This window comes from Cyclopterus lumpus, chromosome 24, assembly GCF_009769545.1.
Source record: "Cyclopterus lumpus isolate fCycLum1 chromosome 24, fCycLum1.pri, whole genome shotgun sequence".
NCBI lineage: Eukaryota > Metazoa > Chordata > Actinopteri > Perciformes > Cyclopteridae > Cyclopterus > Cyclopterus lumpus.
In genome coordinates, this window is record NC_046989.1 from 11,889,644 (window position 1) to 11,961,732 (window position 72,089).

Below are 72,089 nucleotides of genomic sequence, written 5' to 3' on the forward strand. Positions count from 1 at the left end.
GCAGACCGGGGTGGTGGTTCCCGTCTTCAAGAAGGGGGACCGGAGAGTGTGCTCGAACTATCGTGGTATCACACTGCTCAGCCTCCCGGGAAAAGCTTATGCCAGGGTGCTGGAGAGGAGGCTCCGACCGCTTGTCGAACCTCGGATTTAAGACGAACAGTGCGGGGTAAAATACAGTGTAGTATAAAATAACCACACTTGTTCCAACTTTGTCAGTGAACAGTGTGCACACGTATGAGCCCACATGTATGACCCCATCATAAATACAAGCTTATTGAGAAAATATATATATATATATATATATATATATATATTTGTTTTGTTTTGATTGAAACTGTCAAATATAACCTTTCAATTTAAATCTGCATTCACTTTCAGAAGCGAGTATTTCGAAGGCGACTTAAGCTTGATATTAACACTTTCTATGTTCGGGTGTTTTTGTGCTATTGATGAGATTCTTATGTAATGTCTCATTTGCATATCAAGGCAAATAGCTGACATTTTTAGCAGGGAGTGAAGTGAACCAAATCAAATCCATCTCTCAAGCGAAGGCTATAGGGTTGAGGTTAGGGGTTAAGATGAGTGTGTGTGTGTCTGTGTTTGTGTGTGTGTGTGTGTGAGTGTGTGAGTGTGTGTGGGGGGGAGGGAGGGGGGTAAGAATGCCTATTTGAAATAGATAAACATACTGAACAGTTATATTGTATTCTGATATATGACTTTATTGATTAAAGCACAAACCTATATGAAAATGATGCTGCTGTAACAACTTCATATTGTCTTGCATTTGTCTTGTCAAAAATGATCGTGGATCAAATCTGTGCCGATCCACTGGAGCTCTCTCCCCCTCATCACCATCCTTCTGTAACTCAGTTACTTCTGTACAAGATAACCATCCTTAGTTACGCAGCCAGGCCTCCCCTCCCTCGTCCCACCCATCTCAACCAACCATGACCCCCCCATGGGGGTCATACAATGACTGTCATGCATATCATTATTGGTGGAGGCCCTCCTTCCCCTCTGGGGGTCCGCTCATTGACCTCCTGACAAAGGATGAAAGTGTCCCGTCCAGGGGAGGGGGTTGGCCGGGCCGACGTTGGGGTGAAGAGCCCTGCGTCCTCCTCCGGGTCGGGATAAGACCCAGCAGGGCTTTCTTCACGCTAATAGGCACGACCCCTGAACCCCACACAAAGAGCATCACTTCAGGAGCCATGGGCACTCAGTGTGGGAGAGCAAGGAGGAACCAATAGGAGTAGGCTGGGGGCTTTGGGCTCCTTTGAGAGACTCGGACCACTGACTTTACAGAGGAAAGAAACAAGAGAGCACGACGGAGAAAAGAAGAGGAGAGAGAGAAAGGAGATAAGGGGAAGATTTGGTGTTGTTATTGAGGGGAAAGGGCTTGTTGCAAAAGTTCAAAGGGCTCCTCATTTAGTGCAAGGGTCTCTTTTTCCTGCTTTTCTTCTCATACACTTTCTGTCTGTTAATGGCTGAAGATGAGGGATTATTGTGCCTTTCAGATTCCTTCTTATTTACTTTGTGTGTGTTGTGGGTGTCCATAGTGAGATGACTACAGTATTCACAATTGTGTGCATGTTTCTATTGGCATGCAAATGCATTGTGTTTATACATCCAATGTGTTGTTATTCAGGTTGATTTTAAAGAGACAAAAATACTGTTGCTGAGATGTTCGGGAACATGGATCATCAGAAATTACAAACACATATGATGTCACATCTTTGTTGTACATCAACATATCCTACTGAGTTGTTGTTGTACAGTCTGATAAATGGGCTGACTTATACCCCGTGGATACATACATACACATTTTCCTTATCGGATAGTTAGTCAATTATGACTTTTCAAATCATTGAGTCTGTAGAGTGAGCAATCAACACATCCAGCAAGTTTTCTGTCAATTGAATGATTGATGTTTCAGCTTTAAATGTGTTAAAGGAAACACCTGTTTACTTTACAACACTATGCAATTGTCAGCATCTATTTAGTATTGAAATGTTTGTTAATTAACATTCTCAACATTAACACAGCAGCAAACAGCTATTCGCTATGTAAAGATCATGCAGCGGTTACAATGTCGTCCATGAAGCGCAGCATCCTCTGCTTCCCCCACAGGTAACCACTGTTAGCTCTGGCAGCACCTTTGCAACTGTCAGTGAGCTATCTGAGCTAACAGACAGATCTTTGTTTCCACAGTTAGCAGCAATAGTTATGAGCAGCCGACTCAACTGTCAACATGTTGAGAGCCGTTGGGAGGCAATCGAAATGCCACAATGCACCTAACTATTCACTTTTACAGGTCAGATTTGCTTCTGGTCACACATTAATTCATTTATTTTTGCTAAGGATGTGTTATCATGTAGTCATGTTGTTTTAGATAACAGGAGGTTGGGGGGGGGGGGGGGGGGGGGGGGGGGGGGGGGGGGGGGGGGGGGGGGGGGGGGGGGGGGGGGGGGGGGGGGGGGGGGGGGGGAGGAGGGGCTGGTTGGTGGTGGTAAGAAGAGAATAGCTACAGTGGGGTCTGATGTGGGAACCAGGGGCCCCTCCTGGCCTCCTTGTTTCAGCTCCATTGATCAGAGGGGAGGTTTGAGAGGGATGAGAGGGGGTGGGGTACTGTACCTGCAGGGAGCTGGTGTGTCTGTGTGTGTGAGAGAGAGAGAGAGAGAGAGAGAGAGAGAGAGAGAGAGAGAGAGAGAGAGAGAGAGAGGGATCCACTTTTGTTCTGGTATAATCCAGCCACAATGCCTCTCTTCTCTGTCAACCTCCCACTTCACCTTCAGTGTGACAGGTCCCAAACGATGCTCTCAGAGTCTTCACACACACTTACACATCATGCGGCAAATATGGAAAGAGAAAGATGTGGGAGGAGTAGAGGAGAAAGAGGGAGAGAAAGGGAAAGGGAAAGGGAAAAATGAAAATACGAGCAAAATGGGTTTCCTTCAGGCTAAAGTGCCTCTGTTGACAGTGGCTCAGGGTCGTTCAGCAGCGCTGCTGCTCAATGGAATCGTTTTTGGACAAACTATCGAAGAAAAATGACATTTTTTGACAGGTTGTTCGCTGAAAGGATTTGTCTACCTCTCTTGTTGGTTTGGAGCCAAACACAGAGATAAAGAGGGTTGTTGCACACCTGATTGCACCATCAATAAAGACAACACCACTTTCACGGCACACACTGACTTACATCTCTACACAGTGAGCATATGGATATGTCTGGACTGTTCACCAAATGGGATTCTGAATCACATTGTGAAGATACTATATATAATATAGTAGGGGAACCAATTTCAGACTCTGTAATCACAGTTCCCAAGGGGACTGTGTGTCTGGTGTGCTATCACCTGTTGAGAACATCTCAATGGTTCCTGTAATTAATGAGGCCTTAATGAAGGCTCTAAAACTCTGCCTCAGGTCATTACCCACAGGCAGACACGCTGAGTACTACTTTGCACTGAGCTGTTGCATACCTTTTGCCGGGTCTTTACAAAGACATGCTGTGAGAGAACAGAGAGGAACATAGACGTCATTTCCAAAACACTTAATTTGTGCTCCTCATTTGTCTTCAGGCAATTTGGTTCCAATGTGAAAAAAATGTAAGGAAAATGCAAGAGAACATGAAAATATCATGTGCGTTGTTACTTTTTGTTTGTTTGTTCGCAACAGTTTTGCTCAGTATACTCGAGAATCTTTCTGTTCTCCCTTTAAAGAATTGTGTAACTTTTAGCTTAAACATTTGTAAACCTGTTGCATCTTCTGGCTTGTTACTTAAATATCATTATCTGTATGATTATTAATATATATGTATTATGATTGGCAAGAAAACCCAACAATTTGATAACAGAAATACTAATGATATACAAATGCCAAATTGAACATGTACATGCGTTCCCTTGAGATACTGGACACCACACACACACCAACGTGGCCTAGAAGAGTGTTATGTCAAGTACCTCCCATCCTGCTTTGTTCCGGTGTAGTGAAGTGAGTGAAGCGAATGGCAATTCTTCATTCTCACCCTTCCTCTCCCACCCCAACTTTCATCCTCTTCTCCCTCTTTTCCTTCTCATTCCATCCTCCCTCCCTCCCTCCCTCCCCACTGTGGAGCGCACTAATCCATATTGAGGAAGCCTCCCCACCCCCAAAGGTTCCTCCCCCATTCCTTCCTCTCCACCTTAACAGCCTCCCATTTCTCTTTTTTACTTCTGTCAGTTCTCACTCTCGTTCACTCCCACCATTCAGCTCCTGTGCGCTTATTTCCTCCATATTCAAATATTCAAACTGCGACTGGTGATCCCTTTTTTCTCGCTGCATGAGAATCGGGGAGCGACCTGCGGCTTAGCGCCGAGATACTCCTGCCCCCCCCCGCCCCCCCCCCCCCCCCCCCCCCCCCCCTCCCCCCCCCCCCCCCCCCCCCCCCCCCCCCCCCCCTCCTTCCTGCATCGCTATCCACTGTACCGATCAATCAATCTCCATTTCTTACATTCCATCTCTTCTCTCCAGCATCCAATCGTGGACCAGAAACAAAGCAGGCTCCCATATCTCCCTCCCTCCCTCCCCCCTCCGACCCCACCCACCCACCTACCCTACAGCTTCCGACCAGGACTGGCTGGTTAATCTTCCCGAGGCGTTCAGTGTCTAACCGACCCCCCTGATGCCAGCAGACAAAGAGAGGGCTCCCTAATTCTCCCTTTCTCTCCTTTAGCCTCACCCACCCTCACCCTTTTACCGCACCCCCCACTTACATTCTCCATCCACAGGGCCCCAGAACCAGCGGAAAAGCTTTGAAGAGGGGCAACACCCCCTCCCAGCTTCTGCCTTCCATCCCTCTAGTACCCCCACCCGTCAAAAAAAAAAAAAAAAAAACCTGCCCCGCCAAGGCTGTCAGGGTGGCCCTTCCTTCTCTCCCCCTTTGTTGGGTCCTGTGTACCTCACTTTACATACCCCATAACCTTAGCATCTATCCCCCCACCCCCCAATCCAGCTCATGAAAGACCAACCTGCTCAAGAATGTTGTTTTTAGCTCCTTCCTTTCCTCATTGAGCGGGTGATTGGTGATGTGCCCGGTTTTGTTGCCCGTATCAATGGTGCCACTTGATGACAATTTGGCGGGCGAGACGGCCATTTTTAATCAGACGTTAATTTATTGCGCTGCACCCTTGCTGGCGTGACTTTGGTTAAAGGAATGAGTAGGGTGTTGTGTAGCTTTTTGTCCCTTGTTTTGTTGGGGAGTGTGGCTAACATTAATAGCGTGTAGCCATAGTCCCTCTTTACAGAGGCCTCCAGCAGCACTGAGCCTTGCCTGGGCGAAAAGTCCCTGTATTTTCTCAAAGACCTAAATACATCATGCACACTTGATACTCTAGTTATAATACATGTACAATATGTATTCGCTGTACTACACTAAGTCGGCAAAATTTGAAAACACCATTTATATGTGACACAATTGCATTTCATTTTCCAAACAGAAGAAAACAGCTAAACATCTTCTTTGTCCTTTTCTTTGGTTTGGACAGACACATGCCAGTGTTAGGAAGTGTGAAGAAGTGCTGGTCTGTCGGTCCAATAGCATTTAAAACCTTCTCAGCTCACACCTTTCTGAAACACTCAATCCAACAATCACAGTGACTTCATGCAGCGATTGAGGTGAGAAAATAAGCAGGGTTTGAACCCTTCTCTCAGGCTTGCTTTTTTATTCTCTACACAGCAAATGATGTCACTTTTTGTGTCAACAAACAAGTGGAACTGTCTGAATGCCTTTCAGGAGAGATGCCCACACTTAAACCATTATTGCGCCTTGCTCCCTTTCAAAGAAGGCCGGCTCGCAGGCTTTTCGCCTCGCCCTCGAGTGTGGCTGTTCAGAACAGGTATAAACATTTGCCTCGTTGCACAACTTGTGACATATTGAACAACATTCTCAGTCTTCTTCCAGTTGGCAAACTAAAGCTGTGCACCACAGCCAATATCTTTAAGGAGTAGGACATACACAGCCTGGTTACTTAACTGAATTAAAAAAAGGTGGATAAGAAAAAAAAGGTACAGATCAGATGTTTGGCATTGGGGTTGTGTCTTTGTGTTTCCTGCAGTAGCACTTCCTATAAGCCTTTAGTGTGGATGGAAGCCCGGCACAGAGGGACATGGTCACAGCATTTTCACCAAAAAAAAGAAAAACACAGCAAACTTGGTTAACAGGTACAGTGTAAGATGGATGAGTGAGTGTGTGTCAGGCTTAGCTGATCGACCAAAGATGAATGCCAGATACCTGATACCCGGTCTCACTATATAATTCACCACACTGAAATATAATAAAGCAGCAACCAGAATCTGAGCTTGAACTGTGACCAAAGATTCACAGCTGGTCCTCTCTGTCTCTTTCTATGCATGCTGCTTTGTCTAACATGTACGCTATCTAGGTCTTTCTCTTCGGTTTAATGATGCTAGTGGCAATCTTTTACCACATTCCAAAACCCATTACCAGTCAAAGTAGAAAGTGGGAGAAAGGCCGCATTACTGTGTCTGTGGGTGGATACCTGAGTGAATGGTATGTGCACAGCTGGAAAAAGGATCCTACTTCAAACAGCGGTATGAATCAGAGAGGTATCACTAACACCACCCACTCAAAAGCAATAAAACAAGGCAGGGAGGGGTTCTGTGTGTGTTCTTACAGGAAGTGAAACGAAAGTGGTAAGGAAGACATTAACCAAACATAAAATGTGTAGAACATTAACAGAAACAGCTCAATCATCTTTTTCCTGCTTTTATGAATGAATGTGGGCATTGTTCTGAAACTACTCCGCTTCCCAGTGCCTCTGATTGCTCTGAGTCCTATCAACCTTACATCAATTGTGCCAGTTATGTAATCAATGTGCTTCTAAGTGCAGCTGAGGTATGTATAGGGGATTTACATAGATTGGGGTGCACACTCCAGGAGGGTTGGGGGCCCCCAGTCAAATAAGACAAAAAACGACGGCAGGATATGAAGTCAGGACTTTAAAATACCTTCATTGTGAGAACATGAGCCTCAAGGCATCACTTCACAGGAGTGTGTGAACAACCCGTTTCAGAAGATTGCCTGAAACATGTGTGATTATGTCATGGATATAGAACTAATGCCCAATATTAATAAAGACTCAGACAGCTACATCTACGTCCACCATTTCATTTACAGTAAATGCCTGCAACTTACACAAAGCAAATAATTCTCAAAATACTTCAAACGATCTTCGCTTTATTGGCTTTCTTTTGTTCTTGCCGAATCTTATCACAATAGGCTCTGAGAAGCACAGGAAGATCAAGTTTTAATGTCACTTTTACAGCTTGTTATCTGGACAATACAAAGAAAGTGAAAGAGAAACAGGGGTGAGAGTGTGAGAAAGAGATAAAGAGAGCAATATAGAGTGTTAAAGAACACTGTGATGTCGTGTGCGTGTGTGTGTGTGTGTTGAGTGTGTGTTTTCACACTCAGTTAGATATCCAGAAAGCTTTAACAGCAGATTTTCTAATATAGGATTTGATAGGAAGTCAGTAAGTAGTTGTTGGATTTAAAGTAAAAGGTTGAAGACACTTTTTTGCTCAGATATGGCTTGTTCTGTATTATAATCATGAATGGACAACTTTATTTACAAGGACAATACATTTTATTTCTTGAAACTGAGTCTCACAAATGCATTGCTACTTTGGGATCAAGAGAAGAAACACAAAAAAGTAAAATGTTATACGTGTGGGCAATACACAGATATATACACAAGCAATCCACAGATACTGATGCGAGCATGAGTCAATGGCTCCCTTTTATTTTGTTATGTGTGTGATGTTACAACTTGCTTTGCACATTGAACCAAGGCCCTACAAAACAGACACACACAAACAAACACCCAGCCAACTGCTTGACGCCTAGCAAGTAAATTAGTCACATGGTATACACAAAAGATGTAATTCTGCATTGTGTGAAGCCATAATCAAAGAGTTCTTCTCTACCATTAAGCCTTGCCATGCTGTAATTACACACCTCACAGTTGTTATCTATTGCCTTTTATATCTCATGTAGAAATGAGCTGCAGGCTAATAGAGACCTCCAGTATTGATTGTGAGCTTAAAACTACAGACGGCAAATATCATCAATCATATAAGAACTGGAGGGCACAAAGTTGAAAAAATAGGTTTTTTTATGTTGCCTGAGACATATGAAGGAGTGATGTTAACACGTTAACAAGTCTTTAAGTTAACAAATAGATGGAGGAACTGCCAATCTGACTCCTGAAGGATGTCCCCCTGGATATGGATTACATAACGCCAATATTCATGGCCTGTTGTGTTTGTTTGGAGCAACAACACCGCAGTGTGGTTCATCAGTGGTTGGCAGTATGTCTACTCAGGCTTGTGTGGGTTTCTTGGTTTCAAAGACCGGAAGACCAGTGGAGTATTTGCTATAACCTTACCAACCTGCTTTCAATTTAGCTTTAAACGGGGTTGTCAGATGACATTTTCCATATGCCTGAACCATGCAAATTACGGTTTTCCTTACTACATTAGCCTAGAAGGGGGCTGTCCCCCTTAATAAAACACTTATTATAATTTGTCCGTACCTTCATTCTCTGATTTCACCATCGCTCCTTCATATTTCTTTACCATTCGTTACAGCCTACATCCTTGTGAGGCATATTGGATGCATATAAAACATGATTTTAAGTCTAATTTAAACCTGTTATGTACATAGAAACAGCTTTTAATGGCTGCCCACTTCTAATCTGTAGCATTGGCTTTGAAAAGGGGAATAATTTCAGGCTTTGAGGATGATAAAGAGTGATGGAGGGAGCTGTATGGCGAAGCAAGCATGCGTTTCCCATATCAATCAAGGCCTATGGATGGCGAGGCTAGTTAGCAGCTTGTGATTGTTTTGAGGCCCTTGGCTGGGGTTCAGTGTATCCCCGAGGCCTGTCCCTTTTGGTTGGCCCAGTGGGGGGCGAGGTGGCGCCTCCGCAGCCCCAAATCCAGCCCACGTTCATGCGTCCGTTCGGATCCATCACTGCAGGGCGGAGTGGTGGGGCAAGGGCCGGCCTTTGTCCACCACCGCATTCTTTGGCCCATTGTGCGCAGACCACAACCATTTAGGGATTTTAAAGGCTCGTTTGCACAATTCCTTTTGTCAGCGGCCTTCAGCACAGAAAAGCAGGAGAGCAGCATAGGGGGGGGGGGGGGTTTCAATGTAAAAAGGAAAAAAGATGGAAAACAAAATAAGGAATAAAAAGGTGGGTGAGAAATTAGGTTTTTCGTTGATGTTCTTTTTTAATTGAGAGTGGTGATTTAGTCAATCAGGGCCCTTGCCACAATACATACGCTCCCCGACGCCTTCATTTACGCTCTGGTCTCACCACAGCTTCAGGAAAGTCTTAGATTACTTTTCTCATGGCACCAAGGCACATGTCGTAATGGGAATACAGATACCGGCTCAGACACATCACATGTTCTCATAGAGTAAAACAAATGCTAAGCATAACAAGATATCATGGACCCCCGTAAGAAAACAGCTTCTTATCAGAATATTTTCCCTTTTCTCTGCATTCCCGTGAATACAGCTGAGCTGTGAGGGTCCTTGGTTGGAGAACTTGTTTTGACTGTGATAAACGCAATGCATATATATATATATATATATATATATATATGTGTGTGTGTGTGTGTGTGTGTGTGTTCTGTTGCATAACCCAGACTACCATTGTTAATGACATCATGAGGTATAGCCAGGATGCTTATATGCCTGACTTAAAAGAAAGTCTGTGAATTCACGATTTATATTCCAATCACTAAGTTAATCATTGAATTATATTTGCCGTATTTACTGCTGCGCTGCCACAACACTGACACCCCTTGCTGCTCTGCAGTCCTAATTGATATTACAAACGATTGATAATGGTGATTCTGGCCTTGTAGTACTTGATGTCCGATCAAGATGATCAAATGAATAACTTTGCATGAAAAAAAGAACCGTCTTAAATTAGATGATTAAATATCTCATCATAGTTAACTAAATGTTGGATCTGATCATATAATAAGTGAAAAACTATTTTAATATAATTATGAAACATAATATTTGACTTTTCGTTACTTGACATTCCGGGCACATTTCAGTCACTATTCAACAAATATTAAAGAAATACTTCACCCACAAAATGACCATTTGTATATACATTACTCACCCTATGTTGCCCTGAATTTTTAAAGAAAACCTTTTTTCTTGCATGCCTCCACAGAGGCTTGTAAATCCTTGATGAGTAAAAAACTTCCACCACTTCCGCCCTGTGCCATGGTATTGGCGTTAGTGTTTTATATAGTACGATGTTAGGGAAGTATTGATAAATGAGACTTGGATCATACTGCACGAGTTGTGTGAGAGTGTGTAAATGAGTGTGTTGATGTAGTTTTGCTGTTATTAAACCTGGCCTCCATTTACTTCCATCCATCGAGGATTCACTCCGTTTTGGGATGCTCCATTCACAGTGGAGGCCTGTGAGAAAAAACAGCTGGTGGGTAATTGATACACAAATGGTAACTTTAAGGGTGAAGAATCCTTTAAGATTTGATACCCAAACCTATGTAAAGCCAAACACTCAATCCATGTCTACAAAGGTTAAGATAATGTGTGTTTAAGAACCGTGAACAATATCAACACTTTCCACGCATATGCTGACAGAGCAATAGCTTGTTACGCCCCGCCTGATTTATTCATTGATTTGTAATCAGTTAATTGAATAACCAGCTGGATATATTAATGCAGATGCCAAATGTGAAGGAGGTTTTTGTGTTTCAGTGTGTGGACTGTGTTGTGCGTGTGTGTTGTTGTTTAGTGTTGGTCTTACGATGCACATGAATAGCCGGCCACAGGGGGGTAGATTGTAACACGCTAATCTGATGCTCTGGAGGATAGTTAAAGTCTCTCCTAGTCCTTTAAAGCACATTGTTATCATCCTGATTGGGTTTAGCACTCAAGCAGAAACCAATGCATTCCATCCTATTGTGTTTCATTCCCCGGAAAAGCTGAAGAGAAACAAAAGGCACCGGGCATCACAATCTAGCCCTATTGTGGCTCATACAGTGACCAGCAGAGTTTGTTAGAAAGTTTTATTGACTGACTTAACACTTGACTGAGAGGAATCCCACGAATCAATTACTATTTATTTTTATTCAAGAGTTGTTTTTTTTTTCGATTGGATTTTTGGATTCTGATCCTATTGAGAGAAATCGTGAGGACAATGAAAGAGGGTTGTGACTTCTGGCTGCAGGGGTCAGAGTTGAAATGACATGCAAGGTGGTGATGAAACAAATGGGAATAACAAAGTGTTGCTATGGGACAAACTAAAGCTATTTGAGTTGAGACTAAGCTTTTAAAAAGAAAAAGCTTTAAGGGTAGTCTCAACCGAAACGTTGACTGTGCAAATTTGACAGAAGATAATACAAGATGTTTGAAATTACCTGTCCACACACATGTGAGTGGATTCTTTCCTTAATCTATAAGGACATGCGTTTCGTTCTTTGATCTATTCGGTTTCCTCCACCACTTGTGGAGGCTGCTAACTCATCTTGCCAAGTTTGTAAATATGTTCAGCGGTACTAACTTGCACAGACGTGTTTTTGTGTGAGTCAAAGGATGGTATGTGAAGAGCAGAGGAGCTCAAAGCTGATTCCAGCGGTGCGTTGACTGATTTAGTCTCTTGAGTGCGAGCGGATTCAGACGCGCACAAAACCAGGGGGTCAAGTGTGTCACATGCAAAGTCATGTCGGGAGATGCACCCCACGCTGGAGCATGCACACACATAGACATGGGGGAGTGGGTGCACGGTGGCACTGCCTATAAAGACCTCCAGCTCCTGTTGGCACACCACCTGACCCTGCCACCACCTCAGTATGCATCCTACTTCTCAGCTGTTCCTCCTTGTTCTCCCTTTCTCTCTGTTTTTTATTATTGCATGCCCCTTCCAGCAGTAACCCACAGGAAGCCATTCACTTCCTAATTATCTGCACATCAAACAGGGGTCGCCACGGAGACGCAGACCATAAATTGAGCCCCCCTCCCCTCTGCTGTGGTGCGATAGCGCAGCAACAGCTGCCTCTAATTGGGGCTGTAGGTTCAAACTGCTAACATATGACTTCCCTCCCATTCGCTAAACACACTGTCTGCCGCTGCCAAGGCCGCAACACACACGGACCAGGTCACCAGCACCGAGAGGGATGAGGTTTCAGATAAAGAGAGACAGAGAGAGCAGAGAAAGAGAAATACACCCAATGATTGCACGGGAAGCTCTGTGTGGTTTTGGGACAGGCTCTGAAGTGGTCCAGTGTGGCCCGCTCCCACCACAGAGGCCCTCGGGTCAACAGGAGCTCACCCAGATTGACAAAGAGAAAGAGAGGGATGAAGAAAAAAAGAGTGACAGGCTGTGATAACAAAGGCGACCACAGTGCGGTTTCGTGATGGCTCTCCGGGTGAAAACCGATGAGTTATCAAATCAGGATGGGCCAGATGTTGCATCGGTACGTTCGAAAGCCTCTTTTACACTTGTGCAACAGTTCAACCATCATTTACTAAAATGTGAAGCGTCCCTATCTATGTCTCCATATTTAGGTTGGGGTTAGTTACAGGTTTCTTTTTCTGCTAAAGGATACATGGATAGATAGATACATGGTAAAGTTAATGTTGATGTGAAAGACCACAGACGAATAATGAGCTATTTCCAACGCATATCCAAGAGAGAGGTGTCAGGAGAGGAGTCCATACTCCAAAGGGCTGAAGTGGCTTTACTACCTTCCACTGCCATTTAAATTGGACCCTCAGAAAGTGAATGAGCCTGCCTATTGTCTCTAATGGCCTCTTGTTTGAAAAGCCGCCTACAGTGTGAATGTTAGTCTGTAGGCTCCAGGGTACGTGCATATGCACTTCCTATCTTCCCTTAAGTTTACTGCATTGAGCAGGAAACACAATTAGCTCAATCAAAGTGAAAGGAGGGCGTCGGAGAGAGGGGGGTAGGGGGACTGCGTTTTATGAACATGGGTGGTGAAACGGCAGCATTGGGACAGCAGAGGATATTAGGTGCTGGCCGGCAGCTTTTTGATGTAGAGGACTGTTTGGCATCTGACTCTTGTTAAAGTGGACCGACGTACAACTAAAGATATATGACCCAGGACAGCCGTGTGATTTGGATACATTAGCGGATTAGATTTTAAAGGCACTTGTTTAAAGGATGGCCAGTAAATACTATTCAGCTCTAATGTGTGCTCTGATGTTTGAAGTTAATTAGTTATTGTTTAAAAGCAGCATTTTCTAAAAGCCCTTCAAAGGAAGTCTATTAAAAAGGGATGTTAGGGAGATTAATTATTGGTCCACAAACTGCTGTGTGCGCAGATCCTCATTACGGAAATAAAGTTATAATACCAGATGCTACCGCTCTCATTTATCTTTCCTTTCTAAGCATCCTTCTCTCTCTGTTAAGATGCTTTCACATATCAAGCCTCCACTGTCTTTTATGGCATTTTTCAAGGGTTGGAGTATAAATAGAGTGCTGTCTTAAGCGTTCAGTAATTTGACTCGATGCTCAAGACAAAAAATAGCAATGACTGTCATTCTGTGAATTTTCATCCCCGCTATGGGATGTGTCAGGGTGCTGCGCTTCTGGCTTCCAGCAACAGAAGATGTTACAGGATGTTACTGGAATCAATTAAAAGTGCTCAGATCGATCGGTCACCACTCGTCCGTGTTTCAGACTGGACGGGTGGGTTACCGGCATTGGGAGCAGGAGCCCTATGGCACCGCTGGTTCATTGACTGACTCTTCACTCCCTACTCTTAACTGGCCCCCAGCCAGTAGGGGCCGCAAGGGATAACATCGGTGACCCGAGTCTGCGGCCAGAGACACAGGGGAACCCATATAGACTGTGTGTGTCTTTGGGGAAAGAAGTGTTCACACTTTTATAGATGTGTCAAACAGAGAGCGAGAGACCGGCGTAGAGAAGCAGCTTCAAATAGACCCTGTGATCAGTTACAGGGCAATACTCCTTCCACAGATTGGTCAATGTCCCCAGAAATCCTCATCGGAGCGGAGCACCCCTTATTATGAATGATCATATGCTGTTATGTTTATGTTTGTTCCAGGGTCTTTTTATGATACATTTTGCTGTTGCTTTACGGAAACAGTTTGGGCCATTTACTACTAAAGGTCTTATAAGTCTAGTATGCATTTCTACTGACACATGTCCAATCCATGTCTTCACTGATGTGAATTCAATTAAACGTCTTTTTCCTCTCCATTTTGGGCTTCCGTCCAGAGCAAGCCAACATTTTCCCCACCACAAATTGAGGAATGCTGTCCAGGGAGGATACATTAGGAGTACTTGTTTTGATTTAGACGTACGTGGCCTGGCCAGTTAAGTCCGTCTGCTAGGTGTGAGGCACAGAGTGGCTGCTATTGGAGGTATATAAAGGCAAGGGGGGCCAGCTATTTAAAAAGTTATAGAATCAGGAAATTCCTCAAACACTCTGGGAGAGTGGGGGTAGGCGTCATTGCAAGGCTTAGCCAACCCTCTGTATCCACCCCTCTCATACCGCTGGATGGACTCAAAAGTAGGCTCACTAGATGTCCCTTAGTCAGCACATGCAGGGGGTGCGGACAAAAGGTCCATTCTGCCAACAATAGGGGGCATTTAAACCGTCACATACCCTGACGATTCCAAGGGTGGGGATGTTGGGGGTGGTAGGTAAACGGAGAGAGAGAGAGAGAGTGGCGATAGGAGAGTTTGGAACTTCAATGGGAAGAAAAAAAGCTATCTATAGAGAAGGGGCAGTGCTAAGCTTACCTATGGGCCAGGTCAAAGGTTAGGGACTAAACACACAGAGGAATCGCTGTAGTAAAGCAGAGGTAACGGGGGCTGGGCTTAATCACAGTGAGAATGGACATCAGGGGTCCAAGACTGTGTCAGGAAACACAGACTCTTCATTTGTTTCATTGAGAATATTGCTTCGGCACAATTGGTGCAAAAACGACATTGAGCAAAAACGCTCATCCTGGCTCAGCTTCAGAGGCAGTAGAGTCCGTCATACGGGCCAGGTAGAGTACCATGTAGCATGTTTGTTGTAGCACGCTACATGGAAAGGGCGAGCTCATTGCAGCTGTGATGAATGTCAAGAGCTGTAAAATCACTTGCCGTAGCACATCCCGCTGTTTTCATCCCTGAAGCCTACGATCAGAGCAGATGAGATCTTCTCACCTGGGCCGTAGAAATACTTTGTGCTATAAAACACAGTGCTGTTTTACATCTGAAGACACCACTTATTGTGGTGAGAGATGTTGGAGGAACATTCGTTGATGAAATGCTTGCATGAGAGCAAATGTGTCTTTTTGTCAACCTGCAGTGACTTTAAATATCTCAAGGGGAAAGCAAAGAAGACACTTTCATCCACATCTAACGGAGGACATTTTTTTTCCTCGTCGTCACACAGCTCCCAGGTGCCCCGCGTGCCCTCCCTTCCCTTTCTCTGGTCCAAATCAAAGGCTGATACTCTAAACGCGATGAATGACATTGATCTTAATCTGTGAGGAGTAAGGGTAATTTTGATGGGTGTGTGTGTAAGTGGAACAGAGAGAAGGTCAGGGGGTCTGTAGAGAGGGGGAAGATGATCTCTGGGCTGCAGCGGGGCACAAAGTGAGGGCGCGAGCTACAGGAGCGCTCTCCCTTACAAAGCACCCCGAGGATCGTTAAGTGATTGTGTTACAGAGAACAGGTGAACTGCGTCTCTCCGCCTCGTCTTTTATATTTTCCTCTCTATTATGATTTACGGGGCTATTCTTCTCTCCTGCCACCACGCCATAACCTGTGCTGTTCTTTTGAAGGCGGCCTGCTCGTTGCTATTGTACCTGGCCAGCTTTGAAGTGCCTAAGTCTTAAATGATGATGAGACAAGGAGAGTGCTTTTCTTTAACAGCCAGGGTAAAGGAGGCTCTTGTTTCTGACAGGTGTCTTTTATAGAAGGGAGTGTGCTGGACTGGTGTTTTGTTGGGGATCGGGTTCCACCCGTTCCCCATCACCTGCTAATCGAATAACATTGGCTTGCCATCTGTGAAGATTTACTGGAACTGACCTCACTGTACTGTTTAGATTGCAGATTAGTCAAGAATATGTGAAAAGGAGTGACGTAAACAAAGGACATTGTTTGGCCAAAAACAGATTTCCTACAAGCTTAATTATGATGTTTTTTTCTTCACCATCAGGCAGCAGGAGATTTACAGGAAATGAGTGGAGACAAACTGCTTTCACTGTTAGTTTTAAATGGTTGGTTCACCCAAATTACTGGAAAAATATATTTTTACATAACCTTCTTTGTATTTTTCGATCACATTTTCTCAAGGTTACAAAACCCCATCCAATATTACCGCACTCTTCTCCAAATATGCATATAACTCATGAGGATGACTTATGAGTATGATAAGATGGCGCTACTATGTTATTTGATGACTGTAACTGATTGCAGAAACACAGAAAGACATTGTATTTAATGTGGATCGGGCTGGTACCCAGTGCAATGGAGGTGAAAATGTTATTTGTGTTTATCGCAGCATTTACAAATTTAATTAAACAAATGCAACAATGATCCACTGTGAACCGTTTTCATCAGAACTGCTTTTTACCAAGGAAATTGTTGTTGGCCGTCTGTAATTTAGACCCTTTCAATACCAACTGCTAAAAGCTCACAGTGGCGCCCTCAAAATAATCTTGAAGTGCCCTTGAGCAAACTACACCAGAAGCTGTTCTGAAGAGAAAGCTGGCTATTAGAGTGTATTGCATCTCCTGCTTTCCCCACTACATAGCAATTTGCTCATAGTGATCTGACCTAGTTAAATAAGGTAGTTCAAGGACGAGGTGTCAATGAAAGACCACTCACACTTATGTACGCTGAACGCAGTCAAATCCCGATGATCAGACAGAATGCAGCCCCGACAGACTCCATTCATGTGGAAACTAATAACATCAGCTGTTATCTCTTCATTAACTTCAGCCTAAACAGTCGTCCCTGTTTGGTGTGTGTGTGTGTGTGTGTGTGTGTGTGTGTATTCATGTAGCTGCCTGAAGGAGACCCTTCACAAGTGAGAGTATGCATTAAAATGCATGCATAACAGGGTATAAAGGCATTTGTCTTTGTGTCTCTGAGTGTCAGTGTGTGTGTATGTGTGTGCATGTGTGTGTACCTCAGCTTTGCATCCCTGTTTTCTATCCCAACCCTGGTGTAGATCTGGAGCCAGATAGCGACCACGTGCAGGCCGCTGCGGGCCATGGCCATCTGGGCCTGGCCCGGGGCCGGTATTCTCTCGAGTTGGGGGTGGTGGGACTGTGGTTGGGTGGCGGAGGGGGGAGGGGGGTATAGAGGTTACAGGACTATATTATGAGGATTGTGTGTGTGTGTGTGTGTGTGGTAGGAGGGAGAGCAGAATAAATACACCCCTCCTCTCCTCCATTCGCCCGCCTCAAGCTTGTGGTATGACGGAGAGAGAGTGGGGGGGACTGAACACACAGCTGTCCTCAGTTATTATCAGTGATGGATGAAGCCAGAGCAGAGCATCAATGGCATGCCCGGTGCTCACTCACTCGAACGTGTCCGTGTATTGGTGTGTGTGTGTGTGTGTGTGTGTGTGTGTGTGTCTTATTTAACAGTGTGTGTGCGAGACAGACAGAGGAAGGACCGAGAGACAGAATGTGATGGCGTGCCAGGAATATCCCGATGACGCAAATTAATCACACTCAATGTTTTAAACAAAAGAAGGAGAGTAACAAAAGAGGAAATATGAGCTCAATAAGTTCCTGTAGTAAATCTTCTTGTTGTCGGATTGGATTTTGAGTGGGTATGGTTTTATCGGGGCAGCTGTTCTAACTGCCAAGCCATTTTAGCCTCCTCTGCTGGCCCTACCTGTAACATGGTGCGATGATACAGCATATGTCCTTCAGTAGAGGGTAGTTTTGGATTTCAGGGCCGGAATTATAACCAGGACCATTTCCTGGCAAAATAAATCAATTTCAATAGAATTTCCATGGATCCGCCCAATCCATCGCATCTTTATCATGAAATTTGAGGAACTTGGAGTAAATGGCACAACACAGAGAAGATAGAAAGATTCTCAGAGACTGAGTGACTTACGAGAGTATGTTCCCAGCTTGCTAGTGAGGTTGCCATTAGTTCACCCATTAACTCTATGAGTAGTAACTACGTCACCAAGCCTTTAGCACTGCCTATTTTGCAAAGTTCTGCGGATCAATTTCACGTTGCCAATTTCTGCTGTGCCGGGGCATTTAACACTTGCTGGTATGTGTCATTAAGCAGGTAATTTTCCCTGCAGCGCAACTTGAAAAATCCTGACTTTCCTTTTCTATTTTTGAATCAATGTGGTTTAAGGTCGTATTGGAGGACACTGGAAAGTGCTGGCGAAGCCAGGGAGGTTAATGCATAAAACAAGGTAAAATCCCAGATGAAAGCGGCCCAGATAGGTCAGACAACGACTGATGCACTGGTGGATAGTATCTGAAGTGTGTCTGTCTGTCTGTCTGTGTGTGTGTGTGTGTGTGTGTGTGTGTGTGTGTCGAGGGGTTTAAATCAAATCCAATGAGATTCTCCACTCCCAGTCCACCAATTAAAATAATCAATGCCACGCCTGAGTTAGCACAGCATCGTGGTCTGTGGGCCGTTCTTCAGGCCTTCATTCGCATCGGCCTGTGACTTGTGAATACTATTACCTTACCCTTACAAACATAGAGTCATTGTCCTTTCGGAATCTAATTCTTCCATAATTAACCTTGTGTGTAATCCTGAGAGCTTGCTGACGGATGTCCAAAATGCTAACTCAATCCGCAGCCAAGGTTTCCCTGATTAGATTAGTGTGCACTGACTCATATTTGCACAATGCCGTCGTCTGACTCAACAGCTGTCAAACACAAGAGATGGGTATGAGCCACCAATTAAATATGCTAATATATTTCATCCTCTTAGAAAGGGGAATTATTTGTGTGAAGAGGCTGGATTCGGTTGAGTCTGTTGTCCTAAATTTTCATCAGTAATTAAAAGCTTCATTTCGCCAGGGTCAACTTGTCAGCACACATCCTTCAGGAACAGTAACCACTGCAGGGAGATGGAGAGTGGACGTGGTGTGAGCTGGTTGTAGCCAATCTAATAGGAGGCAGTGATTTGCATCTGTGTTGGGAGTGCAGAAACAGGCTGGTGTTATTAAAACTGGGACTGGTGCTTCTGTCTGGAGCTCACTGATCCATCAGAGAGAAGTGACAGCCAGGCAGACAAGCCTGTAATGGACTGATCATAGACCAAAACCCATCAGGGAATGCACTCGCACAAAGGCACGTAATAATACTGCAGCTAAAAAGAAGACTGCATACAGACAAAGACAAAAAACTAATTAGCCATCAAATGTTCAACTTGGTACCTAACGGTCATATTCACAGTACATCACATACATGAGCACTCACAAAAAGAGACAGAACCATCTTTTATTTCCAGTAGAAATTGGCCATGACAAGTCGATGGTGGTTTCTTTGTCTTACACACATGATCTATTGTTTGACATCCTTTTCATAGGTCTTCACAGATATACCACCTACTGACCTCCCCGTCTCTCCCTCTCCCAGTGGTGTGTGCACATGAGTGCTGGTCCAACTGATAATGACGGGGGAATATTGAAAGACGAGTAACCCCGTCGTTTCCCCTCCTATACGATTCATTAACCCGATTTCCACTGAGCTCTGTCCCACATGTGTCAGCGAGGCCCCTGCTGGGGATTCTGCCGCCCCGCCCGGCCACGTCCTCTGCCCCGTCGCACTCCAGATCGCCATCAAACCGACAGATAACTGTCGAGGAGCGGGGTCGCCCCGGAGCGTTGATATCCTTTTTATGTGCCCTCTCTTGGCCTTTTTACCTCTGGTTTGTCTACTATTCAATGGATTCTCTTCTCCATGAGCTTTAAGAATTCCAATCGAGTATGCATTCCTTTAGGCAGGTATTTTATTGCAGTTATTACTGAGCAAACAGCCTTGAGATATTGAGATTTAGAGGAAGGATTACTTCAAAGAGCAGTCTTGAGTGGCCCCGAGCCCTAAGCCAGAATTTATTTTTCTAAGTTTAAAAGCTAAATAAAGTTGTATTTAAAATTGGTAATAAGTAATTGACAACATATAATATTTGAGGAACATCTGTAATCTGTTGAAAATTACTTTTTTGTGTCATTATTTTATTGCATCTTCTTCAAGATCTAATGTTACCATTTTAAAAAGATAAGAAAGCATCAATGTATCAATGCTCGCAGGGATGCAGAGAGAGGGAGAGTGGTGGAGTTATAAATTGTGATTATTAGGTCCATTCATGAACATTTATATGTTGTCACAGGTGTGTATTTTATTCACCCAAACGGATTAGAGAGCTGTTTCCTACGTTTTAAGGGAGCCTTCGGAAGAAAACAGCCCTACATTGATAGTCAATGTCGTTTTTTAGTTGGGGTGTGGAGGCAGACTGTTGCTGAACAGGCAAAATGTGCCTCAACCTTGCCTCCACGACTTTACTACATCCTGCTCTCGCCCCAAACCAGGCCTTGTGCAAACCCCCAAGGGCATGCAACGAGGGATTTGCAGTGTACACAGTCATCACTGAGGCTTCAGCAGTGCCTGAATGAATAGACTGACTGGGCTGCTGTAGTCGAACAAGATAGTATTCACTTGTAAAATATATCTACTTTTGATATCTTTTGAAAATGTGCTCCCCTAGCCTTACCACTGCGATGTAATGAGATATGTATATGACATAACATCTGAAATGAACCAATTTTCTAAATTACATTCAAATGTTTCATTCATGTAATTTGTACTAATGAAGCACTGTTACTTCGTAATGACTTTGTAGAGCTTCATATTATATTCATAACACTTATACAAATGGATGTTTTGTATGGATTTACCTCCTTGAGCCCACTTTCTCCCACCAGTCATTGCCACTCCTCCTAGCAAGCATAAAGGTCAAAGGTCAGACACGTTCAAGCTCTCCAATGATCAAACACTGCATTGATTAAGCCCCCGGTGGACCCCAAATGATAATTAAATCAACCGTTGCAACACAAGGGGTCAAGATGTCACACATACACACATATGTGTGTACACATACATTTGTATTCATTTTTTCAACTTATAAGGCAAACCTTTTGCAACATTTTGTGGTGGAGAGTTCTGAAAAATGCAGCAGCCGAACATGGCCCCATTCAAACACAAACTCATTGATTGGAAGTGTAAACCATCGGGGAGCCTGGAAGGCCTGAGGTGACACCGGCACTCCACAATTAGCCCACAATCAATATGTCTCTCATTGAGTTTAACCTCAGCATAGGACAGCCTCCCAGCCAGCCAGCCAGCCAGCCGTTCAGCCTCGAAATGAAGGTCCAGGCGGAGGATGGTTTAGTTTAGTCTCATTTGGTTTACATGCAGGCGATGTTTATTGGACCAGAAAACCATTTGTTATCTGTTTCCTCTGGAGTAGCAGTCATGAATCAATCCCGATACAGATGTACAAACACAGAAGCGCCCCGGTGATTACTCCAAATAAACACAAGTACACACATACACACGCACGCACGCATGCATAAACACACACACATGCATAAACATACATACACAAACAGAGGTGTGGGTGTGCACTTGCATACACACAAACTGGCACAAAAGCCACAATTGTACACCAACAGATAGAGACACACATCTGCTTTAAGATAAGTAATCACTTTAACATGTGTTTCTGTGACATATGGCCACTCCATTATTAAGTCCTGCTGCAAGTGTGAATCCCAATATTTACAGTAGGCCAGCTTGTTTATACTGATTACAATGAAGGCTTTATCTCATAGCCCACCCATATGCAACAATATGTCAATATAACAATGTATGGCAGTGATGGAGTGCTGATTGGATTGTGGTAGGTTAGTTGTAGCAGGCAGAATCTAACATGTGGTTGGGAGGTTACAGGTTCAGTCCGGGTCACAAGTCATTTTTCCTCCCCTGTCAATATAGAATTGGTAAAGTGTGCCAAAGCACTTTGTTTTATGTGCGCGGGTCTTTAGATATTCTTCTCTGGGGTTTCTGCCGCCGCTCCGATAATGAAAGCGAATGGAATTTTGTTACAGCGTCGTTAGATTTCTGTAACAGACACACCGCAGAATGTGACGTCAATAGCTTTCTTTTTTCAGGAGAAAGTAGTTCCAATGAAAATGATGCACAGGTACCCTGTGGCTAATGGCGTAGTAGAGATGTATTAAGGCCAGCTTGGTAACCTCATCCCTTCCTCCTCTCTCTTTTTCATCTCTCTTGTAAAAAGCCCCTAAAAATACTTAGACTACTATTGATGTTTGGTCAAACTGACCCTTCACTTTTATTTAGATTGTATGAAGTATATATTTTGCGGTTTGCGCAGTTTGTTCCCATCTTATCTTATCATCTTGTCTCGCTCTTCAATCCTCTCTGTACAGCACTTTGTAACTACTGTTTTGAAAAGTCCTTCATAAATGACTCACTGACAGCCGTGTTCCTTAAAACCTAAGGTGTGTAACATGGTGATTGAGCTGGCGGTTGATAGTCAAACATTAAACCATAATTTACTATTATACTGTGCGGCAGCTCAACGGCAAGTCGGGGCTGGTTGTGGCTTTAACGGTTGATGTCATGTTGCGTAGGAGCTCAGCCGCTGACAGGCGCATTGCGAGGACACTTGGCACAGCAGTCTAATTGCCAGAAGCTTGCCTCGAAACAATAGCTTCAAAGAAACATGCAACTTACATAAGAAGACAGCACTTGTGTGATCAATGCCTGCACAACAATGGCACTCAAAATCAATATGGACTGAGGATGTGCCAGGGAAAGGATGAATGAAGGACGTAAAAGAGAAAGGTGTCAGCACAGATATTTTTATATCAACGGATGCATGTGTATTTCATGACTACAGAAAGGTAAACTTTACTGGGTGAATTACTTTTAATAATTAGTGCTTCATAGAGGCTTTCTTCCCATTGTAACCATTCTCTTTTGTTATGTCCTCTTTCTTAATCATTGCCTTTCTCTCACTTTTTTTATCTCTCCTTTCTTTTTTTCGAGGTGCTGTGTTGTGCAGCCAAGGCCGTTTCTTCCTCAGAACACGCTCCTGAAAGGCTATTCATGGATTCTTCAATGAAACCCTATTACATTTGTGTGCATGTGTGTGTGCATGTGTGTGTGTATGTGTGTGTATGTGTGTGCGTGCGATAGAGAGAGAGAGAGAGAGAGAGAGAGAGAGAGAGAGAGCAAGAGAGAGAGAGAAATAAAGAGGAATAAAGAGAGGGAAAGGTATTCCGGGGCCGGGCTACAGTACCATCTGTATGCAAATCTCCTCAGACTTTGGTAAACTTTGATCAAACACTCTGGCCTCCTTTTCTCTCCCTTCCCACCCTCTCTCCCTCCCTCTCCTGCCTCCCAGTCCACTATGTGCTCTGCAATTACTGTAGCTCCACAGCTCTTTGTCTGGGCTGCATATTACTCAGCTTGGGCAACGAGGAACTGCCTCTCATCCCCCACCACACACAACATCCATGTTTCCTACCCCGATACCCCCTGATACCCTCCTAATATCAGGCTCCTCTCTCTACAACAACCCCAAAACAAACCATTTCTAAGCACATGCGACCACGCTGGACCCCGAAACAGATGGTGACACCCCCCTCGCACACATAAACACTCCCCTTACAGATAGCAGGGCACTTGGCAAACAGAGCCCAGTGTGGCGCAGGATAACGGGCACGCCTTTGTGCAGAGGTTGGGCACACACACACACACACATCAGCCATTGTTTCCTCCATATGGGAAGGTTAACATGTTGAATACAGATCGGGTGTCCAACAGGACAATAGAAATGTTTTGACAAGTGTTGTCAATTGGTGCCGGTGGTAATCAAGATCTCAAAACAGATGACAAGACACACATGACAAACACAAACACGCCACATTATCTCTTGTGTAGCTTTAATATACATCCGTCAGTGGGGTGTAAGCCCATTAGAGTTGTGTGCGTGCGTGTGTGTGTGTGTGTGTGTGCGTGTGTGTGTGTGTCTGGGCGGGCAGCTCCAGCAAGGCAGTCAGTGGGCAGAGGGATAATAGGTATTAATCAGGGAAAAGCCATGGCCATATGTCTGTTTAACGCAGAAGATGGCCATTCCCTGAACACTAGCTTCCCTTTAAACAATTAGCCTCAGATTATATTGCTTAAATGTGTTTGAAGTGTGCGAGCGAGTGTGTTGGGAGTGGGTGGGGGGGGGTGTGTGGGGGTGAAGAGGAAGGCACCGTGTGTGTGCACAGCTGAGAGGAGCAGAGTTTTATGTTTTTGCAAAGGGGGGTCAGGAAATGTAGCACTGGACACTGTTACGATGTGAATGTGTGTTTGTGTGTGTGTGTGTGTGTGTGTGTGTGTGTGCGTGTGTGTGTGTGCGTTTTGTTTGTTTGAGCAGTACTGCACAAGTGTCTGCGTGTTCAATTTCTTCTTAAATGCCACAGCTACCATCTGAAGCAAACATTCCTCTGTTGGCTGCACTATGTTGTTTTTATTTCATTTTTTTCTCCGGCATGTTATTGTCCATGAACTTGTTTTCATCCTATAACCAAGCAGGATAAGCCATTGGGCAGATGGTAAGGGGAAGTCCCACAAGAGGACACGCACACACAAAGACACTAGATCCTGTACCACACACACACACATGCACACGCACAGTAAGTGCGCACAAAGGCACCAGACCTACCAAACTCCTGTTACGTAATCCGCCAGTTCCACTCCCCCACCGAGAGGCTCAGTCTTGGGCTGTCTCAACTCCAAAACAAAGTCATCAGTCTTCATATAGCTCTGTCTCTCACAAAGTGAACATACCTCTAGATCATTTGGGTCCTCCTTCATGGATGTATGCGGTCACAAGCAGTTCAATGTGAAGAGCATGGCAGGGAAAAAGCTCATTTTAAGTGTTTGATTCATCCTATAGTACTGTAAAGCACCCTTTAAGTAATATACCATTTCAGCTGATGAAGAAAGCGTCACCCTGTCGCTTTTTTAGGATAAAAGGATAAAACAAAGTCAACAATATGCGTTTTTATGTCCTGTTAATTCCCTTCTCAGCAAGTCTCATTCTCCTTCCCTCTGTGAACACACTGTCGTGCTGAATGGCTACTCAGACCGTGGCAACAGATTTCTCTTTCAGCCATCTCCAGTGAACGCCTGGCCAGACTCCTGAGTGGCACATATTTGGGCTAAGGCCCGGCACTGGAGGCACAGAGGAAAGGAGGAAAGAAGAAGGAGGGAGGATGAGGAAGAGGAGGAGGAGGAAGAGGCCAGAGCCATGTGGCTGATGTTGGTAAACAGTGTCCGGCCTTGTCCTGGCATCGTGGCAGGCAGCGCACAACGCCAGAGATATCAGGCGTCTGGGCCACACACAGACCAGGACAAAAGGTAGACACACATACAGACATTTGCATTCATACGCACACGCACGCACACACACACATGCAGGCAGAAATACACAGACTACTAACAGACAAATAAAAGACTCACTCTCGGTGTCTGCCACTCAGCAGCTGCTCCAGTTTCCATGGCAACAGCCTGAACAATGTAGTAGGAAGAGCTGTGTCGGTGTGAGAGGGAAAAAGAGAGGAGAGGAGAGTGTGTGTGCGTGTAGGTGTGTGTGTGTGTGTGTGTGTGTGTGTGTGTGTGTGTGTGCGTGTGTGTGTGTGGGGATGTGTGCTCCGTTGCACTTGAAGTGTGTGTGCGTAGGTGTGTGTGTGGGTGGGTGTGAGAGGCTAGAGAGGGGGAGGTAGCCGCAGGGTGCTGAGACAGATTTCTTTGTCAGGATGAGTCTTTTGAGAACAGCAAAACAAATACGGAAATGTAGAAAAATAAACAGGAGAAAAGACATATATGGAAGGGCGAAGTGGTCAAAGGTGATGTTCACAGTTTCGGTGACAATAAAAGATCCACAAAGGCAAAGGTGAGGATTTTATGATGTCTATTTATTTTTCAAAATGAGGTATTTCAAAGTGCTATGAGTTGCAGCACTAAATGTACATTTTAAAAGTCAAAAAACAAACATCTTATATCCGTTTACCCAGTTCTATGCACCCGATAGTTACAAATATAAACAAAAGAGGAATTAAGAAAAAGGCCAGGTACATGAGGATAGAACACATTTGCTGTACAAAAGAATTATTTGAGATAAAAGAAAAACAAATGACAAGATAAAGTGATATCTACCGAGAACTCATTTTCATACGAAAATATAAGTATCAAATTTAGTATGTATCAGGTTCACACTAAAAGCATAAAGGTGTGTAGAATTAGTAATATGATACAATACAAAGAAAAAGAGAAGAGAAAAAAAAAACAATATATTGTTATATTACAAAGTTTCATGACTCTCAAAAATCGAGGCCTTACAGTACTTTTAAAGGTATATAAACTTCCAGTCTGGTTATTGGCAGCTTCCTCACATGTATAAAAAAACAAGGACAAAATGTATTACAAAACAAGGCAGATCTGAGTTTATTTTGTCTGTACACTATTGTTATATACAAAAGTGTCGGCTAGCAAGGTGCACAGTTATACATCCACTGACTTGGTTGGAGCACCAGTGTGAGAGAGGAGTGAGAGAAAGAGAACCTGTAGTGGCATTGCTTATGTGACCCAAAACGCCTCAGTCGTTATAGTCTCTTCAGTTTTGCAGTGGTGAAGGCAAAGTAAGTGTGCACTGCTTCTTGTACGTGAACTCTCCAAGCAAAGTGCCCTCTTATACCCATCCCTGTGGGAATCAACTGATTCCAGGCTGGTGTCACAGTGAGTACAAAAAAACAAAATACAAGATACAAATGATATAAAAAAAACTAGAGGGAGGGAAGAGCAAAACAAGTTGTGTCCTCTCTCCTCCCTCATTCTTTTCTCTTTTTAAAAAAATCTTTCCTCAATGTGACTGGATTGAAAAAGTAAACCCTAAACATTCTTAACGTCAACAAATGTGCAAAAAAAGTGGCGGCAGTGAAAGTCCGAGCATCCCCCCTGGCCAACCCCTCCCCCTTTCCTCAAAGATGTGTGTGTGTGTGTGTGTGTGTGTGTGTGTTTCGGCATTTGAAGATAAACGTCCTCTGAGATGTTTGTGTGCGCACGTGTACAACAGATATGCATGTGTTTGTGCGTAAGTGTATAGGCCTAAGTGTGGATGCATCTAATTGTGTTTCAGACCGACTCAGTGGAGGCAGGGTGGGGAAGGGGGTTGATCCCGGGTATATGTGAGTGTTTCTGTGTTGTAGTGGTTGTCTGTTAGCGAGTCCTAGCCTGCTCCAGCCTGCGCATCAGCTGCTGCCTGCGGGCCTGAAGCCTGTCCTTCTCCTGCTGGAGTCTCATCTCCTCTGTCTCCAGTGAGCTCACATACTCAGTGGCCTTCTTCAGAATCAGTACCTTCGCCGCCTTCTCGTTGTGTGCCAGCTCAGGCACGTGGTCGCGCAGCGTCAGGAAGCTGGAGCGCAGGTCGTTGCGGCGCTGACGCTCCAGGATGTTGTGGTTGCGCCGGCGCTCGCTGTCCTCGGAGTCGGAGCTGCCGCGCGGGCTGCTGTCTCCACTGGCGCTGCGCTTGCTGCGTGGCCCCGATGTGCTGGTGAATGAACTGCAGGATGTGGAGGAGGAGGAGGAGGAGGAGCATGACGAGATGGTTCTGGTGGGAGGTCGAGGCGCGTCTGACGTCCTTTGCTTTTTTGGTGGTGGGGCGGGGTCGTCGTCTGAAGTGTACGGTGAGGGAGCCGCGTAGTTGTGTTGCTGCTGGTGGACTGAGCTCCTCTTCAGGATCAGCTCCTGAGGAGCTCTGCTGACGAACCGACTCACCACGCCGGACCCTCTCGCATCGTGGCTTTTGGGATGCACAGAGATGGTGACTGTACCCGTCGCCATGGGTGATGCCTTGTTGATCGTGGAGCGCCGCTTCTCTACTGTTACCACATCAATCTCCTCCTCTTCCTCGTCCTCCTCCTCATCGTCGTCGTCCTCGTCGTCGTCCTCGTCGTCGTCGTCCTCTTCTTCCTCGTCATCTTCTTCTTCATCGTCTTCCTCTTCTGGGAAAAAAACAAAACAGAATGTGAGTGACTTGATCGCTCTGATACACCAAGCATTCACACTTTGTCATCTCTGTCCCAGCAGGTGACAGGTATGCATGTGAGAGAGATCAAGAGAGAGAGAGAGAGTGTGGGAGCGAGAGCGTTGCTCAACGCTGTTTGCTTAAGCAGAACCCTCTTAATGCTTAGTGTCAGTCACTCCTCAACTAATCTACTCTGCAGGCGTTGACATGCTCAGTCTCCGTGTTGAGCAGACAGGCTGGATTTTTGCCTTTCCTTCTCTATCCCGCCTTCAAACCGTCTCTTAATCTTCTCCGGTGAGACGAGACAGTTTTAGTCTGATGCCTTCAGTCTGATGCCTTCAGTCTATCAGCGAGGCCACAGTGTGGGAGCCTTTAAGAACTTCACTTTAACCTCGGATGAAGTGAAATATAAAATCTTTTTCCAGCTGAGCACTTCGTCTTAACCTGCGCTGGAATCAAGGCAGCTGAGACTTATCATGGACTGGCGCCTTTGAAGATGAGAGGAAGTGGCCAATCATGAGGCAGAGAGTGTGAGGCCCAGTTAAAATGCCTTTGTGATAATGGTTCTCATTATCAGCTCAGGAGCATCTGAAGAGTGTGGCATTTTACAGCTTACAGTAACCCACTTCAGACACCGCTGCACCAGGATACTGTCTCAAAACAGTCACTGAACACACACACACACACTCAATCTGGCTCTGGCATCAAAACAAAGCTGGGCACAGCTGGGTGGATGAGGGGGCGTGGCTGCCACATGTGAATATGTTTGGTGTTCCACTCTCAGAATGGAACAATTCATTTATTGAAGCTGGAAAGTGTATAAATAGGAGGAAGAGTACAACATGTCTATCTGAGGAGATAGAATATTATCCAAGAGATATCTTTCTCCGCCACTGAATTACAGCTTTACGACTGCATTTGGAGTGAGGTGTCCCTTGTTCCCTTACAGACCTAATTAATAGAAATACTGGCCTAACTGTGTGGAGAATCCTACAGTGTAGCCTGTAAAGGCTGTCTCTTTTATGAGAAAGTAAATCGGCCCTCACAATACAAAGAAAGACGCGTCTTAACGCGGCGAGCGGCGGAAGCGCATTGGAGCGGTGCTGTGCGCAGGGCGGCGGGGCGGCAGTCGATCGGATCAGCACCCTTTAAGCCTCGGAGCTGGAGCGGCGCCAGGGAGACAGCTGTCGAGATGGAGCGCTCGTTCAAAGCTGTCACCCCCCTAAAAGAAAAAGCCAGGGCCCTCCTCCGTCCTCCTTTTCTTCGCGTTGGAGGAGGTGTTTGGCAAGGCTGGCTGACTCTACCCTCTGTGCCAAGCTGGAGGCCTTTGTGCTGTTTCACAGCAAAAATACGCTGATAAGGACCCGTGAGTGTTTGTTTAGGGAACACGTAGGCGGCAATAGACGGGAGATGTAGTCTTAGGGCCATTACATACACACATCAACCATTTCCCAATCAAAACACATGCTATTGTTGACATTATACATAACTAAATGGGATATAATGTATTATATATGTGTGTGTGTATATATATATATATATATATATATATATATATATATATATATATATATATATATATATAGCTTTGTTTTGATTGGCTCTCATCCTTTATGTTATTCCAGTGTAATGTTCTTCTTCCTCTTGCTAATTTAAGTGATCATGTAAACTCAAGGCAGCAGTTTATACAGGCGGTCCAAAATAACTGCCAATTTCTCACCCACTGTGCGCAAATTGTCCGTTAATCCATGCGTAATGAAAGCCTCGCGCGGCACCGTGAACCAGGCACGTTATCAGCTCATCACATTATTGAACACCTTTTCATCTTCCCCTCCCGCAGGCGGGTTCGACTGCAGTCACTGACTGGGTCGTCTTTTTGTTTGGCTCGAATGCCAACTGAGTTCAGGAAGGCACACAATCCCCCATTTTACTGCCATCTGCCGGATGAAGAGCTCGCTGATTACGTAAACCTAGTTCACTGTGTCACTACTCCACTATGCGTGTTCTTTTGTGGGCGTGCGTGTGTGCGCGTGGAATTTAACGAGATAATCCGATTCTATGCCAGTCAATAATAACAACAAGATGATGATTAAAAAAATTGAAAAACACCAATAATAATGCTGATCATTATAGTGTAATAATAAGAATGCTGTGATATTTCCGTGTTGGAGGTTTTCTTGCCACTTGAATTTCATAAAAATGGAAACAAAAGTCTTTAGCGTGTCTTTAAATTCTTACCGGAGTCGCTGGGAGCGCTTCCGTGGGTTGTGGGCGTGTTCACGGTCCCGGTTGAGTCTCTGCTGCCGTTCTTCTTGTTGACCGGGAAAGGGAAGACTACTGTGGGGTCCACACACTCTGTCGCCGGGCTGCGGCTCACAACCTCCGGCGCTTTGACGCACATGTTCCTGCCGCCTCCTGTAGCAGTGGAAATAGCCTTGCCGAGTTTCTCCGTGACTACACGCTCCAGCTTTTCCCTGGCGGAGAAGCCACTCCACATACAGTCCTGGATTATGATATTGTTGGGGTTATTATCCAAAGCGGAGCCAAATAGGTCTCCATCGTCGGACGCCCCCCAGATATCGTCCTCGGGCAGGAGTAGCAGCTCAGAAGCCCAGTCCAGTGGGTCCCCTAAGCCGAAGCCCAGAGGGTCTGCTTCCAGGGAACCAGTCGCCGGCTCCCCCGGTAGCGCGGCTCGGCTCGGGGAGAGGGGTGGAGTGGGCAACAACTCGAATTTCTTCCAGATGTCCTCCCCCGGTGGCGCAGAGTCGGGACCACAGAAGTAGAAGTCGTCCTCATCCGGGTAGAAACACGGTTGTAAGGAGTCAAACTCCAAATCGGAGTTTTTACTTATGATCGCCGGCATTCTATCCCACAATCGAAAAACCTGTAAAGGAACAAAAGATACTTTAGTCTCCAAAAGGAAAGACCGTCTCTCCCCATGCCCGCTCTCCTCTATCACACCTGAATACTAGGCTTCAGAAAGAGCATGAGTCAAAGCCCACACACAGTCTGCTCCACCAAATTCTACACTTACTCCTCTGTGGGGTTTAAAAACACGCAGATCTATCAGGAGAATGTGCGTAAATGGAACAGTGACGCACGGAGGGTGCAAAACGACGCATTGGCTCACTCCTCACAAAACATGCCAGAAAATGTGGTTCGTATATAAAAATTAAAAAAAAGCGTGTTTACCGAAAAACACATGGCATGGAAATAATCACATCCATTAGAGTCTGTTGTGTTTGAAAAATGTGAGGAAATGATAGCACGTCTCTATATTTCACCGGTGGAATGAAAAGATGCTCACCTAGTCCTGACTTGGGATGGTAATGTGCGAACCAAATTTTCTCGTAACTCGCAGTCAGTAATACAGACACCAGGTTTGGAGTAGTCATCTACTTAGGGAGCACAGACAGTCCTCTGACACACATTGTGGCTGGCTGCAGAGTGTTATACACTCAGATCTGCGGGAGGAAAGCAGACTCCGCCCTCCCAGGCTGGGGGGTGGTACAGTCGGGCTTTTGGGTTTGATGCTGCGCGGCAGACAGGCTGGCTGGCTGGGAGCTTTTCTTCAAGGTGAATCCAGCAAACAGCCTAAACAACGCAAGCAAGAATGAAAGCAAGCAAGAAAGAAATAGTGAAGGTGAGAATATGTACTTCATTGACAGCCTCTGGCTTTTCTCCTTCTTTTCTCTCCCCCATCTCTTCACTGGGATGTCCGACCCAGGATCACCTTTGAAACAGTGGAAGTAACCCAGCGGCTGTTAGTGATTTGATGTTTTGCTCGGATTGCTCAAGGGCACTGCAGCAGGCTGGATGCTACACTGGCCCCTGGGCATCAACCGTCCAAGTGAAGGGCAGTTCTTTTAAACCAACCCCCACACACAAACTATCTATCTCTCTCTCTCACCATCCTCATATGATACATGTATTTATTACATATTGACAAAACAATTGATGTCGCTTAAATGTGTCTTTTAAAGTGTATTGATTATTTTCGTTCAAAAGATACAATTAAAATCAACTGGGCTCAATTTGTCAACTTGTTGTAAATTCATGTGGAGGAATACTTCTTTCTAGATATTCAATATGTTGGCATCACTTCTTATGAACAGACACTTGAGTATCATTCATTTCAAATGGTGTGTAGAGATGTATTCCTTCACTCTCCTGTAGATCTCTGCATATCATTTTTCTCTTTTCTCTGAGGGTAATCCAGCATCCCTGGATGAAAGGCGAATTGCGGCTCACTGCGCCCTCATACGGACACTCGGGGAACAGCAGCAGACACTCGCACCATCACCCAAACACAGCGAGACAAAGACATACAAACACAGAGCCGGTTATTTTTAAAAAGAAAGAAAACATTGACCTCTAAACAAACTCCTCTCGGGCTGTCAGCAGTAACATTTACTCAGACAATAGGCTGTAGGTCCGGGGAGGTTTCATCTGTCTCCGGGATAAGACAGGATCCGAGAAGAGCGTGTTACGTAACCGCAAGCGGTGGTTGTAGCCTAGAGTCATTCCCATTCCCTTTTCTAATGACAGATTAGGAGGAATGGCACATCTGTAATTATGCGCACAGGCACAGGCGTACACACAGTCCCTGATATTGACTCATTCAGGGATCACGTTTTCAGAACGGATTCCAGTTGAACGCCAGCTGTGAGCAGGAAGAATGACAGCTTCCATTTTTTGTCAGACAAACAATAGGAGATGATAACACCAGTATTTGGAGGGGAAAAAAAGTATGCTATATGTATGGATCATTTAATTTTATATAAATAAGCAAATATATATATATATATATATATATATATATATAAATAATTTATTTTATATGTGTGTATGTATATATATATATATATATATATATATATATATATATATATACATATATATATATATATGTATATATATGTGTATTTATATTTATATATGTGTATTTATGTATGTATATGTATATATGTTTATGTGTATATAGATAGATAGATAGATAGATAGATAGATAGATAGATAGATAGATAGATAGATAGATAGATAGATAGATAGATAGATAGATAGATAGATAGATAGATAGATAGATAGATAGATAGATAGATAGATAGATAGGTTTTTAATTATTTTTAATTTGATACCAGAAACACACTTTTTAGTTATTGCATGTGGAAATATTGGTTGGGGGCTGAGTTCAAACAACCACAGCCAGTGAAAAGTGAGAATCTGCAGCTGTTTTGTCCACAACGTAGGAATAGCAGGGAGTTTCCTGGGACTGGCGACTGATCCCAGGAACTGGGGAGATGGTTTGGGATTCAAAAACTCCCCACAGGCTCTTGTCCGTCCGCTCTTATACTTTTTCTCAAACTGCTGCTCAGCGCTGTCTCTAGCAGCAGCAGCAGCTTCCTCTTCTGTGAAAAAGGGCAGAGAGTGGGAGTGAGAACAGAAGGGAAAGTTGTTTTTTGTATCCAGTCAGTGCAGATGGGTGAGGACAGGAAGCACTGCTGCTTGTTTTCTGTAGACCAGCAGAGTGAAGACGAAAGTAAATAAGCCGATGTATATGGGAACATTGGCTTCATGCTTCTGCCTTGAGGGAAAGACACTTGCTGAACAGGCTGAGTGTGTTTACACAAGCTGCATGTTAACCCACTGATTTGGATTGAAATTAACCAGTTGTTGATATGATTATTTGTTAGTCTATTTGTTGCTGATTTGTATTCATATCAGTCAACATATTCTCACAGAAATAAAGCACATTCTCTTCTCCCTAGTTGTCTAAAACCTGTTATATTGAATTATTGCTCAATATGTCACTAATTACACAGTTTCCCTCATAAAGCATCCCCTGCTCACAGAGGGACTTACCTTGGATAAATAAAAGTCCTCATGAAAATTGACAGAGACGTAGAGGAAAAGGCAGACTTGTCAGAGGTGGACAAGTGCTGGCGTCTTTGCCTGTTGTTTTTATGACAGTCATGGCATGCCCAGTCTCCCTCCCACCATTCACAACTGGACCGGGACATGGATGGTTAAGCAATTAGGCCAGTTTTGATAAAAGATTCATAAGTCACCCCAGTGGATAGTGCAAAGACTAGCATATTGTGAGTAAAACCAGCTGCAGTGACATCAGGTCAAGCTGTGTTAGATTAGAGAGCACACACATCATATCCATATTTGAATTGTTTGTGTGCGAGAGGTGGCTGTGTAGGTTTAAATTGGTGTCGTAGCTTTGTTTTCATGATAAACATTGAGGGTTACAGCTATAGATACACACACACACACACACACACATATATATATATATATATATATATATATATATATATATATATATATATATATATATATATATATTCCAGAGAGTGCTTTATCTGGACAACTTGTATTCAACTCGATTACATGGTTATATTGCTCTAAAATGGACCATCTCGTGGTTTCTTTATAAACATATGTATATTGTCTCACCGGATTATGACCATGTGTATAAGTACAACCCACATTCTACATGTTATACATTCAGTGGCAAGTTTACTATAACCGCCTGCCTTCATGAAGCTGTTGTTGTGTTTTTCTTACTTCTGCTGGCAGGTATTTTGTTCAGCCTAAAGTTGGATTTATTGCAGAGCTGTTGTCAGTTACTGTGGGTGTACCTAATAAACTGACACCTGTGTGTATATGCTACTGAAGGACAGTACACTTTATGTGCTTTGTGTTTATGTACATACAGTGTTACATACAGTAGTGATGAAGGCCAGGAAACAATTGAATGAAAAAGCATGGTATACCGCAGAAGAGTTGTGCAACATGTTTTCTGACAGTTTTCATCGGATCCCTCTCAGAGGGATTCTGCTCCAGAGCAGCTAGAATGAGTGCAACAACATAACAGTTAAAATAGATCAATTTATGCCAGTAAAATATAATAGTATTTGACATGTGCGACAAATATACATTGACCAGCTCACATGGACTTATTAGAAAAAGAGCTTGTGTCTTCTTGCAGGCTCTACAAATAAAACCAACTACAGTCTGTAAATGAATCACCTTCTCCTACAATTAGAAACTGTGTTAGTAACTACGTTTTGTATCATTGGGTAAGTGTGCTCCCCATTCTGGTATTTCAACATCTATTTACACGTGTCAGTTTAGAACAAGCAGAGTCAAACATTTACCAACATCAAAGTGTTCTAAAAGCGTTATGTGGGAATACAGCAGCTTCATATATGGTCCATATAGGAGCCTGCACAAGACGACACCAGCTTGTTAACCAACTAAGAGTTCCCTAAAGCGGCTTGCAGCGCTGCACAGTGTGTCCTCACTCGGGCTGTGGAAGGCATTAAGGCCGCTCTTCTTTAATCACGTCAGGTCAGATTCCACAGTGGCGTCTTCTCCTCAAACAAACCAACCCCAACAAGAGGCCATGTTTGTCCATGATCCACATCATTACATTTCAGCTCCAGCAAAACCCTCCGCCCCAACACAGTGGAGCTTACACATCCCCCTTCACCTTCACCTCACCCCAAACTAAACCAGGCGTTAACGTTATCCCTAAAGCCAATTAACAGCAAACCCAATCAAACATCAGTCACACTTTTACATCCTGGATTGTTCTTTGAGGTCTCATACTGCCAAAGTTCATGTATTATTTTTCTGTGATCATGTAGGATGTGTTGGTATTGTATTGTAATTTCTGTTGAATCAGCGTCTTGTCAGAATTGCTCAAGGGTAAAAGTCTAAAAGTGGAAAGATAATTTCTGCTTTGTGTCCCACACAAGATCTACTCTAAATGAGAATGACCCTCGGAGGATGATTCAGGTAAAAGAGGCTCTATGTTTGTGATGTTGCTGCCAGGGATGACTCAGAGATTTTGCAAGAGACTTGGCCTTGTAGAGAAAAGCTGGAGCGAGTTGCAACAAATCCCTGAGGAATTTGTATGAGATCTAATAGCAATTCCTCGGTGAACAACCCTACAAAAACATTTTCTCAACCATCATAAAGTTATTTTAAATACAAACCAATATGACAAATATGCTGGGGGAAAAGAAACATTTTTTTCTTCCCATGTCTATTTTGGGGGATATTTTCCCATCAAGTCTATTTTGGGAAGAATAAACTTGATGAGGAAGTATATTGGCCTTTTTAATATTAGATTTTGAGGGTGCCAGAAATGTGCTTGTATGAAGAAGTGGGTACTATCTTGTTAGATTTTGCCTCCAAATTGTGTCTATGTACCCGGTTCTATCTTTACATTGAAATTGTCACTTTCAGATGATTCATATAAAAATGACTTCTGTAATGCGTCTGTATGCTTTTGCCAGGATCTCGGGAGTAATCCATTCCACCCAGGTTAATCCTTCATGTGTCACATAGCAAACATTGAATATCGATATAGAAGTACACACCTTATGGGAAATATGTCCTCATATTAGAAAGTAACAGGATATATTACAGTAATATCACATTTAGCACAAAAGCTAATTTAAAAGGATATGATTCATCAGTTAGAATGTAAAGTACGGTCAGCCACACCATATCTCAGTGTGAACCAGGGTAAAGGTTTGCTTTGCTGCTGTCATTGAATGTTTCCATTAAGGAAGTACCGGACGCTTTACTGGAAGAAATGCAGTTACCTACCAGTAGACCAGGTGAAGAATGGGTTAAACATTTCACGCCAACGGTAACCAGGCATCCTCTCTGTGTGGGAGCTAGATAGAAAGCGATATGCACGTTTGAGATTGGAAACAGATAACTATAGCTGCAAGAGAGGACACACATTCTGACAACAAGTGATCCTTTCAGTGCATATTTGTTTTTTAATGTCCCATGTTTGTAGTCTCTGTTTATTTATTCATTGGATTGATCAGTTGCAGCGTTCATCAGTACCCATCGGAGCGTAAAATGGGAGGTCATTTTGCATCACTGTTGTTGTATGGATCAAATTACCAGTTATAGATCAAGTCACGACCATGAATCAATGAGCTTGGCCCTGAAGGTGAACATCATTAGGAGGTCTGACGATCAACCTGAAATCAATATCGGTGATGGATTAACCGAATGGGCACCAGCAACGAGATCCAGTCGGTTTGATCCAGTCGGTTTGATCCAGTCGGTTTGTCTCCAATGAAAGAGAGAGCTCCTCCGCCCGCTCGCCCACAGTCACTTACACACAATGAAATGTGCACCCGCAGACACTTACTCTACCCATTTTCAAAAAACCTCTCCTTACTCTACCCATTTTCAAAAAACCTCTCCTGAATAGAAACGTTTGGCTCAACTATTTAAAGTCACGCATAAATTTAGTTTTGCCTTGACAGTTTTACAGGCCCATTGTTGCTCTTTGTAAAAAAAAAAGGAGGCTTTGGTGAGTTTGTAGGGTCGTGAATCAGGGGAAGGAAGCCTTATTACTGATGTTGAAGTCGGGGTCAGTCACACAGACAGGAGAGCCACAGCCTGTTAAATGAACCCAAATAAGCAAAGACATAATAAAATGATCAACACTATCTCGCTATTTGTCTGTCTGTAGTTAACGACTGAACTGTGTAGCTATCTGTCATGTTACATTTTAGCAGCATAAATGCCACGAAAGATCTATCTATTTTGTAACTAGCTTGTTAGCAACTTGTTGTGTTAGCTCTAATTTAAAAGCTGTATAGGTTGAATTAAGTTCCCATAAATACAGTATATTTTGGTCGAGATTGTCTTAAAGTTGCTATAATTAATAGCGATCAGATAACTAATTATGTTGTGAAAAGATTTGTTTGTAGATTTATCACCCAACTCCCCTTAGCTTTGTTTCGGTTTTACAGCCAGCAATTTACAAATTTAGTTTGCTCTCACCGCTCCCATTGTATCATTTCCAGATACAGCAGGCAGCTGTTTTCAACAAAAAGCTCTAAAAACCCACCGTATGCTACCTGCTCAGCAGCAAACATCAGTCACACAAAGTTAGCAGCTAAAAAGATAGATATAGCCCATCAGGAGTTGGTGGAGACCAAAAACAGAGCTAGAAGAGAGTGAATCCGACTCATATTTATCAGGCAGTCAGAAATACGACTCCAAATAAATGATAATATTGTTGGATGTTTAAATAAGCTGTCAGGTGGTATAATTGGTACTATTACTACTTGGTTTGACAAACACATAAAAACAGCTTGTAGACTCAGCCCCAAGTCTTCTAATTGTGTGCGTATTGTACACATATTAGACTTTTCCTTCTCAAACTAATAAGCCCGCTTTGTGCATCTGCGTACTTCAACGCAGACAGACTGTGAATATGTTAACGGAGGTTGTGTTGAAAGGATCGGCCAGGTGACCTCACCTGACTGGTTGTGCAGCTGTTGGTTAGCTTTGATAGAAGGAAAGATAACAGATAATGCGTTTTGTGTATTCATAACAATACCAGCGCGATAAGCGGCTGGAGATGGAGAGTTGATTTGGGTTCGAGGGGAAGAAAAGTAGCGAGATAGCGTTCCGCTAAGTGACTTGTTTATTGTGAGGAACACTGATGGAGGCTGTGATACCCAAGAGATGTCTTGTTCCCCCCACACAGACTCATGGGAACGCCATCAAGTACTGTATGTTCCTAAACACCAGCCACATGTGTAAGAACAGGTATTTCATTTGTTCACTCTGACTTAAATGTACACATCTTTACATACACATAACCCACAGAATAGAACAGAAAGCAGCCCTTGGCCCTTTAAACCCCGTAAAGCCCTCCTGGAGGTCAATGATCTCTTTTTAGCATTCCCCTCCTCCTTCCTCTACCCTTCTTTATCTCACTGCATTTGTTTTGATCCTTAGGGGTCATTAGCCAGATTAAATGTTTGTCTGCTCACAAAGAGAGATGGTTAATATGTTTCAACGCATCCATTTGTCAGCTCTCTTGTCGCTGGCTGCCCTGTGTGTGAAAGGGGAGCTCAGCGTCTCAACTGGCATTTCAAGACTTACACGCATTTCAACACCTCCGGCAAGAGAGGCCTTCAGTCTGTGTGTGTGTTGATGTGTGTGCATGTGAATGTGTATGTATGTGTGTGTCTAAATACATTCCTCCTTGAGGGTTGGGTTCCCAGCCATCCCGGTCGATATATCACCCCAGACATCATCAATGTGCAGTTTGGAGGAGAAAGAAAATGGAACGTTTCACTTCCTGCAAACATGCTGCGTCCTGTCAGTCCACTCCAGTCAGATTAGCATGAGTTACGAGAATAGAGAAGAGAAAAGAGGAGAAGTTCACTCGATCCAACAGCAGGAATAATTTGTTTGGGAGGTGCAGAAGAAGGAAACCAAGGCCATAAATTTGTCTTGAACGTTTGTGTTGACAGGAAGTGGTGTTGTTGGCATCGTTTTAATGATATCAGGCTGAACCCTGGCCTAAACAGGAAGTCAGTTGTAAAGATAAATGGCTGCCCTAACAGCATTTAGCTATCAGTGGGCAAAGGATCCATTTGTCTCTATGGTGAGTGATTCTTTCCTCCTGCGCTGGGCCCTCCTGTGGTATTCAGGGCTCCAGGTTCTGCACATAATTTTAGCTCTCACGATGTGTCGCGTCTGTTAACACGACATACGTGGCTTGAATTTCTGTGTGTGTGTGTGTGTGTGTGTGTTCACAGTGAGTAGATTATGTATGTGAGAAGGTACAGCTGTGTAGTTGTAGTAGTACTGCTAGTATTATAAATGATCAGTAGCGATAACAGCAGTAACAGCAGAGTGAGAGTAGTAGTTGGTGCAGTAGTAGTGCTAGTATTAAGAATAGTTGTATAGCTAGTGAAGATAGTACTAATAGCTTGTTAGTTAGAGTGTATAGATTAGATTAGATTAAACTTGTCACTGTACACAAATACAAATAATCAATCCAGCGAAATGCAGTAGTACATATAGACACTTAGATGGGATGTACTGTAAAAAAACACAAACATATATATACAACATCTGTAGTAAAAGTAATTGCAACCATGATGTCAGTAGTGTACATGAAATGTATAGTATATTGACAAAATACGTGGCAATCAAAGCAGTTTGCGTAGTTAAATTAAGAAGACAAACTAAAATATAGATTGATTGTCATTTTATCGAACTACAAAACTAATTCCAATCAAACACCGAGCCATAGATAATACACATTTCAAAGATAATACAAATATTAAATATTAAAGCATACAATAATTAAGTTTTATAAAAAAAGAAAGCCAACACATATAGCACAAGAAAAGAATAAAATAATATACATATATATATATATATACCACATACATATTTTAGGTAGTTCTTAATCTACATGATCCAAGGAAGAAGTGTTTTTGGCGTGAGACTCAACACAACAAACAATCCTCTCAAGTGTGTGTGTGTGGGTGCGTGTGTGTGTGTGTGTGTGTGTGTATGTGTCCCGATTGGCAATGGGTTACCTTGGATAAATCTATGATGACCTAACATGAGATGAACAGTAAGTGTGCATTTCACCTCCTAATTACTGATCAAGACTCACCCGCCAGCTGAGAAAAAGTAAACGGGACAGAAACAATGAAGAAATGAAACGTACCATGTGGACATCTAATACATAACTGGACAAAAAAAAGAGGGATTATTTGCATGATTATCTGAGTTAATGAGTGGCGTCCAATGCACGTAATAGAACAGGATGTGCATGTGGACTTGTTTGGTCCTATACCGATGCATGTACATTATGGGACGTGTGCAAGTTTGTTTAAACGCCTTGTTGTTAAAAGGCAGTTATGTCCTAATGAGATGTAAATGACTGCAGAAGGAGGTCTCCCACTCACTCAATAGGACGTTTCTCCACCTTTGAAGTCCTGATTTTGGAGGTCCGTGGGTTGTCATAGTGATGCTCCCTTATCCCCCTGACGGTCTCTGGAGAGTTGGCTTTGATTGGAGTATTGACAGGCATGTGGCAGCCTCCTTCTCTTTCTCCTCTTCTCTTTCCCCCTCCCTCCCACATCACTATCCCATTTTTCTCAAGAAAACTCTAAGAACTCCGACAGCCTGCAACATGCAGTACTGCAGTGGAAAAGAAATGTCACGTCCCAGTGGCATCAAACCCTCAGATTTAAACAACAGCTCTTGTGCGACAATTTATGCAAAGCACTTTAAAGCACTTTAAATATAGACGCTTTTTGTTTTGATGATGTGTTTTGATGTGTTTGGAGGTCAAACTGAAAGCCGGGGATATAAATAACTCATGCAAGGTAGTCAAAGATGCTTAGTATGTAGATCACGGTTTGTTTGCTGGTATGTGTGTCAGTGACTTTAATTCTCCCCACAGAGGACGCTTGTTGGCAAGAGGAGCAGCGGGCACCGGGTTCAGTCTGGCCACCAGCAAGGTAATCTGCCAGACGGACCGTGCCGCTCCATCTGTTCAGGCGGTGTGTTGTTTGAGTGAGTGTGTGTGTGGCAGTCACAGACATGCCACCCATTTTGCTGCGAGACACGTGCACTGGAAAAGTTGTGAAAAAAGAGGGGCAAAAACAGACAGAGAGGTGAGGAAGTGTAAGAGATGTTGAGAAAAAGAGGGAATGGGGAGAACAAGACTGTGACCATAGGGACCAGCAGATCGCCCTGTCTTGTCATCATGGATCATGCTTAGCTGTCAATTTATGTGAATCTATTAGAAAGGATGGTCTTTGTGGATGAATTCCTGACAGGCACCAGTAGCCTACAGGCCTGTGACCTTTGGGCCCTCCACAAGGTCAACACCCCTCCTCCCAAAATAAAAAAAAACCCTCCCTCTTCTCTCAAGACCTCCATCATGTGGTCCTTTAATCAATTAAGCCGCATCTTACATTCCTTTGGTGTGAAGTCACGCCAACGTTTCCTCCGGGGGTTTCTCTCTTGAATGACCGCGGCCCTCCTTCTTCCTCCTCGCGACAAAATGTCTCTGCCCCACTTGTTCAGTACGAGCATGTGGTATTTGATTAACAAGGAGGACATGAGTAGTGGCTTAATATATTTATTTGTGGCGGCAGACTATACCTGGACTCAGAGACTTCAGCTGAACAGAGCAGCAATTATCTTGAGGACACAGCGGGGAAATGCATCATTTTGTCCCCTCCTTTAATCTGTTTTTAAATCACAAAAAACAAAGATCTTTTTGGAAAAAAAAAAGAGTAAAAACACTTCCAAACTGTGGAAAGTCATGTGGCAGAAACCGCTTACAGCTCAAGTGACCCAAACAAGTGTTTGTTTCTATATTTTTAGCATTTCTGTGTCGGAAGCAATCTTTTTGGACATGATCCAAAAATTCCTGGGTGGGGAGAAAACCCGTGAACAACATGTGAACAAAGCTTCCAGATGCATCCACATAGCAACACAGTCCCGTTTCACCACGTAGTAGATGATTTAGAAATTATCGAGTTAGGTCCAGTGCTAACGTCCAGTACCAAGTATTGTGCCCTTTGGAAGAGCAAAAAGAAAAGAGAAGGTGTGAGGATGGGCATGCGGAGTGTCAGACTTCCCTGCAGGAGGCTGGAGTGCAGTTAATGTAGTTAATGTTTGCTTTTTATTAACCTTTAGGTCATTTTCAATGGAAGCCGGTGACATGATGCTAAAAGTGACGGCAGACACTTATCACTGTGTGACGGTTGTGACCCGCTGCGAGTCAAAGTTGAGCTGTTGAGCCGTCTCGTGTTTTTATGTTTTTATCACCGTTCCAATGATGCAGTGAAGCGTCAACAGATCTTGTGATTTTGTCTCACCCGTCTTAAAATGACATCAGTCAGTTCATAGGGCATTTTAACACCATAACGACCTTAACAAGCGCTTCAGCGACACGTAACCATTAACCAAAAACGTAACCATTGTCGGGACAATGTAGCTGGCCAAGCGTGGCCCACTTTTGTTGCTTTTGCCTCTCGTAGTGTAAACATAGCATAACCCTAAACATACCTCAATCTTTCCAAAATTTAAAATAGCATTAATTGGGTTTGTTTGTGAGATGTTAAAAGTGCTGACATTCAACGTAAAAAACAACAACTTTATTTCAGACACATGGGTCAATATAAAAAGAAAAGAAGGACTACAAATAAATACATTGCAGCAGTTCAAACTGGTTAAAAGACATATAGACAGATTTTTTTCCAATGTTGCCAAAAACAGGAGGAATACCTTGTGCCACTTTGTGATGGCTCAGTTAGGGCTATTATGGTTATATTTTTGTATTCAATTAATCAACATATGAAAAAATCTTACAAATAAAATGCCAGCACAGCATGAAAGGTGGGAACATAAAATGTCAAAGTCAAAGTCAGCTTTATTTGTCATTTCTTCGATGTGCAAACATACAAAGATCTGAAATTGTGTTTCTCCCCTTGTCCAACATAAAGTGATAAAAGTGATAATAATAATAATAATAATAATGATAAGAAAGTGCAAAACAGACAACAACAAAGAACATGTAGACAACATATAAGTTAACTAGTCATATTGGGAGCTTGAGCAAGAGTCTTTTTTTTTTTGCCTGACTATAACTGCACCACAAGTGGGCTGAATAGAGTGTAGTACGGTATGCTCTAGAGAGAGCGATTCTAACGTCATCTGTACACGTAGCAGGACGTTTACATGCCAGCATATTAGCTTGTGCTGCAGTTTGCAACATTGGCGCTGCAATTCAATTTCAGTTTATTTTGTATAGCCCAATATCACAAATTACAAATTTGCCTCAGAGAGCTTTACAATCTGTACACATACGACATCCCTGTCCCAGGACCTCACATCGGATCAGGAAAAACTCCCCAAAAATAACCTTTGACAGGGAAAAAAGGGAAGAAACCTTCAGGAGAGCAACAGAGGAGGATCCCTCTCCCCGGATGGACAGAAGCAACAGATGTCATGTGTACAGAATGAACAGCGTTACAGAGTTATATAAACACATTACATGAATATGACAATGTATGAGATCGCCATCATCAACTAGATCCTTCCTAAAGAAATAATCCAATGTCAGGAACTCCTGAGTCACTCCCACAGGAAGTTGCATTAAATCAGTCGTTTAATCTGCATTATATAAGTGCCAGGTCACTTAGGACCTCAGGTATATAGGAATTTAAAAAAAATATCCATCCATTTAAGTATTAACACAACCCATTCTGCTCCCTTTGTTTGCTGTTTTGTCTGTCAGAAGGCACCATAACATTTACCTCATTAGTGTGTTGGGACTGAGTTGTTATCTGAGTGCCATTAACAAAGAGGCCTGATAGGGCCGTGCCCTGGTAACACTGAAATATTCTGTGGCTCGGCTTCAAACATATGAGGCCAAATCGACTATAGTATGCCACACAGGGGAGTTAAGAAGGGGGAGTTTAGAAACTAATGAAAGGAATAAAAAGAGTCTTTGAAACTACTTACTTGGAAAACTGATAAGAAGATTCCTGAACAAAAGTCGTCAGCCTGAATTCTCCTGAGTGCAAGGTAAGGTAAGTTAAGGTAATATATAATACATTCTTACGTCCTTGACCATGCCCTCACCATGCAAGCTCACGTCCTCTGAGTGTGTGTAGCTTTACATAAGGCCACAGAGGCCCATAATCACACTCGGCAATCACTGTGCTAAATTAAACATAGGGGATAAGGGGAAATCAGGCCCAAATCAAAGGCTTTGTTATCTGCTCAGTGCTCACAATGTAGATTAAGACACGGTACGGTGATTTGATAAACATGGCAAGGAGCAGGGCAAAAAAATCTGCACTCCTGCTGGCCACACAGTAGCAGGGACGACTTTATCCCGTTGCCAGCTTTTAATGAAAAAGAGGAAACTGTCTGAAAGGGGAAATGTAGACAGAAAGCTGGTGTGTGTGGGCGTGTGTGTGTGTGTGTCTGTGTGTGAGTTTCTAATAAACCTCTTGGTCATGACTTGCTTGGCAACGGGATGAGGAAACAGTCCCTAAGTTACCTCAGGGACCGATTGTGTTTGAGTGGAGGAAAGGAGGGAAAGAGGGGGCGTATTGGATCAAGAGGACTAAAACGGAGGAGAACAGGAAGACAGATTGCCTATGGCAACCGGGACTTTCTGTCAGATCCAGGTCAGTAAGTTGCAGCGTGACACTAGGGGGGGGAAATGGTCTGTAATCACAATAATCAACGTGATTAGCGTGAGCAAGCTGCAGCCCCAAACCTCAGTCTGCCACCCAGGCTGCTGTTGGCCTGAGAGCACCCTCATCATCGCGGCATGGGAACGATGGAGGAGTACAACAGACTTAAACTGTAACTCACTGCCTGCGAGTTGAGGAAGACAATAAGAGAGAGGACTGTGGCTTCAGGATTCTGGATTTATTTAGACTACTTGACACAGAATTGTGGGAAAATGAGAGCAACTTCCTCATCTGCTGTGTCAGAAACAAATAGCTCCCCCTGGGAAACAAAGTCCAGACTGTGTAACAACATTTTGCCTTTTACTGTATGTCACAGCCTCCCTTTTGAGCATCATCAATGGCTTCAGCGTGATGAAATATTGATCTACGCATAAAATGTGTAAAATGCAATTTGGACCCCACTTCCAGAAAGGGCGGGGCACCTGTGGTGAGTACTATCTTGTGCCCAAAAGATATCTTCCAGTTTTCCATAAAAATCTCCTCACTCATTGAACATGAATGCTACTATACACAATATGTCAAATAGGCCGAAGATAAATGTATGAAAATAAACAAGAAGAAATTTTTCAATAAAAAAATACACTAAAGTAAAAAATGGGAAAAATATTATAATAGGTGAGTAAGAGAGAGAGAGAGAGAGTGAGAGAGAGAGAGGAGAAGAAGGAGCACCCTGTGCCCTGCAGCATCTCTATTCTAAATCCGGTCAGTGAGTGGTGATTTGTCAGTGAGTCAGCGTTCTCCGAGTATCCATCTCTTTGTGTCTAAACAGGCTGTCAATCACCGCACTGGCACTTCCTGTTTACCTGTCCCATTGACCCCCTCTTTGGAGAGCCACCGGTGCTGAGTGCTCCGGGCAGCCCTGAGGACAAGCACTCACACGGCCAGCTTCAAAGTTAAGGCAAAGTTTACTCAGAGTTGAGCTTCCACAGGCTGCCCTGCTGTCCACTGGGGTTGTGTGCTCAGATAAGAAGGCTGCTTCCTGGTCCAAACATACACACACAAAGAGAAAAGAAAGGCAGAAGGACATACGGAAAGAAAAAGGGGGGTTGCAGGCAAACAGTGGAGTGTTATCACAGGTATCATTTGTTTGAAAAGTGACTCAGTGATTTGTGGTTGTGTGTGAGTTTCTAGTGGGATTTGCTTAATGGACTTGTGCTGTCAATGCTACTGAATAGAATAATATAGAATATAATAGGCTTCACTAGGATTACTTCATTTGATACAGTAGCCTTTCATAACAGCCATTTAAAGTCACTCAGTATGGAGTCGTCCTGGTGGTCTAATGGTTTAAGATGTGTAACAGTTCCCGGTTGTTGGATGTCATTACCGCCTCTCTCTCTATCCATATGTTTCATGTCTCTTTATACTGTCATATTATCACCCAGGATGGAACATGATAAGAATCACACAAGGCAGCTATACAACGTCTCAAAAGATTATATATTGAAAAGGACGTTATTTTTGAAGCAGTTCGCCCATTCAACAAGACCATCTGACGGAGCATACCGGCCCCTTAAAGGGGGGCTCTGTACAGGACAAACCCACCATCAATATCAGAAAATAAGTGCATGTATGATTCTTCATTTTAAAGTTGCAATCATTACGTTTTTTATAAAAACCCAAACTCAGCTGTTTATACAATTTACGGTGGCTATTTCTTTCTGCAAAAGCCATTCAATGTATTTACATTCAGTAATTCCCTCTTGAGGCATTTATAGTGGCAGAGCCAACTCCATGAATAAAATAACAAGTTAAACAACATAAACATAAAAGCAAAGAGATAGCTCAACTCATCTTTGCACATTTCTTTATGTTTTAAAGCCACAGTGTCTGATTCCCCGCTGCTGTTCTTCTGCATAACATTGAATAAACTCGGGCTTGTGGTAAATGCTTTATGTGGCATCCCTCTCGGGGTAGTTGACACTTTTGCATTTAGGGGAGACTAAAGTTATTACAGTTAATACATAACCTTGCTGGCCCCAGTGTGTGACCATCATCCTATGGAGTCCAGTGGTGACCGCACTATGAACTGGAAACATAATGGCTGTTCTGTTCCTGCCATCTCTCAATGTAATGGTACTGTAAACCAATGGCCCAACAGCCCCTTGAGCCACATTGCCTCGCTGCATCGGTATTTCTACAACAAATTAGTCAGACAAACTTAAATATTGGGTCGTCTGTCAACATGACGGGTGAAAGGAAAAAAGAGGCAATTTAGGCCTAATGTATTTCGATTAGTAGCCAACTTTTAAAGGACGAGCGGACTTCCGCACAGAGAAACATGTTTGAGCGTGGTTCATCAGTGGGCGGCTTGTAGTGGGTGTTGGGGTTAGGGGGGTCTGTTAGCATAAATAAGGCCCTGTGGCTATTAGCAAATGAGCAGTAATGTCCCCTGAATGATGGTGATAATGATGCAGTGGACAGGACATTGGATTTTGATTGGGCCGTCTCTGTGAACAGGCCACAGCACACACAGGAAGTGCTTGTTTGTTCCAAGCAGCACTGTTTCCTGTCGGACCGGCTGTGTGGGTGTGTGTATATTTTCCACTGCGATAATCAGGACAGGCGTGTGTGTGTGTGTATGTGTGTGTGTGCGTGTCCTACTCCTTCGTTTGCCTCCTATGGCTGCCGGTTCAAAGCGCCGCTGCTCGCCAGGACGGAAGCTCCTTGGAACCGAGGGTGAGATCACTGTGCGCCCAACAAGGGACTTCCTCCCCACACAGGAAGTGGAGGCGCAGCTGAGAGGGAAAGGGCCCTTCCTTTGCCAACCCCGCTCCCCCTGCCCCTGCTCTTCCCGTGTCCTCCTCTATGATCCGTGTTTTGTCTCCGAAATGAGATAAAGCATTGCCTGCTCGCTCGCCCTCTCTTTTCTCACTAACCAAGCAGGAAGTGAAGCCTGCTTTGTTTACGTAACACAGCTCCTCTCTCCTGCCAAAGTCACCCGAAGCCCTTTGGGAAACGGGAATCCCCAGACTTCATATCCTCACATTTGTGAAGTGGACATCCATCACGGATTGACAAGGCAGTGTATCTGCATGTGTACATGGGAGAGAGACCTAGAGGAGGAGTGAAGAGGGGGAGAACAGAAGAGCATCTGTCCTGATGTTGATGACCCTTTCCTGAGATGATTCTTCCTCTTCTTAAGTTGACCCCTGCTGGAGCTGAAGAGGGACTGGACATGCTGCCCCCATCATTTTCCTTTCTCCCGTTTGGCGTGGGCACTTCTCTGTTACATGATTCCAATAGTGAGCATTTGCACTCATTTCAGACTTGAAGCTCGAAGATATGAATGCCACCGGTGATGGATATTACACTGTGTCTGTGTGTGCCTTGTTCTTGGGGGGGGGGGGGGGGGGTCGAGATGTGCCCACCCATGAGGCTCATGTGACTGGTTGAGGATCCACAGAGAGTGGGTCTATCTATCTTGAGGCCCCCGGAAGACTGTCCGATTATGGGACAAATGGAGACTTGTGAGTGTGTGGAAGGGAAATATTTAGTCCAAGGAGGCAAGGCTGGATGAGTGTGTATCTGTGAATGTGTGTAACAAGCAAATACAATTATAAATACCTAAAATAAAATATTATCTGATTTTCTAACTAATTGAATTATTGAATTACAAATCATTATGGAAAAGTACATGATTAAGTTGGGGAAACTTTTTAAATTGAAGACTTCAGAGGTCAGTTCAAAAAGTAATTGTCTTTTCCTTTATCTTAATTCAATTTAAGATGAATGCAGTTATGAAATCTTTTTTATAAATGTTAAAATTCTTCTGTGCAGTTATATCAAAATAGTCAGAGAAAGTACACTAAGTACTTTATCCTCATGGAAAAAATAACTTGTACATTCAACTTGGGCAGCTGCTAACAGTATTTTCATAAATATATATAAATAATATTCTTAAATGAATAATGTATTCTAATAAAATGTCACAAGCTCCCAGAGCCCAAGGTTTCAACTTCAGATTCTGAGCAAATGTCCAAGCCCAAAGATATTCACTTTCAAATCATATGCAATTATGAAAATCAGCACTTACTGATATTTGAGAAGCTAAAAGACCAGAATGTTCGGCATATTTGCTTGATAGATTGCATAAATTATGAACTATATCAAAAGTATTATCTAATCGCTTAATTGACAATAATGTTAGAGCTAAATTTAGCTCTAAAAATAAGTACTGTATCTAATCCTGTCTACTATTATATACACACACGTCTTTGTCTTCCTTTCATCTCAGGTCAGAACTGTGAAAAGTTTGCATGCAGCACAAGTGTCTTCCCAGTTTCCTAAAGAGCCGTCTTAGTCCTGCTCATACACTGGAGGGTCTGAGTGGCGGCCATAAGGACCGATGGCCTCAGGTCCTGTTGGTGGAGGTCAGTGAGTACAAGAGGCGACAGCTGTAGAATCGCTGGGAGCCCGGTGCAGCATGAATACTGGCGATTATAGCCGGCACACACGCACACACACACACACACACACACACACACACACACACACACACACACACAGACACACACACACACACACACACACACACACACACACACACACAGACACACACACACACACACACACACACACACACACGCGCACACACACACACACACACAAACTCAAAACACACAGTGGTCAGATCCTTATCTAAAGGATACATTGTTTAGAGGTTGCTGGTGGACCGACTCACAGGATATGGACAACTGTTAGAAAGTGTGTCTGTGTGCGTGCTGACTATGATCGTATAACACATGATACATGTTTTTATGGGTCTACAGTTTGTGAGTATGCATTTAATGTACTCGCAAGCCTCTGTGTTGACGTGGTTGTATAGTTCACCAACACTGGAAGATCTCTCATTTAAACAGTAGATAACTGCACCGGCTGACCCAGGGTCAGCTGTGAGCAGAAATGTCTTTTTTTGCAATCACCCCTCATTCAAAGACACTAACTAAATAGATAAATTGATAAGTAAATAGATTCGATAAGTGAGAGTGTTTATGCTTCATAAAAAGTAATGGTTTAATATATGTTCTGTAAGTGTCTTTGAAAGGCAGCATTGACTGTTGACAAGAAGTGGACGTGGTCACTGTGGCGTCACCCATTGGATTGGGGACTGACGTTTTTCAACCTCGATTTCAGCATTTCGGCCTTTACCATCTTGGTTTTTTTCAACCTGACGTGACATGAGGAGGTGGAGTTTAGTTACAGATTACTAAATAAGAAATTTCATGCGAGCAAAATGTTACAATGTTACCCTGTGAATGGTTTGTAAAGTCAAAATCACAGACAACTCCCAGAATGCCCAACGCCTTCACAACGAACCGGTCATCCCAAGGTAACCACTCCCTAAAGTATGCTCTGCTTTATGATATATTTTACTCTCCGGCTACAGCCACGCTACTATGTTTCCATTTTAAAATGCATGTCTTTAGCTACGTATACACTAAGCGTTCACACTGCTTCAGAGGTTTAGAGCACCAAAAACAAAGTAGTTCAGAAACGCTACCGAAGCCGGGTCACCTCCTAGTGTGCACACACAGGAACGGTACACGAGCAAATGCGCTCCAATACGACGGGGACCAGCCAGCCGGCAGAGCTACAAATGTGAAAACAATGAAACAGTTGGAAACGAGTGAGAGACATGTGTTTACCAAATGTTTTGACCCTTAATCTATTCAACTTTGAGTGTTCATTTTACAACAAACGATGCTGAAATGCCTGAAATGAACATCATGCTGAACAAGACTTGGAAGTAGTTACTGAGATCATAAAGTCATGTTTTTACTGAGGTAATAAATCAAGTGAGATGTGGGATCCTTGTTTGATAATCTTCAATATATTTTGACTTTTTTTTGCAATCAGAGGAGTTGGTTGCCTCCAGAATCTGAATATACACCTGCTGCACATGCACAAGTAATCCACGTATTAGTGCTGTAATAAATTCACTCAGCACTCACAGTTTTCTAGATCCAATGAATCACAGGCAACACGTGTGAAGATATTCATGACATACGCCGCTGTCCCTCCATGAGATGCTGTAGTTTTCATTGCTTATGTTTCTCTATATGTTTGCCTTTTTTTGGTGGCGTTTTTGTAGCGTAGATACTGGTCAACACAAACGCTGTGTAACACTTGATCATGTCATGTCTCTAATACCACCAATCAAAGATATGGTATTGTAGCAGCACTTTCTCCAAATAAGGTGACTGCTAGTATCTACACACTTGAAGCAGTACCTTGCAAATACTTTTTTCTCAGGCAACCATGACACCAACCTTGAGACTGCCATTGTAAAACTAAAATTAAGAAGTCGCCTCATTGTACGATCCTCAGTCCAAATGCACTCAGCAATACATCAGAACCTGTTTCCATTTATTGAAAGGGCATTTTGGTTCCTTAAATGCAAGACCCTTGGCCCTTGGGGAGAGACCAGGGCCACTGACCTGGATGCCCAGGGAGAGGTGTTGCAGCTGGGATAGTGCTCTGGAGAGATGGTGCTGGTGGGAGCAGCTGTTGTGTGTTAGACTGTCAACACAGCATTGAAGGAAGGGTTAAATCTGGCGCAAGGACTTTTGGTTGGCTCTTGCTCTCAGGTTACATTAATATCTACTTGGTTTTACAAAAGACAGTTTGGAGATGGATGCCGTTGATGGTTCACAGATATAATATTTAACTGCATGAAGGATGATTCTCCAAAGTGACTTCATCATTGGACACTTATTGTTTCTCCTGAGGAAGGACCACCGGGCCCTGAGGTATTAACACTGCTGCCTTTTACATTCTGAACATCTACACACCGAACAAGCCAACCAGAATGTCAGAGCATTACAATCCGCTTCAAACCCTTCGTCACCACCATCATCATCATCATCATCATCATCATCAGGGTCTTAGATGTCTGTGCTCCCCCCTCCCATTCCCGTTCTCATGGGAACTTCACCGCCTTTCAATGAGCCGCCTGGTTCACCTCTCAGCACTGGCCGCTCTGGGGTTAACTCCAGAGGTGAAAGGTCACAGGATCACAGGCTCCACAATGCCTCAGATTGTTGATTGTTGATGCTAAGGCAGGCACTGAGAGGAGGGATACGACTGTGCGTGTGTGTGTGTGTTTGCATTTGTTTGATTGTGCCCTGTATTTATCTGTTTGTGCATGTGAGCGTGTGCGACTACTCCAGTGCATTTGTGAGTGTCAGTTTTTCTGCATGCATCCTGACATGTTTGTGTTTGTGCTCATGAATGCCAACGCAATGTGTGCGTAAAAGGAGGAACCTGATTGGCCGGACCACCGTGGCAGATGAAACTTGATGGACTGCAGGCTCTCTAAGCTCCTGTTGATGGGGATTTGGAGGCCTGTCTTTGAGGAGGGAAATTCAATTTCCTCCCCTTGCTCGCCGGCGCTGTTTGGATAGCTTCGTGCGGGATTGGAGAGGGTGTGTGACCCTCCAGATTACCTAGTCACTGAGAGTCTGCTGAGAAAGTGGTGTCTGATCTGCAGCATGCCATGACTCAACATGGGAGGAATGTGGCAAGGCAGAGAGCTGTCAGTCTGTCTGTCAGCCAGCCTCTACGTCTGTCACTTCTTTCACTTCCATCTATTTGACAATTTCAAGTGAGCTACACCACGTTTGTTCAAAAGGATCCCATTCTGACACAGATGGCTTATTTAGGTATTGATCTTGTTTGGGCAGCATGTATGCAAATCTAACTTTTGTGTGCATCTGTTATTTTATTGATTGAGCATGATCAATAATTATGTTAAACAATACATGTGTTGAGGATCCCTATTTAGGATGCACTGTGGCAATTCAAGCAGATTGTTTATTGTTTTCATCAGACTGTTTGTACTTAGTCTTTTACTTAGTACTGTTTGTTAGATCCTGTAACGTAGACCTCCTAGTAGTACAAGCATTTCTATTTTACATTGTTTTGACAATACAATTTTATAAACGCTACTAAATATGAATGCATTGAATTTATACATGATAAAATGTATTAACTGTGGTTCCTGTCTTGTAATACTCTTTTCTACCTTCAAAAACAGTTTGTTCTTAAGACGTTGTGTCTGACCACAACAGAAGGAAAAAGTGTTACCTGATCCAGACGGCCACACAGACATGGAGAGGAGGGAGATGCCATGTCATTTAAATACGGGGATAGCGATGTACGTTTTAGACGTTCTGTCATAGTGTTGTACACAATTGTGCACATGAAAAATGTCGCAAATAGTTGTGTCATAAGTGAAATGAGAGAGCTTGAGAGGGGAGCTCAAACCCTGCTTTCTGTCTCACCTTTGCATCGCTTCTTGTTTTGTCAGTCAAAGCGAACATTTTGTCATTCTGCATCTCCTCATTCTCCTATATTATGACTATTGTGATTACATTCCAGTGAGGATGATTCATTAAAAAAAATAATCTGCATTTAGGGACTACATTATTGTTGCACCATCATTGCATAATTTCATGTTATTGACCAGTTGGTCTCAGAGAACACGGGGATAGAGGTCCTAGCTAACCACTCATTAACTTATCTCATCCCCACTTACTGAAGCAAGGGCAACATCCTCCAATTGAATTTAAATACTGAGCACCTAGTGAGCGTCGCAATGATATATGTCCACTGTGCTGAGCGTGCACAAACAAACATATATACACAGTTCTGTAGGGGGTTGTGTTCCACCTCATCAGGAATGTCAATTACCTCTGCATTGTTTGCTCTGTTGTTGTTTGTTTATTTGGCCTGGAGGAAAGCTGTGATAGGGATCAGGGAGGCGGTGCAGTGTCAGTGACACTCGAGCTGTTTGCCTCCTCATTACCTTCAGCCATCTCTCTCTCACCTAGCCTTAAAATGGAGGAATGTCTTTAAAGCCTCATCCAATTTTACTGGAGCACTGACCACTTCATCATACGCAGATGTTGCTGTGTGTTGTCTATGTGTGTGCCAGAGGGGTTGGAGAGCTGGTGTGTGCTTCCTGGGTCACGGCATGTTATTGTTCTTGGAAAACCCTCTTGATGGAGAAATGTGTTGCCTGAAGTCTCATATTTACTGCCAGAACAAAAGGAAAGGTTGAAGCAAAAGTAAAGAGCAGGAAGAATAAAAGCTAAATGAAGGTGTTATTTTACAAAACCTGCTTTGTCGTATCTGGGTCTGAAAAAATACATGCAGAACATCAAAGATTAGAACATTTAGGATTTAGCTAAAATAAATGGGATAGGTAGTATATTACTTGGTTGATTAATAAGGACAACAGATGTGATAAAAGGTTATTATATACTCGATCTGAAGCAAAAGACAAAAAGACTATTTTTAACATTTGTACACTCTGGGAAGCATGTAATGGTAATATTTCACCTTTATGTAACAATCTGTAGATTCATAGATACTGAAAATAAGTTGTATAAGTTTATCCCAGCATGGTGTTGTCTATGTTGGGGTCCGGTTACTTGTTCCTCGCTTCACTAGTTTACAGACTGCCCACAACCCCCATACTTCCACCATCCACCCGTCTGTTTTCTAAACCCGTCTCCATGGACCCTGATACTTGTCTGCACATGTCTCCACCCCTCAGCTCTGCAGGGTTCAGGGGGGTTATAGAAAAGCCAGTTTGTTCAGTTTTGGGATATTCGGAACAATGTGATGAACAAATGTGAAAAGCAATACCAAGTAAAAAAGATCATATCATAAGCATCTTGTAACACACAAAACGGACACAGGTCATCCAGTCAAGTGGAATACAAATCAAGAAAATTAAACTGCTCTCGTGTAAATTTGACTAAGATCCTTGTATGCAAACCATATATGGATATCTTCCTCTTTTTTTTTTAGCATTAGATTCAAAGACATGGGTGGAGGCATTGCCCTTTGAGTGGATGGAGTAATGCCAGAATATTTAGATGATTGGAGATTTGCTTCAGGTAGATAAGATGTGACAGAGGATAAGAAGCATTAGCTTTGTTTAAGATTGGCAGGACCTCTCCTCTCCTCTCCTCTCACTGGCTCTTTTCCCATGTGTCTTCCGTCTCATTTCATCTGTACTCATCTGTTCACCTCCTGTAACTAATCAGGTGTAAAGCACAAGTCCAGGCAGAAACCGGATGCCACTGGTGTTTCAGATATCCATCACACCTCATGACTGCTGTTTCTGCTGAGACGTGAGAGAAACATATGCAGATATGAAAGCTTTCAGCGCTTCTTCAAGCTTTATCTCCGCCTTTGATCTATATTGGTTTATTTCGGTATATATTAATCAGCTTCCACGAACCGCTCTCTTTCTCTTTCCGGCCATGACTTCCTCTCCCAGATTAGTCCTGCATCCTGCCCACCTCAGTGGCTCACGATGCAACAGCACTTCAGGATCACAGGTCAGAGGGCAAAGGTCAAGCAAAGAGCGTCGTAACGATGTCCAGACTTAGAGCGACTGACCGGTGCTCTGAGGAGTGTGTGTGTGTGTGTGTGGAGGTAGTTAAATGGTTGAAAGGAAACTGTCCATCAATGGGAAATCTGAAAACAATTTGACTGCATTAAGGCATTTAAAGCGTCTCTACTGATTTCCCTATTGGCCTCTCGTCAGTACCACACACACCCGTTGCTGTGTGCAGCGGGGAGGAGCGCACAGAAGGCCTTTCACAATTATGCATTCACTTGTCTGTTTGCTTCTTCATTAACACATTTCTTTATTCATCTATTCATCTGCTATTGACTTTGTTTTGATCCAGCTGTCATCTGCTTGATAACAGATGAACTGTGACTTTTGTTTTGCATTTGTAAACGTGTATGAATGCGTGTGCACGTGTCACGTGCGTGTTATGCACTTAAGTGGCTGGAATACAATACGGACGTCTGAGTGTTAACAGGTCTCCTCATACTTATACGCTGTTTCCACTCTCTAATTTGCTCAGCCGTCAATTGTTCATTGACACATAATAACTTGATTGATAACCAGCTCCTTTCCCTGAAATGCAAAAGCTGCGTCAAACATGCAGCAGAGCTGTTAATTAAACCTCCACATTTTATACGATTGCAACAATCGTAAAAGGGTCTGAGCAGCAAGTTTCCGGCGTGACTCAGTACACTATTTGCAGTGTATAAAATGTGTATGAACACAATTTGTTCCCCTGTTGTAAATGAATATATTCCTCTGTGTACAGTCCATGTTTATGCATCTCCACCCATGTTTAGCATACGCTCATGACTCAACCATTCCACCGCTACCACCAGGACAGTTTGTCAACCTCTGCTTTGCACAAACACGATTTTTCTCCGAAACTCTCCAACCCCTTGCCTTTGGCTCGCTGTTGCTGCTCCCATACGGTGCCTCCTTTAATTGTAGCGTGTAATCTGACTTAAACACAAGGCTGATAATAGTGCTGTCTATGTGGAGGTTAGGATTAGAAAGGCCCCTGATTCCTACCAGCTCTCTTATTATCCCCTCAGCCCCAGCCGCAAGGAAGCGAGGGGCCGACGTGCTTGTTTCAAGCAGTGCCAGTTACCCTGTGACTCATCTAGGTTGAGAAACGTTTGAGGAGAATGGAGCCCCTGTTTTGGTGTGTCAGCGTGCTGCTTGTGGCTCTCTGACAGATTGCCGTGAGACGTGAAGGCGAATCTCCCTCCATGCTGTGTGAGTATGGAAAATACACACGCCTTCACCTCAAGTTATGCGGCTCGACCATACTCCCAGAGAGCCGCTGTGACTGTCCAATTTAGGCGGCATATTTGAGGTGAATGTTACAAAAAAAGTTACAGTGAGAGCCATTCTTAAAGGTGGAGAGGACATTTTTTCTGTCGTTGCAGTGCTCAGCGCTTCCCAAACACATTAATATTGAGCTCTCTTTTTCAAACTTAAAAAAGTACAAGATGTGAGTAATCACGTCTCATATCCTCTCCCCCTAGCATTTGATATATTACAGGGAAAAAGTGAGACGTACATTGAGAGGGTGTTCTAGGGCTACATATAGTTGTGGATATGTCTTATATGATAGGGCTTCTTTTGATTTTATTTCCTTTAGAACAAGAAGAAAGCTAAATGGTTACATTATAAATGTCCATGCTCTCATTTGTTAAACAGTGTTTACTATGGGCCGATAAATTAGTGTGCCATGTGCTTAAACACCCAGGAGTGTGCATCAGGGAATATTCGCTCAAACACTACTGATCAATAAACATGTTTAATGCTAATCAACGCCTCCCCCGCATTATATTGATTCTCAGACGCCGGGATAAGAATTACACCAGCTGTAGGTGGGATTTGGTGCGTGCACACACACACACACACATGCACGTACAATCACACATGCGGATTCAGCTTGTTTGATGACCGCAGGAGGAGCCCTTGTATTTATTGATCCTCCGGCCTCTGAAGGACAAGGTCGTCGGGTCATCTGTCAAAGAGCTGGAAAAGACAGTGACACACGCACACTTCAAACAGAACTGACGGACCGTGCAGTGGCCTAGTCGGTTAATGAGGGTCATGAGGGAGTGCAGGTTGTGGTTAGGGCAGCGCTAACATTGTTAAGGCTGCATTTGATCATGTTGGATGAGGTATCGTGGAGGTTACAGGAGATAACTCTGAACTACAAAGGCAGTCTGTGCTGTCAACAAGCAACAGGGGATTTCCTCACCTTTTACCCACTTATCAGACTTGATCATCTGGTGTAAACTCTACAACTGATAAGACTAGATAGCAGTTTATTTGATGTCAAATAAGTGGGGATCACTTGTGCAAATATGTGCATGTTTGAGTGCAGAAATAGAAACTGGGAGGACGTATTTTCATTTGCATTATATCTCCTGTTTATTCCTGTTTATATCTGCACACCAGCTGGGGGTCTGGAAGCTGAAATAAGAGAGTGGCTCACTTGAGTCTGCAGCTGAATGTAAAGTATGTCGCTGACACAGCCTGAGAAGTATTCCTGCTATGCTTTATTCTGTTTCCGCGCCGCTACATCCTCACTTTGACATTTGGCTGTGATAAGAGGAAAGCCTTGAATCCCACACATATCCCCAGTGAATTCCGACCGCTACAGAACGCTGGATCCTCTCTCCACTCCCACTCTGCCGTACAGTAAGACTACCGCGCAGTCCTCGGACAATGCTCGGATTCAATGCTGTATGCATGAGGCCCGTTCACACTTCCTATCGCTAGCATCTGCAATGCTAATGACTGAGTGACTGAGTGGGCTACTCTCTCTGTGGCATGGCGGTTGTGTTTTCTCTATGCGTCTCTGTCCCCTATTTTTTTCCCCCTTCCAACAAATTTCTTTCTCTCTCTCTCTCTCTCTCTCTCTCTCTCCCTCCTTCCTTGGCGCTGCAGTTGCGTAGGAGGCACATCTGAAGCCGCATCAAAGCTCCAGACGTCAAAAGAAACCGTGTGGCTCAGCTGTGCGCAGACTGTGGCACAGTCTTGGTAGTAAATGTCATTTGAAAGATTGTTTACGACATTTCTTTGTGGTTGCTCCATCAGATGTGTATGTTGCAGGCGGAAGCAGTGCAGTTCAAACTGCAGAGTTGTTTCTTTCACTTTCTCAGCGGATTCCCTTCCAGGTTTCAGATTTCCGTTCAGTATCAAACACCTCCTTGTAAAGTTATAAGTCTATTCCCACTGAATAGGAACTCCTCAGGATTTATTCATCCCGAGAAATTTTCCTAATCAATCTTAAACAATTCTCCCCTTTCTCTACATATATTTCTCTCTTTGCATCTCCGACTGCTCTCCATCCACCATCTCTCTGCCTCTCTGAGATTTACACACACAGCCTGAGCACACTGGGAGCTTTATTAAGACTTTGTTGTATCAGTCTCAGTTTTGACTTTCCTCCCTCAACCGGCTGCCGGCCAGGCAGCGAGGAGGACTGCTGGCTGCGCAGGGCCGTGCCGGAGGTGACTTCCTGTTCAACAGCTGGGCCCTTGTTCGGCCTCGGCCCAGGCTCTACTGCGATAATCTCTCATGAGTCTTTCCACATGGGCAGAGAAGCCGCCGTGTCGCACCACTGTTTTTCCTTCCTTCCAACAAAGAAGAAAAGGTGATTGTGTTAAGACCTCTCAGCCCCTGCTTGGGGTCCAAATGTGTTTGTGTAGCATGTGTGTGTCTATGTGTGTCGGTAAGCTGTGAATCATTTTGCTACCAGGATGAATGCATGAATCAGCCTTTTCAGTAAGTCTGTGAACCAGTAGCTGGCTGAGGTGTAGGCCTACAGATTGGGAGCGTTCAGCTGTCACCAGCTGACCTCACCACAGACACACTTTGTGCTCAGAAGGAAACAGGGCTTTGCTCTGTCCCAACCCCCTCTGGAGAACACTTACACCTCAGTTGGTTATCCTTAGATAATCAGGACTGAGTTGTGTGTGCATGTTGGAGGGGGCAACTTCCATCTTATAAAAGATCCCTTTTCACATTGTACCCTCTTTCCCCCACATTTCCCCCCCATGTCATGACCTTTGGCTCATCGCGAGCCCCAAGGCGCCCCTGGGCACAGGAACTGACTTGCACAGAGGTCACCCAAGGTCACCTGAGTCTGCCTGGTTCCTTGTGTGCACTGATAGGACTTTGATGGCTTATTAGTGAATGTAATGGGTGGGTTAAAATAGTGGGAGTCCCAGACTCCACCGCCTGCTGGGAAGATGACTAGTCCAACCTGTTATTAGAGGGATCATAGAGGAAGAGGGAAAAGGTACACATAGACTTTTCATGAAAATAAAAATTAAGCTGCTGCTGGGTTGGTTTTTAGCTAAAACAGATCAAGACTTCTGTTAGAAACTGTTCTTAGATCAATTATAGTTTTTGAAGCTCAGTACTTTAATATATAATTAAATGTATTGGCCACATTTCTCTTAAGAATCTATTTTGAATCTAAATGAGACTTTATAATAAATGCAATCCTTTCTGTCCCCTGATGAGAAGACATTTAGTGCAACACAAAAAAGTGATGCCATTGGGTTCACACAGTGCTATTCTGAACTTCATTTCCAACTGAAAGGCAGATGACACACGTGCAGCTACGATTGGACGCGACAGCTGCTCCCAGGATGTACAGAGGGCTTTGATTGGCCTTGGCAGCTGCCCATGGCAAGCTTAGTTTTAGTGCTTGCTAAGTGTGTGTGTGTGCATTATCAGTGAGGTCACTACTTCACCATACCATACTAATGCCTTTGAGCTGATGTTAATCCCACTAATCAAGTTAAGGTTTTGACCGTTGTGGCCATCATTGAAAGGAGGGTTGTTCAAAAAGCTGCATTGTGTGTGTTGTGTTCGGCGCCTGTTTCAAACTGTATTGAGTTGTTTTGTGCTCAGACGGTTTCAACCTGCATAAGTGCTTTGCAATTACTTAAATGTTGATGTAATTTTCCAGGTTCCAGTCTTGCAGGAATAATCTGAAATCTTTAATGCACGCTGTCATAACAACCACTGTCTCACGTTCAGACGGTTTTGTTTTCTGTCAAAACTTGTGTCAGTTCTGTTAAAAGATTAACTCCACCAGCCACTGTAGCCGATCTCTCACCATAATCTAAAACAACAGCATTCTGCAGGCAAGTCAACTCATTCCAGTGCAATCAGAAGAACTGCTCAAGGAGGCGACATTAATAGTGAATGGTCCACATAGAGTTAAGTTTTGCAACAGCAAGCCGTCTTCACAGTGCTGACCTTTTGAGGGGTTAGAGAGCCAGAGCACAAAATGAAGGAAACCACCGTAACTTACTAGCTGTGTTGCACCATTCACTATTATTTAACCTCCTCTATCGCAGTAAAATCTGTTCCAAAACACAGCGATGGTTTTCAGACATTCGTGAGACAGTAATTGACTGTACAAATACGTCCTTTGAATAAACTGGTTTCGAGCTGTGCTAATGATCTGACGTGTTTACTAATTGCCATCTTTATTTTCCCTCTTAATTAACTGTTAATTGAGCCAAATGGTATACAATGGTGGGCAAAATGCCAAAGGGAGCAGTCACTACGGCACCAAGCTGCCGGCCCCACCTATTTCAGGTGCACGAGCAGATTTGCTTTACAGAAAGAAGAGGTGTTGTGGAATAGCCAAAAACCAGTTGTCTTGAACAGCACAGCGGACCCTTAAAACACACGAGGAATGTGAGAACTCTGAACACATGCAGGCACACACAGAGTTATTCATGGGGTGCTGTTGGAAGATACATTCTGAAGAGCAAGAAGTCAGCAGCACCCAACTTCCCTCCTTCTGTGTTTTGGTTTGAGCTCTACCGACAGCTGAAGTGATTACATAATCGCCCTCTTACGGAGGACCGTGCCACCACTGCGACGGGAGGGGTGCCACCATTGGCCTTGCCGCAGATGGCGGTCCTGCCTGTCCGCACCTGTGAATCATTTGGACCCAAATTGTTTATTTGGCTTTTCTTAAGTGCTACCAGTGTTTCCTCTGTGCATTTGTGTCCCCTCTGAAAAAAAAGCTCCACCCCAAACAGCATGTCCCTCTGGGCGATACACAGCTTCAGCATGACCACCAACAAAATAGGGCCACATTAACCCAAAGGACACCCGCCACTTTCCTCCCCCACTCCCTCTTTCCTCAGGCTGTTCACTTCCAGAAATGCGCAGGCCCTCAACACAAATAAAGGAGCAATTCAAACAAGCTCTTTAGAAGGAAACACAGAGCTGTTGTTTGTTGTTTTTCATTCTTTTGAAGGGAAAACCTCTCTTCCTGCTATTCTAAATGTATTTGCGTGTTTGTTGTTTCCAACGCAGGAGAGACGGCTGCTGTCTATTAAGTTAAACATTCCTCTGAACCATCTAAACAGCAGCGTGCAGCGGGTGACTCAAGCTTGTGGTCAACATTTATGGCTGCAAGTTCTGGCTTTAAGTTGGTAGGATGATGCACACACACACACACACACACACACCACTGACCTTGACTGAAGTCGTTCATGGTGATAAAATAACTCTCCAGCACAGCCCTTTACAGACAGAAAAGAGAGCCAAAATCCATAAAAGAATACAAAAGAAAAGAAAAGTGGATCACTCACTTATCTGATAAATCAATGTCATTAACGAACAGCACACTGTTAACCAGCACCATCCTGGCGAAGCGTACAGGTGCTAACGAGGTCCACTCACTTTGCTAATGAGATAACAAGCAGACTAATGAGGCCCTGAAAGAAGGTCATGATGTAATGGATATAGCCAGCTCACACCAATACAGTAATATGAAAGATGTCCTCTTCTGGGGAATAACATATTTTTAAATGAATATGTAATAAAGTGGTCTATTATAACTAATCCCTGGTGGGGATGTTTCTTAATAGGAGCTTTGGTGGTTATAGTCATGAAGGGCACTTCATTATAAAAGAAGGATGAAATCAAATCAAATGAAGGGGAGATGTTTCTGTTTACAATTTGTCCAAGATAATGAGAAGAGGAGAGCTGGCAATTAGGAGAGCATGCAGCGACATGGGGAAAACCCATTTTTGATGTGCATTTATTAGCACAGTTGAATTACATCTTTAATGATAGTTTGTGAAATCCCTTTTGCAGTATGACGTTTCTGCTATGACAAGTTTTAACAATTATTCTTGAGCAGCCAGGGGCCAGTGTGTCAGTATGTTCGGCCCTCGGTTGTTGGGGGCCCTATGCCTTTGCCTTATGGCGATATTGTCTACCACTGCCTCCATAATGTCTCCTTGTGTATTGAAATAAATGTGTTGACTGACCACGGAAAGCAAACCTAGTCCACATTCACAAGGTTTTTGTATATCGTGTTTTTGTGGTATGTGTGAATAGTTTTACATACTTTTACACATTAAAGTGCACACATGTACTAAGCACATTCTTCTGGGATTAGGTGTGCAGGCCATGTTCTGCAGCACCTTTTTTTCTATGATTCAGTGGATTGCTGTTGTGCTGGCTTATAAAACATAGAGGCTGTAACCAAAGCTCCGGCTGTTTCAGTCATAATCCCTTGTGACTCTCCCTGCACTGCTTCCTCATCAAAGGAGCGCTGATTACTGGGAACTCTGATGCGAACGGGTCTGGGAGATGGGAAGTGGGCATGGAGAAGGAGGAGCAGGCATGCCTCTGAAGACTGTGAACAGTGATGTAGTGCTGGATACAAAGATATATGAGCAACTAAATACGCTGTGTTAACTTATTCAAAATATCTTCATGATAAAACCATCGCAATGAAACAATGACATGCTGAAACAGCATAACTAAAGCACAAGTATAAAAGTGAACAGACTCATTGTTGGTTAATCGGTGAGCATCCGAGGCAGTCGTCCGACAATCCGAGTCAACAATTTCATCATCTTATCATACCTTATCTAAAACTAACTCACACTATCTAAACTGACTAAGGGAATCTGCAGAATGGTATCTCTGCTGTCGCAGCAAAACTCCTTACTGTATTGAAAGAATTGCTAGTTCAATGATTAGACTCAACTTTTCATTTGAAGACGAAAGAATGTGTTAAATGCATTCCAAGGTCAAGAGTCTCTCTTGAAGATTTCAATTTGCTCTGAGAAGTGTGGACGAATATAAACACTGTATGTGGAAGCGCCAACACTGTTGGCTTTTTTCACGTCATGTACCCACAAAATAGGCTTGATGATGTTTAACTTCTGAAAGGAAGAGAAAGGTATTCAAAACAAAACACAGCAAGAGTAGAAATGTCTGACTCACTGGTGGCAAAGGGCAGGAAGCAAAGCATCCTTATTGTGTGTATGTGTGTGTGTGTGTGTGTGTTGTGTGTGTGTATTTTGCAAAGCCTGAAATAGATTAGGGAGTGTATCCGCACATTCTCTACTCGTGTTTTTAATCTTCCTGTCCATTTGTCCATCATGTAGTGGTGCAGCTCTTCCTGTCTGTGTCGTGGCGGTGATGACTGCATGCAGCTAATAAAAAGTCAAACAGGAAACTGAGCGAAGACCCTCTGATTGTTACTTAGGTGTCTGGAGCAGAAGTCCCCATTGTACATCCGCCGTGCTTTTTCCATTTTGATAACACACTCATATGAGCACAGTAGTATATGCTCATGCACAGGCAAACACACACTCAAACAAGATAAACTGTGATTATGCCAAAATCAAGGAGATAAAACACAACTCAAATATCAACACAGTGGATTGCTTGTTGTGTACAAAGACATACAAACACACACGAAGACTCAGCGGGACTGTAAGGAGAGTGGAAGTGAGTGGAAGTGAGTTAAGGTGAGGAACAGACAGAGGCAGGAAAACGGAGCTGCTGGCTTTGCGATGGAAACAGGCCAATAATAGTTAAAAATCATTCATGTTTTGTTATTTCCTACACAGCGTTGACAGGGTGTGGTGCACTTCAATAGCAGGTAGGATGTCCCTCATCCTAAAAGTATGCTACATTTACTTACAGGTATTTCCCTTGTCACGTCCTTTCCCATGTGGTGTGCATCAGGAAGAAGGATTATTAAACAAAACTTACAAAGTGATCATTGAGCAGATAAACCAGATTCGGTAATCAAAAAAAGGTAACTGCAGACAGTTAAATTAGGTGGTCTTGTGTGCCAGACAAGGTGGGATGTCCAGGGCTTCTGGCCGGACAGGAGCCACCTGGTGAAAGGCCAAGGTCTGGGCTGTGACCCTGGAAGGAAGTGGAGGTCCTGGGGAGCAAATGAGAGACTATAGGGGGCAGGATGTGTAGGAGGGGGCTGGAAAGAATCTCCTACGATCCATTATTGTTGATACTTGTATACGATATGAGAATAACATTTGTTGCCACTTTTTCAGTTTTATTCTAGTCCATTTTAGTCTGTTTCGGTTATATTATGTTCTGCTTCGTTCTATTATGTTCAATTCTATTTGGTACTTTTCTTTTCAGAGTACGTTAGCGCATCATTAAAGCTAGCTACTTGGGGTATACTGAATGTATACACGTGCTGCTTTCCCCTGTTTTACAGGAACAGTCTTGTTCCTTCATTTCATTGTCTTCGGTCTTGATCGACAGTGATGTGGTGACTCCCTTCACACTGTGATCTGTAGGCCTTAGCTACTATCTCTATCTTTTTAACCTGTTTTCAGTTGGTGAGGCTTCATGGTTGCTCTGACAGCTTGATCGAGTGGCAGCGGGGGGGGGGGGGGGGGGGGGGGGGGGGGGGGCAGTGTGGGTGTGGGGTGGGGCTTAGTCGTTATGAAATGTAATGCATTCATTTGCAGGGTTGTCAGGAGAAAATAATGTCCAGAACATTGACACTTCCTTTTGCGGACTTTTGAAAAGTACTATATAGATGAATTAGCACACAATAAATATAGTGCACTGTACAGGAAAGAGGATTAGGAGCATATTTTTCCCTTCATGCTATATGGTATCAAGTCGAGCAGATAAATGTAGTTTAGGTTATATCTTTTTGACTATTTCAAACTGCATTCTAGTAGAGAAAACTTGATAGCAGAGATGTAACGCTTTTGAATATACAGTTGAAGAACAGGCAGAATGGAGTTTAAGAGGTAATCTTATTACCTCTTGAATAATTAAATTGCTTTTTAAATGTACAGCAAGAGTTCCAAATGTTCCATTAACAGCATGCTGAAAGCCTAAATCTGTGAAAGCATCTTTTGTTTTGTCCTTACTCCCTCATGCTGTTGCGCCAGTTTTCTCTCTTTCAGTGATTTTACGCAAAATGCGACGTCACAACATGACCATGTGCCAGTTTCATCCAATATATCCAAACCCCAGTGTGCAGTACGTACATACAGAAGTGCCGTTCCCGATGCCACAAGCATGTACTCACTTGTGTGTTTGCACACATTCACTGGGATAATGAGGAGATAAACAAAAGGAATTAATTATTTCCACACTATCTTGTTTTGAGTTATACTACCAAACACACCTCCACTACACACACACACACGCACACACACACACACACACACGCACACACACACACACACACACACATACACACACACCTGAGTGCACCTTAATAAACAACAAGCCTCTGTAATATGATTATGTAAAAAGTGAGTTTATAGATTGGAGAGCATCATAAAAGTGAGAGAGTATTGGAGGTGCTTGCCAGACCTCAGGCTCGGTATAACCAGCTCAGTGTGTCTTAAAAAGTAAGTCTCACGGGCCTGCAACATATTTTCTCTGGGAATCAGCTGGGGAGAGGCTCTGGGGTGTTGCTGGCTCCGCCGTTGCATGCAGAAGCTTGCGCGAAAAGCCACCAATTACAGACAAAGGCTTGAGATTTCATTTGGTTTCGATTCAAATATTACACTTCATTCTCCCACGATATCAAGCCCTTAATTAATGAGCAAGGATATTCAATTCAATTCAATTCAGTTTGTTTTGCATTGACCTAAATCACAAATTACAAATTTGCCTCAGAGGGCTTTACAATCTGTACACATACATCCCAGGACGTCACATTGGATCAGGAAAAACTTCCAAAAAAGGGAAGAAATTCACGGCCTGCAATAATAAATGAGTGGAGTTATCTAATTTAGCCAGGATTCTGTCAGAGGTCAGAGAGCATCACCTCTGCGCCTTTGAGCTCTGTCTTGCAGGGTCAGCGGAGGTGAGGGCATAGCCAAAGGCAGGCACACACAAATGCAAACACTCACACACATACATAGGTACACACAATCCCGCTCTATCTGCTGATTTCGAGCTAGGTCAATGTAAGGTTCTTTGGTGCTTTCAGTGGTTTGCATTCCTGCGTTCTGGTCCTTAGAGATCACAACCAGGGTCAGTAATATTTCTCTGAGTCCACACTGTATGGCAGTGTACTGGGACCCTGGGTACAAGAGGCCCGGTCAGATGTTACATCTTCGGACAAGGACGAGCTAAGCAGATCAAAGCTGTCCATTAGAAACTCCCCGGTTCTTCATAACCGCTCGCACACAGAGTCAGTCCCACAACGGCGGCACCCCTCGGCCCTCTGACCCTGTGAACTGTGCGTGTACAGAGCCAAGGCGTAACTAAACGGGTGGCTCCGGCGGCGTCATGAGAAGAGCTCGCCGTCATCCATGCAGAATGCGTGTCAGGGGATTGGGTAACTCTGCCAAAGGAAAAAAGACGGCAGACAGCACACACTGCACACATTGTTGAAACTGAAGACATCTCACTTACACAAGACAAGTGCGTAGTGTGTATGGAGGGGCCTGTGTGTGTATGTGTGTGTGTGTGCGTGCGTGTGCACATGTGTGTGTGCATGCGTGAAGACACATCTGCAGATTTGTATGCAAGTGTGTATGCATTTGCCTGTGGATGTTTCTCTCTGTTGTGCAAAAAATACATAGACATGTCTATTTATATGCATGTACGGGTGCATCAGTGCATGTATATGCCTCTTTGTGCATCTAAGTCTGTCTGCATGTGGTTATGCCTCTGGTCATAAACCCCCTACAACCTAAACATATTTAACTGAAGCAAATGACCCCTCATTACTCAATGTGCCACATTCAAAGGTGAAAGGTCACTTGTGTGTATGTGTGTGTGCGTGTGTGTGCGCGTGTGTGTGTGTGTGTGTGTATGTCTGGCTGCGTGTGTATTTGTTTCTGTGTGCAAGAACATCCTTGCATCAGAGCAGGTTTTTGTCTCTGTCTTTAGACTGTGAGTGTGTGTGAGTGTGTGTGTGTCCTTCATCATCGGAGCTTTGTTTTCCCTCCTCTCAGTGTTTTTGTTTACCTGTAGCTCTTATCTGATCCGGCCACACAGGAGGTCAAAGTCACAGCACGCCGAGGGAAGGTTTTCTGACAAATCACTGAGGATCAGCTCCAATCTGGCATCACCTGCTCGCTGTGACACTTTACAAAGCTGGAAAACAAAAGATTAGTCAAACACATCACAATTAAGCACACAGACATGGCTAAAACAGGCCCCGTTTTGAGTGATTATTCAGGAAAAGGTTTCTGGTTTGGTAACTACGGCTCGTGCTGATGGATTTTGTTTCATCCTTCTCTGAAATGTCTCTCTAGGCTCGTTCATCCACACATCCCAGTTTCACCCTGGACTTGCTATCGACTGTCCCTGCAGAGCGGAGGCAGCTTGTCCTCCATCAATGCCACTTGAAACACAGCTTTGCTGCTGTTCACGAGCTGCTGTATTTTCACGCCTCACAGGCTGCACAGACTGTAAAGATAGACCTTTCCCCCTAAATCTTCCCATCTTTCAACTACAATTTTGCCACATTGACATTGTGTTTATATACTACTAATTGGTGTTGTCAATCATAGGTATTATGGTACCACAAGGTTTTTCTGGTGTTACGTTTATGTATGCAGGGTGCCGAGCATGTTTGGAGTGGGTGGCTGGAGCACAAAGCACAGGGCTTTGATACGGAGAACATGTTTTACATCCTGAGTCCTGCTGAGATGTCGTGCAGGTAACCAAAGCACTTTGGTAAGGTCTGGGGAAGAGAGGGACTTTTATTAATAATATTAAACTAATCAGGTCTCAAGTCATATTTGGACATTTCCGTATCAAACTAAGACCACGAACCTTAACGGGGAACTCCACTGATTTAACACATCAAAGTATGTTTGAGCGTCTTATGGAGTGCTACTGCATTATGTGAAGAAAGGTCACTGAGTCAGCGTTGGTCGGGTCTGGAGACGACGATGTTTGAAAATGAAAACAATCTGTGGGTGCGGAGAAAGAAGTGAGCTTCCCAGACTTCTGTAGCGCCTCATCTCTGCTTGAGGCTAGCGACACACACACACACACATCTCTAACAGTTTGAAGTTGAGTTGCATTGTGGGTAATGTCAACGGCCTGATTTGAACGAGTGAGATAAATGTGTAGAATAAAGAAAGACGATAACTTTGTTTCTGCTTCATTGATTTTGATCCTTTGATCCTGTCATTACAAGATATTGTACGAGTTCTATTGAACTACGCTGTCGCGTGAATGTTTTGCAGATGTTTTCAGTGTCAACATGTTGTGTCTTGGCAGATGAGTTTATTTATAACGTTTCCTCATGTTGATATTAATCCATGTTGCGTTACATTTCCCTCAAAACTATAGTTGCTGCTGCAGAAGTCGGATACTGGACAAAGGTATTTTTTCTAGGAGATACATAATCTTATATCTTGCTGCTTCCTTCTCAATTAGTAAAAACGTGATTGTTTTTTCCTCTCATCATTATCATCATCATCATCATCATCATCATCATCATCATCATCATCACGACCACTATCCATGGCCGTATCCGTTTCCTCTCTGTACCTCACAGTGCTAAAAGACAACAGTCATCCAGACAGCACATACAGTAAGCCCCCTTATAGGTTTCCTGAGTCACATTCCAACCAAACGACCCAGTCGACTGATGCCCAGCGCGGGGCAGGCATTCCCATCCTCCCGTGATGCACATGCTCCTAACCATACCCATACTTTGAAAACATCCGGGACCCTATCGGATGCCCTCCCGTCTCTCAGCCAGCGGGCTCACATAATCAGGAGCTTTGAGGAGACACCCGGGAACGCTGGCATTCCCTTGGATATCATTCCTGTTCTCGCTAGTGTTGTTGTCAGTATGAGTAAAAGCGGCTCAGGTTCGGCAGCAGCTATGGTAATGGGATGGACAGATGTTTAGATGTGAGGAGCCGGGCCCCCCTGGGGCCCCTACTGCAGTAGACTCTGACAGAAAGCAATCAGCTTGATGTGGAGGAACAGAATACTCTACTGTACATTCACAGAAAGAACTGCAATATGAGCCTGGAGAGAGGGATTTAGATATAGGGATTGATAAGGAGGGAAATTAGCAGAAGAGAGAGTGAAGAGAAAATAATCGAGGTACACAGAGCTGAGCAAAGAACAGGTTACAGAGGTTGTAAATAAATACGTTAAGTAAATAATACTTTGGAGAAACAATGCCTTTTAAAAAGCGCGAGGGATCCAGCTTTGAATTATGTGATGACATATTTGGATAGGCAACTGAGTGAGGCTGGGAGTATGACAGAATGGGGAGAGGAAAGGAAGGGAGGGAGGGAAGGTGCGGATAAAAATGAGTCATGTTGGCAGGAGAGAAGGGGGAAACAGCTGAGAGGTTTTTGAGGTTGCGTCTTTGGCTCCGATCGCACTTTTATTTTGCTGAAGTAAGGTGATACTTATGAGCAAAAGGGTCTCTGTCTCTCGCCCTCACCCCCTCCTCCCATCTGTCCCTGCCAAGTTTTTTTTTGTCCCGGGAGGTGATGTGAGTGTTTCCACGTGTGGTAGACCAGTGCTACTAGTTTGGCTTGTAACACTGACTTGACACAAAGACCCCTTACAGAAACAGAAGAGCAAACAGGGATAAGGCCACGATTACCTCATAGTGCTTCACTTTTAACTGAAGAGAGGCAGGAGAACGGAGCAGAGATACGTGTACGCTATCACTGGTATCAATTATCATATTGCGTCAGGGCATATGCCACAATATGTGTAATTAATATGAATTGATTTAAGTATTGGTTATTTTTCTGTCTTTAGGTGTTCATTTACTTTTTCTCAATCCCATCTTTCCTTGTGGAACTACTGGGCAGGTCAATTTGATAGTAATTGGGATGGATCAATAAAAGATCCCATCCATGACGCTGAGGACCATTAGATTAGCTGAAATAAACATTAATCTACTTGTTGTGCCGATGGTGCAGCTGACAGCCGCACGCTCCATCAGAGAGACAGAGCGAGCGAGAAGAGGATGAACAATTGACTTTTCTTTTCTGTTTGCGACAGTACGGCTTGAATTGGGGCAAGTAGTAAATCTAATGTTGAGCCAGTTCTACTCAACAAGTGACACAATCAAAATTTTCTATGATTTGTGGCTATACAGTTTTAGTAGCTCGAACCAAATAGATTTTAAAAACCAAATATTGGATAAAATGGGTTGCAAACATTACAATTTACTGTATTTAGAAACATTGCTGTTGTTTTTTGCACGCCATTTCCGAGAGGTCGCTTTTTACTAAGAACTATACTTAAGGACCCTTCACTTGAGTACTACATTTATTTAACTCCTCTACTCCACCCAAAAGGGAAACGTTTTACGTTTTACTTTGTTGATAAATTTATTACAAACAGAACACACGTAAAAATATTAAATGCGAACACATAAAAAAAAATCTAATAATATACTGGATATGATGATAAAATATTCACACTCTTGCATTATGAGTGCTTTTTAATTTCGATAAACGCTTGTCACTGATGCTTTTTCACACTGATGTATTGCCACCTCCACTGAAAGTTCAGCGTTTCACAGCTTGCATTTGTAAAAGAAAAAGGAAACAATGATAATCTTTTCTTTTGAATTTGATAATTGGTTGACGTCTCTGTGTAGGTGTGCAACCGCTGGGACGTGCACGGTCGCTCTCTGTGCCTGCATGGACACCAGGAGGGTTGCTCACTGGGATGAAAGCTGAGCACGATGGAGGGCAGGAGGAGGAGGAGGAGGAGGAGGAGGAGGAGGGCGATGAAAGGGAGTGAGAGGATAAGACACACACACACACACACACACACACACACTTTTCTCTGTCGTCTGTTAGTGCCTGCCACCGTCACAGTGGGGGGGCTGTGGCCTCTGCATAGCCTGAGACTGCTAAAGGCTAATCCTACAGGAATTCTCCAGGAATGTGAAAGTTGAGTCAGGGATCGAACAAGAGAGGGGTGGAGAAGTGGAGGGAGGGGGCGGGCTCGGAGGGGGAGGGGGAGCAGAAAGAAAAGGGTGGCATTCAAGAATAAATGAAATGAAAGAGAGAGAAAAAGAAAAGGGGGGAGGAAGTGGATGGGGGTCCATAGAGAGTAAAAGGGAGGTGGAGAGAAGAGAAGAGGTTTGGCAGAGAAAAGGAACAAAGACTGAAAAAGAGGGGAAGAGGGAGATTGGCAGGA

At 43.7% G+C, this 72,089-nt stretch overlaps 1 protein-coding gene across 2 annotated transcripts; it reads right to left on the reverse strand.

Moving 5' to 3' along the window:
• Positions 1–26,068: 26,068 nt before the first annotated feature.
• Positions 26,069–31,645, reverse strand: mycn (MYCN proto-oncogene, bHLH transcription factor). 2 transcript variants are annotated; one of them, XM_034528159.1, is made up of 3 exons: positions 31,504–31,645; positions 30,435–31,080; positions 26,069–28,173 (listed from the first exon to the last, which is right to left on the reverse strand). In XM_034528159.1, exons 2-3 carry the CDS (start codon positions 31,057–31,059, stop codon positions 27,389–27,391), a joined length of 1,410 nt encoding a protein of 469 aa, XP_034384050.1. In that variant the 5' UTR covers positions 31,060–31,080; positions 31,504–31,645; the 3' UTR covers positions 26,069–27,388. The 2 variants fall into 2 exon arrangements, with proteins under 2 accessions (XP_034384050.1, XP_034384051.1); XM_034528160.1 differs by having other exon boundaries at positions 26,111–28,170.
• Positions 31,646–72,089: the final 40,444 nt, after the last annotated feature.

Excerpts from the sequence above, each read along its gene's own strand:
- mycn (XM_034528159.1), bottom strand. The coding sequence starts at position 31,059 with ATGCCGGCGATCATAAGTAAAAACTCCGATTTGGAGTTTGACTCCTTA. Across the intron at positions 28,174-30,434 it reads AAGCGCTCCCAGCGACTCCG|AAGAGGAAGACGATGAAGAA; the intron begins GTAAGAATTTAA and ends TTTTTTTCCCAG.